At 44.2% G+C, this 72089-nt stretch overlaps 1 protein-coding gene across 1 annotated transcript; it reads right to left on the minus strand.

The window, feature by feature from the left end:
- Positions 1 to 17923: 17923 nt before the first annotated feature.
- SLC22A15 (solute carrier family 22 member 15) lies at positions 17924 to 54104 on the minus strand. The gene is made up of 12 exons (XM_065420837.1): positions 54018 to 54104; positions 45468 to 45680; positions 40460 to 40592; positions 39190 to 39354; positions 37654 to 37783; positions 35793 to 36008; positions 31617 to 31757; positions 30457 to 30542; positions 27435 to 27555; positions 26565 to 26637; positions 22526 to 22714; positions 17924 to 18010 (listed from the first exon to the last, which is right to left on the minus strand). Exons 1-12 carry the CDS (start codon positions 54102 to 54104, stop codon positions 17924 to 17926), a joined length of 1641 nt encoding a protein of 546 aa, XP_065276909.1.
- Between the last annotated feature and the right edge of the window lie 17985 nt (positions 54105 to 72089).

Here is a 72089-nt window from a genome sequence, read left to right on the forward strand (position 1 = left end):
TCCTGTCCACTGCCTCCTTTCTTCCCCGACCCTTCCCCTTACCGGGGAGCCCATGGCCACTCGGGGCCTTGTTCAGATTGGGCGCTGCATGATGATGTCATTAGAGGGTGTCTTCACCAGCACTCCCTCCCCACCGGCACCCTTCGCTGGCCGCAGGGCACAGAGTGGCCACCCCAGCTGGAGCTGGTCACCCACCGAGGGGAGAAGCTGGAGCCCCTCATGCAAGTGTCAACCTTGCCTGGGGAGGGGAGAACCCTTCTCTGATTGACTGCCTGCCCCACTGCCCTGTGTCCTGGGGGAGAGCAGCCAATCAGAGTTGCTGCAGGAGGCTGACAGAGCTCTCCTCCCCTCCCCTCAGGGGATGAGATAGGGTTGCCAGCCTTCCAGGACTGGCCTGGAGTCTTCAGGAATTAAAGATTATGTCATGTGATGAAACCTCTAGGAATACATCCAACCATAGGTGTCAATTTTCCCAGGCGCCAGTGGGTGCTCCCGGCCCCGCCCCGCCCCCATTACAATCCCTTCCCCAAAGTCCCCGACCCAACTCCGCCCCCTCCGTGCCCCTATTGGACCCTTTCCCCAAATCCCCGCCCCGGCCCCGCCTCTTCCCCAAGTGCACCGCGTTCCCCCTTCTCCCCCCCCTTCCAGCGCTTGCCACGCAAAACAGCTGTTTCACGGTGGCAAGCACTGAGAGCCAGGGGGAAAAAGCGGGCATGCGGCGCGCTCAGGGGAGGAGGCGAGGCAGAGGTGAGCTGGGGCAGGGGGCCAGGGCGGGGAGCTGCTAGTGGGTGCAGAGCACCCACCAATTTTTCCCCATGGGTGCTCCAGCCCCGGAGCACCCATGGAGTCAGCGCCTATGCATCCAACCAAAACTGGCAACCCGAGGCTGAGAGGAGGGTGGGGGGAAGGAACAGTGGCACCATGCTTTCAGGGGGGAAGGAGGAGCCGAAAGATCCCAGCAGCTTAGGGTGTCTCCGCTGCCTCCTCCTGTGAACAATGGGCAGAAGCACTGGGCAAGCGGAGTGGTGCAAGCCCCCCGGCACCACTCCCTGGCAGGAGTGCGGGGGAGACTACAGGCAGAAGGGATGGTGAGGGGCCCCACACTTGCTTTTGCCCAGGACCCCACAAAAGCTTAATCCACCACATGTGTTGAAAGGGGGGAGGTTTGCAGAGTTGCTTTGTGGTTAGGGTTGCAGCGGGCTTGCCTGGGGCTGGGCAGCTGCTGGGTTTTTTGCATTTCAAAGGTGGTAACTCTAGCTACGGTACTTACTTGGCTCCCAACACCCTAGTATTTGAGCACTGCATGTGATGTATTCATCCTCCTCCTACCCCTCTGAGCTAGGCAGAGCCATCATCCCCATGTCACAGATGGGGAACTGAAGCACAAAAGAGGTTTAGTGACCCACTCAGGCTCACACACGGGAAGGCTGTGGCAGAACTGGGGATTGAACCTGGACCTCCCACAGCAGGTCAGTGCTCTAACCGTGCTTCCTCCCAACACCACGCTTGGGAAGGGAGAGAACTCCACTCCAGCTGCCTGCACCTCCTTGAGAGAGGGGCGTGACGAGCCCTTGGAGCTTCAGAAAGAGTAGATATGAGGGCTGGAGGAGCAGGCAGATGCGGGGCTGGGTGTGTGAAATTAATAGTGGGGCTGATACAGAGGTTCTCAAACTGCGGTGCGTGGACCACCAGCGGTCCGCAAGCTCCATTCAGATGGTCAGTGGATAGTTCCTTTAAGGTGCGCGCCTGGTCAGCCGCACACGAAAGAATGAAGGGCCCCCCACCTAATTAGTGGAGCTGCACAGGTGTGGCTCCACTAATTAGGTGCCTGGACCCTGGAGAAGATGCACACGTAAGGTGAGGTGGTGGCCTTGGGGGAAATAGGGGGTAGGTGGGAGGGGGCAGTGGGGTGAGAAGAGGGGGTGGGGGGAGTTTGGGAGGTGCAGGGCTGCGGCGGCCAGAGAAAGAGGCGACTTTCCCCAGCTCCAGGGCTGTGGCTGCTGGGGAGAGACGGCCCTCCTTCCCAGCCTCAGCTCGGGGGCTGCCACGGCGGGGGAAAGAGGGAGAGACCCCCCTCCTTCCCAGCCCCAACTCAGGGGCTGCCGCAGCAGGGGACAGAGGGCACATCCATCGCATTAGAAAGGTAAGACGACTGATATCAAAAGGAGTTGTGTGCTTTTAATTATAGATCGAAAAACAATTTTTTTTATATAGCGCTTATATCCAAAGCGTTTTACAATAGTTAGCTTATGGTAAAAACATTTGGAAAGATCATTAAGTGGTCTGCCGAGACCCTCAGCAATTTTCAAGTGGTCCGTGGAAAAAAAAAGTTTAAGAACCACTGAATTAATCTGTTGGGGAGATGGCAGCTCTGCTCCATCAGCAGCCACAAGAGCTCCTGTAGCAGGGCCAGAACCTCCTCACTCTGTACAGGCGGGGGAGGTGGCAACAGCGTAACTGCAACCCCCAGGGTGTTAGAGGGACCAGGTGGGTGAGGTAATATCTTCTATTGAGCGGGGGCAGGGGGAAATCTAACTGTCAAAGACAGGCCAAAATACTATATAGGCTTATAACTATATAATGTTCTGATCTGGGGGGAATATCTCATCATTTTTGAACTTTTGGGGGCTGGCAAGGCCGGCAGCACCTCCAGCCAAAGTTGCTTCAGCTGCACAGGATCAGTCCAGAGCATGTGGCCAGGCTCAATGTGTGTAAAAGCCCAGCCCCAGCACTGAGCCGGCAGGCCCACAAGGCTGTTTTTATCGTTACTTTTCACACTAGAAGTATTACTTCCCCAAAGGCCCAGTCCCCATGCCTCTTCACCAGTCGCCAAGACTTCTTCCTACAGCAACTTGGCTTTAGCTTGCAGGTTACAAAGCATTGCCAGCGCTCATGATACTTGGTGTTTGTCTTAGAGCCCCAGGTGTTGAAATCAAGTGATTATATGAGAACCTCGGCTTTCTTTTTATAAAAGCCTCATAGGATATGGCTACAGCAATGTAAGCCCAGGGTCAAGCCTAACCCCCACTTGTGTTCACACACCCATTGTGCTAACCTAGGACCCTGCAGAGCTGAAGGGTCTGAGCCTGTGTTAAGCTGGGATGTAGGATCTGAGCCCTGTTACTTTCCTGTGTGGACGCAGACCCAGCTTGACTCAGGTCCTGGAAGTCCTCCAAATGTATCCCAGAGTTCCCAGAAGCAGAGGAGCAGCACCACAGGCAGTAAGCACAGTGGCTGGAAGTGCCATTGCTGCCTGGCTGAGCATGCTGCCTGTTCCTGCTCCTCTGGTGGCAGTGGCAGCTCTTGCTCCAGCTCCTCCTCACTGCCGCGTAGGGTTACCATATTTCAAGTTTCCACATAGAGGACACTGCCAGGAGGAGAGGTAGCTGGGGCGGATGGGACGGGGGAGAGGGGGACGGGACACAGTTTCTACTGTACAGTTTCTTTCCACTTTGAATATCTAATATATTTATAAATAACAAGTGTAATGGCCTCAAAAATAAATGTAAATCAAATTTAAATGTACCTTTTCACATGCAGTCAGCCCTTTCCTACTGCACTTCTCCTTGTGTCCATGCATATTTCTCTGGAGAGCGTACCTTTCTCAGCAGTGGTTGATTGCTCATCAAGTAGCTGTGAAAGTCTTTGCAAGATGTGTGCCTGAAGTTGTACTGTACAAGCAGGATCCCATTCAGCGATTCAGCAGGCAATACCATGCCACCCTCGCTTCTGCGCTGCTCCCGGCGGTGGTGCGGCCTTCAGAGCTGGGCGGCCGGCCAGCAGTCGCCACGCTCCAGCTGCTCCGCTCTGAAGGCAACACCCCCCAGCAGCAGCAGTACAGAAGGAAGGGTGGCACACTGTTAAGGCATGCTGGGAATTGCAGTTCTACCAGAATTGATGTTGGAAAAAGGACGAGCAAGGAAGGGTGATGGACATTTGTTCATATTTCAAAAATCTGCCTGGACAGAAATCAGAGGACCAAACAAAACAAAAAAAAAAACAAAAACAAAACAAAAAAAGAGTTCATGTCCAGAAAAAGCCGGATGTATAGTAACCCTATGCGCAGAGCTTGCCTGGAGCAGGGAGCAAAAGCTGACAGGCAGGAGCATCATCTCTCCCCCAGCCAAGCTGAGCTGGAAGCTCTGCTGCTTCCCCTCCCTGCAGGGCAGCTGCTTGGTCCCGCTTTGCTGGCTGCCCCTTGCTGTCAGGCCTCCCCTGCCCTCCCTGGGGCTGCGTGTGCAGAGCACCCGGGCACCCTGCACTGTGAGGGCACTGAGTGACATCCAGCCCCAAAACTTCCCCACAGCCTCCCAGGGTGGGATCCCATATCCCTGCTTCCTGAGGTGCGGCAAGGGCAGGGATAAGGGATCCTGAGCGTGCTGGAGCACACTACACCCCAAGCCCTGGGGATGCATTTCACCCTCTGCAGCTGGCACCAGCCAGGGGTGTGTGTGTGTGTGTGTGTGTGTGCTCTGATACCTTCATTTTATGTCAAACTTCAAAACCTTCATTTTATGTCAAACTTCAAAACAAACAGACAAAAACAAATTTAAAAAAAAACAACCAAACAAAAACACCTTCATTGAACAGCCCAGTTTAAAAATTAAGAATTGCAAAGTTTCATGGCAATCGTTTGAGAGCTCTGGAGACTGATGTGCTAATTATCCTCAGAGCAGGTGCCCATGGGCATTGTCGTGCCATGGGACTCAGCCTAGAGGTGGGCAGCCCAATTCTCAGATTAGATGGTAGTTCAGTATAAGGCCCTCTCAAACTGCTGTCGTTCTACTGAGAGCCACCAAGGGAGCTGAACATGCAGGTTATGTACTTGGGTGCTCCTTATGGGCATCAATAGCCCCGCCACAGTTAGGAAACAGGGTGGGCAGTAGAGTTTCTAGGGCTAGAGTGTCGACACTTGGAAGGCGCTAGGCACTTTGGAGTATGTTTACTTTGACTCGGATCCGTGCACTGCAAAGTAGACGCCTGAGCCATAGGTTCAAGCACAGGTCAGAAAATTCTTAATCTAGGGTTAAAAATGCAATGTAGACGCTCAAGCCCAGGGTTCCTCGATCAGATGATTTGAGTCCCACCAACTTTAGGCTTACGTTGCTGTGTAGACATACCCTTAGTTGCAGAGACAAGCTTGAAAACATGAATCCTAAAAGCTCATGCCCACCAATACACTCCAGTAGAGGACTAACAAAGTTAATGAGACACTTTACTAGAAATAAGTTACAAATGGAACAAAGTGGAGCAAGAGGTTCAGCACGTATGTACTATACTGATGGGCATGGTATATAAAGCTAGATCGACCCAGCAGCCTAGCTTGGCTGGAAGACGACCTAGTCAGAAGTTTCTGAAGAATTCCTGTGCTCAGGATGGCTACAAATCCCAGGTCAGAGATACAGCTGCAATAGTTGAAGGTGCACGAACAGGCTCCTGGTCACTGTAGTTGGCACATATTTAGTAATAATTTTAGTTAAGCAGCCTCTTAGAATAACCTGCTGGCATCAATGGATGATGACTACATTTGTTTTGTAAACAAACAGTTTTTCTCAACCTCTGTTAATAGACAATTCAAGTTCAAGCTGCTCCCAATAACAGGATGCTTGACTCTTCCCTCTTTATTGGCTGCTTTGTGCTGTCACAGCCAAAAAGCCCCAGGGAACAGTTCAATCGTTTGCATTGCACTGGCCTCAAGGTTGCAGTGGAGCAAGGGTAGATATGTAGGGCCAGAGCTGGTTAAAATGGAGAATTCACTGCAGAGCTCCCGAGAAAAAGAAAGAGCAGGAGAAACTGGAACACAAGCTTTTAAAATTAAAAAGCATTAAACATTTGCAGAAATAGGCTTGTGTCATTTGGCTGGTAGAGATGGAGAGGAACAAGAGGCTTCATCTTTCTGTATTCCCCAAACAAGTTAAGACCACAACAAGAAGATGCCTGCCAATTTAATGACAAGAAAAGGCAGGGCTCCTCCCATCCATGCAGAGAATCTGGGTGGGATAAGGAGTGGAAATTCAGACACATTTCAAATGACAGAAGAGGGCAAGGGCCAAACTCCAATTTCAAACTACCCAGACCCTGAGAACTGCCCCCACATTCACACTGCTCAAGGGAAGGGCCAAGTCACCCCAACAGCTCATGCTACCAATTTCTGTAAGATACTAGGATAAAAGCATTAAATTCACTTCCTAATAATACTCTGCCTTTCTGCAACACTTCTCATCCAACAGAGCAGGATAGGCTAGTGGTTAGGGCACTAGCCAGGGACTTGGGAGACTTAAGGTTTAATTCCCTGCTCTTCCACAGACTTCCTATATGACCTTGGGCAAGTCACAGTCTCTCTGTGCCTCAGATGACTAGCTGCAAAATAGGAATATTAATTCTTACCTACCTCACAGGCCTGTTGTGAGGATAAGTACATTGAAGACCAGGAGATACTCAGGTATGATGGTAGTGGGGGGCGACAAATATTTTAGGTCGAGATAGCTTTACAAACAATAAGTGTCATAACCTGTGATATAGATAAACTGTATTGGTTCCATTGTATAGATTAAGGAATTAAAGTTTCAGAAAGGGTAAGCCTCAGGAATAGAAATCTGAGATTCAGCCCTATTTACTGCACTTCAGGATCTAAGGACTGTAAAAATGTAAGTATTAATCAGACACTCCCAAGTGAATGCCAATGAAAGCTGTACCCAAGGGGAAAAGGGCTCTGGTAAACAAACATTACCCGATACTGTTTAAACAACAGCTCTCACCCAGGTTGTGAATTACATGACTATTTTGGTGAACACTGCAGGTATATTCTTGGCCCAGCTACACACCCTGTGATGTGTCTTGCAGAAGGTTTACAAATAGAAGAAGAAAAAAACCCAAGCATTTGCTACATCAACAGAAGTTTATAGTAATGCAAACCAGAAGTTGAAACTATCCTCACAGCTAGGGAAGGATGGTGCCTCAAGAAGAATACATTAGAACTTAAGTATAAGGGGGACAAGCTGCAGCTCAAAGTGGCCATCAAAATAAGGATGGTAAAGGATTGTATGGAGAGCTGCCACACTGGACACATTAAATTAGGAGTCTTACATTTTAGAGACACTGACCCAAATTCTGCTCCCACTTACACCAGTGTAATTGGAAGCGAAGTTTGGCTGCTCCTTCCCTAGTGTTTAAATACTGCCTTCACGTAACTTTGGAGGGCTGCTCTGCTAAGGTCTAGGGTAAAAGCCAAGGGAGAACACAGGGAAAGTCACTGCTATTAGGCTGGGACTCTTTTGCTTATGTGGGAGGTGACAGATACTCCCACCATCCAGGAGCCCATTTTGGAGGAAGGAGCAGATTGGGGGAATCCCCACAAACCCCAGTGCTGCAGGGGTGGGATGAGCCTGAGCAGAGATGTGGGGCCAGAGAGCAAGTGACAGTTCAGCAGCAACCGGAGTGCCCTGTACTGAATGGCTTAATCTGCTGCCAAGACTCATGCTCCTTTCTTGAAGCATCAACATGCTGCTCATTTCTATACCAGACCCACGACTGGAGCAGCTTGGTAGGGATGCTGGTGCTGCTCCCCACCTCACGCTGGATGAGCAGATGAATGGAACTTCTGTTAATCCTGCCGGCAGAAAGTTTAAGGGTCTTGAACTGTGGTGCTGCTTACACTGAGCAGATACAATCTGTGAGTGATTCAAAGGACATCCCGAAATAAACCAGATGAAAGCAATCCAGCCCTACATTCTCAGGGATTTGGTCCATGGCTAGCTACCACCTCAACAAAAAGGTCAGTCTGGATAAAGGTAAGCAGTATTTTTAATGTTTATCCAGTCTCTTAAACTTGCCCAGTCTCAAGCAATCCCATTATGCCACACATTCTGCATGGAGCAGTCACTCAGCCTTCTCTTGAATCAATCAGAATGGCATCCACACAACATACCACACATGAGCAGCTGGCAAAGGAATTTAGTGTGCAATGGGAGAGCGGCACTGTGCATTAGGACAAGAGGAAACTGCACAAAGAAGACCCCCACCCACACAACCCGTACAATGTCACTACACTAGGACAGAGTGGGAGAGGGGTGCCCACAGTGAAGCTCCAAAACCTCCCCACATCTATCCTCTCCACTTCATGGTGAGGACGAAGCTCAACCACCTCAGCTTTGTCAGCTGTCAGAGAAATATGGATACAAACACACAGTCTGTGCTTTTTTAATTTGGTGAATTATGTACATGATCTAGGAGAGAGCTGCTGTCACTTTTGTACCAGGTTGTGTTTCCCCCCCCAAAAGAGTTCAGTGAAGATGTTCTTCACAGCAGCAGGTCAAGACTGTAGCTGTTTCCTTCAGAAATTTAAAGACAATTTGGCCACCACTGTTTGTCTCATCTCCAACCACCAAAAAAGATGCAAACTGACAATTCTGGGAAAAGCATAGTTCATTCTACTTCAGAAATCAACTTTTTTTAAACCAATCTAGGAGGCTGCAATGGGAGAGATTTTTCACCTTTACCGTACCAGTTTGAATCTGGTCCAGGTTAGATGTAACTAAAAGTTGTTACTGTTTGATGGCTGTTTGGCAGTCCATGGGGAAACGGGTTACTGTCACCACAGTTAACACCACTGTTGGCCGTCTTCACAGAGAGTCCAGTATAACTCTCAAAGTGTCCCCGATTTCAAGGAATGACACGGATGTTAGTCCCAACATCTCATACCTTCCACACAGAGGTAGTGACCTCACCTTTATTACTGACAATTTACATCAGAAATGGAGAATGAAGCAGCTGAGGTTGTAGATAGTTATTCACAGTAAGGAACAAATACCACAATACCTTCAAGTTTTCCACATGAATAGTTTGTCCCCCTCATTTTTTCTCTCTCATAAATTCCATTTCTCATTTGGGCCTGGGCGACTGACAGGTATGAGGGTCAGTAGTTAAATGGCACTTGTCCACAGTGGGAATTTGTCCTAGTTACAGCCATTGATGTTAAAACTGCAGTTCGTGGCAGGGCATCTTACTCAGTTCCAAGCAAGAAAGGAATGCATCAGTGAGAGTCACGGCTTTGTCATCACTACGGGTTTGTATGAGTGCAGATAAACCAATGGCTGGCCACAGATAACTAACTGGGACAAATCCCCACTGTCAAAAAAGACAGACCGAAGCCTGGTCTACACTAGAAAATTAGGTCAGTTCAACTACCCCTGAGCTGCACTGTTAAGACAACCTAAATCCCTGTGTAGACAGCAGTAGGTCGACGGAAGAATTCTTTTGTTGACGTAGCTACTGCCTCTCAGAGGTGGATTACTCACACCGACAGGCGAACCCCTCCTGTCAGCGAACGTAGCATCTGCATTGAAGCACTGCAGCAGCATAACAGTTTTAAGTGTACACAAGCGCCTACTCTCTCAACTCAGCTGTTCCCTCCAGGGCATAATTGAGGCAATTAGTAGTAAAGGATGTGGAAGTTTATACTGGTGTTAGCTGCACTGATTCTGTAGCCAAGAGACCTTAAGTAGCTTTCAAGTCTACACCTTTCACCAACACTACATTGAAAATTAAAATAAAGAAAGTATTAAACCATTATGATAGAGGAGACAAATGTAATATCTACAGGAATGGGAAACAAAAGGTCAGTTTTGTTTAGTAATTCTAAACCAAGGTACCAAATTAATTGGTCATTTGGCTGTTATGGACACTTCAGTCATCTTTAAGTGAATTTTTACAAACAGTTGAAGAGGAAGACCATCTTCAGCTTTAGAAGTACTTTGTTTTGAGAGATTTTTTATACTGTAAGAATATAAAGGAGGTGAACCCAAAGACAGATGACTATTTTAAACAATGAAGCAATGTGAGAGCAGACTGACTTCTTCCCATCCTTGTCGGTGCCAATGCCATAGGTGGGAATACAAACCAGGAATCTTGCTGGTCACTTTCACCTAGCCTCACTTTGCAGAAAGGGAAATGGCAACATACCTCACAGACTGTTATGTACATAACTTAGTACTGGACACATGCTCTTTTCTATTTAGTTTGTATAAATCAAAAATATTAACCTCTGAAGTGATTTCATATCCTTGTAAAAAAGGAGCTATTTAAGGGGAAGTTAAAAAAATAAATCAAAAGATGCTTTACTTACCGACATGTCCAAAGAACCTTACATTTTAAAAAACTTTCAATTACTATGTAGTGGTGGATATATCACAGGGAAAAACCTGTTGCCCAATACTTAGAGAAGAGACATGATCCCCAATTTCCCTAAGCCATATTTTTTTAGGTATAGAAAAAGACTCTTGACATGATACAGGAAGTGCACTTCAGCTATTCATTACTTTTTTCTCAGCTAATGAAAACAAGTGTTAAAATATTGCCAGTAGCTGTCACAGCATTTCATAAAATGGTGTAATTTTAGACTGAACTGTTTAGGGCAGGGACCATATTTTTGTGTGTTTGTGCAGCATCCAACACAACAGGACCCCAAGTCCCAACCGGAGTCTGTGGATACCACCATAATATAAATATTAAAAACCGCAGCATTGACATTTTACTGTGCTAAATCCCCAAGAGCGTTTCCAGTCTTTCAACATCAAGCAACAATTGAGGCTGGTAGTAAATTGATTCTCACATTCCACTTGCTCCAGTTTGTTTTTGTTAGAAATGATTTGTGATAGATATAGTGGAATATATTGATTAGTACTGACAGTCCCAGCTTCCCAGGCGTTTTGTGGCATTGCCATTCCAAAATGACCTGCTTTCCACCTTGTCAATTTCCTCCTGAACAGTCAGTTATAAATATCTGTTCTATTAAGAGATCACTTTTCACCCTTCAAAAAACAAAAAGAGCGTCAGGCAAGTAAAATCAGTACAATAAAATAGACTTGCAATGTTCCGGAACAGTTTATGTTTATTGAGAGAGCTTGTATTAGGGAAAGAAAAGGCACAAAATAAGCCACAAAGACATTTATATGAACTGTATGAGTCAGAGGCGGTTTCAGAGTTTTTACAAATCACCTAAAAGTTACTGTGCCACGGCAGACAAATATCTACGAAATCTTAAAGATTAACATCTTAAAAATGCTCAAAAGGTCACCCAGAAATAACTTACATCTCCCAGAATGTAAAGCATATCCCATATTGATTTCTGGCTAAATAGTGTTATTACCGAGACTCCCCTCCCCCCCCCCCATTTTGGGAGTAAAGAAGCTGTAAAATGTGTAAAATTTTAATGGAGTCCTTTTTTTACAAATCTCACATTGCAAAAGGTTCCAAACTTGAACCAACTTGCTGGTTTTACCTTGCAGAGCTCCAGTGAATTATAGCAGCTATAGGTCAAACAAATACAGAAACAACCCAGACAGAAAAGGAGAGTCTTAGTTGTTCTGAATATTTTTACATTTGTTACAACAGTTTAGTCATCCGTGGCAAACACATCTTAAAAGGAGACAGACCCAGCACTTAGTCACACCGTATAAGTGAATGCCACCACTACAAAAGACATACATCAGGGAAACTAATGTTTTTAGGCTTGAACAAATGGCGACTTCTTGGTGTTCTTAAAAAAAACAAAACAAAACAAAAACAACCCACCAACCCCCAGGCTTTAACCGTACAGCTGTGAACTAGAAATGGCACTCAGAGGATGATCACAGAAGGACAACTTCGAAATTCAATAAATCCACGTATTTATGCTGAAAGGCCTTTATATGCAGTGCTCAAGAAGTCCAAATCAAGGATTAAAAATATATATACCCACACACTGCATAAAACAAACATCTAAAACTTTCTGCCTGGGTACATGGCCCAAGCAAACCCCCCACCAGACATCTTTTTGCTTAACCCACAGCCTGACAAGCACTTCTGAACGTAGTATCAAATTCCATCAGGTAAGCAGGTACAACTTCACTAAAGTCAATGGGAGTTATACCGGCACTGAACTTGGTCATATGATGTTGAAAAAACAAAGTTCATTCAAAATTCACTGTAAAAAACATTAAAGCCATAAGACCTTCCCCCTTTCAAGTTAATCAGTGGATCACCAGCAGCATACAATCAAGACAATGGAAAATATTTTTTCCCATAGTTTCCTAAAATCTCTTTAATGTAATATTCAGTATCAAATAAAGATTAATTGAAAGAGGTAGCTTAAAAAAATCCAATGTTACTAACTCAAGGAAGGAAAAGCTGCTACCATTAAGTATGGAGTGCAATAAAAATTTTCTTCATAAAGCAAAAATTATACCTGCACAATGACTGCATCTCATTCAATCTTCAGCAATAACATGAAAAAAAGGTTTTGACTTCACTTTTCCTTGGAATTAAAGACTGACCATTTAGAGACTCACCTGAAATTCTAGGTGAAGAAAATAGGTTATTATTAGCATTTCCCGAAGGTATTCTATTCTTCAATATACTGTAAATTGTATTTTTAATCTGTGTTGACAATATCAAATGTTTCCATAAAGTTCTGCTCTTTTCAGATTATACACAGATGTTGGCTTCTTCCCACCTAAATACTTAGCAGCCTTTCAACTTTTATTGATCATTTAAAACCATTTAAGGCCAAAATCTGAGCAACACTTCATGAATTTAGGCGGCTTCATGGATACCGCACTGTTCAAATACAGCTGTTTAGTATTTCTGTAAATACAATCCATCCCAATTAGAATCAGAATTACTGATTACTATTATTGTCATACTTTATCTGGCTCCTGATTGACTACGAACAATACGAGCAGTAACAAAGTTGGCTATGAAGCAGTAATATTTTGTTTTAGAGACTCATGCACCATTTGTAATTGAGGGGCAGATATACAAAGGGAACAGTGATTGGTCCAGACAGCCATGTTATATGTATCCACATAAAGGTGTGAATTATGCCACCTCATGGCTTTGCCCCATTCCATTTCTGGAGGTACAGAATCTTTTTACAATCTTTTGGAGACAGGAAGCAGCCAACTCCTGCTGTGCATTCCCTCAGTTGTCTGCATTTTTGCTGGCATACATGCTACCACCCAGAATTTGAGTTTGTTTGTTTTTAAACTGTGTTCCAAAAGGAAACTGAACTCTCTTCTAGACATTTAATATTTAGCACTGCCCTCAAATATACCAGTTCTACCATCTACTTCATTCTAAAAAACTCCTTGTGACCTTCAATTATCATTTCATAATAGTCTGATGAGTGAACTTACAAATTCTAGCAAGTGGTCTTATCTTGTTTATCCTGATCTTCAAGAGTGAGCTTTGATATTTACAATTAAAATAAGACCCTGCAGACTTGTGTATGATATATGAGACAGACAACTCTTTCAAATTATGCAAATTCTATACTTTGTTTTTTAATATTAATCTCTTTGGCTAATTACTGTCTCTGCAAGCAGTGAGAAGGGTTTCAGAAACAATGGTCATTAAAGTGCAAAGAGCACTAAGGCATGAACAAACAAAGGTAGTTCTCCCTTTTTCTGTCCTAAAGAGATGTTTGTAAATACTAGTTTTATCCGGTCACATGGAAGAATGCCAAATGAACACACAGAACTAGTTTTAGACATTGTTTCATTCCAGCTTAGAAATCTGGCAACTGCTTAGACCAATTCCATAGATCTACTTATGTATAGCACCGGTCCAAACCGATTTGAGAACACTTAAAAGAGCTCTAGCACTAGGGTCACTTCAAATGAATCAAAGTTAAACAAATATCAATTCCCTATTTATATTTTTTTCTTAATATTTTTCACTAGGTTTGCAATCAAAGCTATTTTAGGATGATTCAAGAAGCTATCAGTAGCAGAGAGGAGATGAAATTAAGTACATTTAGGCTGACTTTCAAGGTAACTTTTTAACGTATCTATTAGACTGGAATAGTCCTATCACATGGGTCATTTGAGGGTTACAGCAGATCGGAGTAGGCACTGGCAACTATATGGTCATGAAGAATGCTGCACTGAATGCTAGAGGTGAATGAGCTACAACATCAAATAAGCCCTTTCCATATGATTTCTATAATTATAGAGATTTTTCCATCTAAAAACCTTTCCTCCACTCTTTATACCCTACAATGAATTCAGAGAGTACTGAGACTCAAAACATTTACATGCATAGTCCTGCACTAGAAATAATTAATGTAAGAAGAGCTGTGCATCAAGACTTAGCTGGTCCACCTGGAGGTGTGCATGTACATGCTAACTTCCACCATACAATCCTGGTGTTGCCCACAGATTTAATACTGAAATACTGACACGAATCTATTATAGTTTTAAAATAAACTGAGAAGCTAATGCAATAGCTTCCACAAGCAAATTCAAGACAGAAAAATGTTGACCAAGTCAACATGGTCTAGAAGTTAGAGCACATCCCCTGCCCCACCCTGACAACAGAGTTGGGAAATGATAAGAAGATGGGTCTTGCTGGAAGCAGTGCTGGCCTGAACTCTGCTGTGGGAAAGTCTCAATTCTCTCCAGTAGACCCCCATAAAGAGTCACGGCTGAAAAACAACTTCTACAAAACAAGGAAATATAGGTAAGAGACTGACAGCTACCAACTTGGATTTAGTCTTATGTCTACACAGGACCAAGAACCCTGAATAGTGCAGATCATTTATGTAAAGTTAACTTAGCAACAATGGAATAAACGCTCTCCCCATGCTTATTTTGTCAAACTTCAATCAAGAATTGCAAGGATTAAATCTGTCAGATCATCAGTGCTATTTTAGTGTCACTAACAGTGATACTTTTCTTTCTGAACTGGTGTATACTCGACAGTTTCCCTGGGCAGATGTCCAATATGTGCTGCCCATACATGGGAAGAATTAGAATCAGGCCAGCATTGAACCATTAGACTATACTTGGAGGTAGGGTAGCCATACAAATTTTGTGACTTGGGCCTCTAATTAAAACAGGCACTAGCTGCAGATTTCAGAAGACCATGCATTGTCAATCTGAAAAGTTCTGCTTAGCAATATTGGTCTGCCTAGATACAGTGTATGCTGCCCATACTTGCCATGGAATGCAGCCTCTGTGGGTATAAGGGTCTCCAAAAAAAGTGCAATTAATTTATTTCACATAAAAGTTTCTTCATCCTTGGTTTTGCAATTATATGTATAAGAGTGCTTGTATGAAATGGAGGTAAATTTGACCATAAATTAGGGACCGTCACAAATTTTGACCATGATCCTACAAAGAAATCCACCCACCTGAACCACTGCAACCACATGGAGTAACAATAGAAAGTTACATGGATGGATCCCTTTGCAGGTTTGGGACTTTCAGAAATCCATAATGTAGATAAAACCAAATACCCAACAAGGCCAAGAGCGCTAGTCAGTCTCACAAGGGAGTCCCTATTTCCACTGCTCAAAGCCAGAAAGAGGCAGTGATTCCATTGTGGAGATTGATCCCCTAAGAAATATAGGGTTTGTGACAGCATCAATACAGTTCCTAGGTACTGCAGCATTAACTTGCTTAAGAGCTATTGCACATTTAGAACCTTTGAGGAAAAAAATCATCAAGAACCTAATGAAAAGAAAAAAACCTTCCTCCCATGTTCCTTATAATCCCCATATTTTAAAGTGTCAAATGTCAAACTAGAAAAAAAAGCACAAAACACACACTTAATTATAACTCCAAGAACTCCACTCAGTCATTTCCCTATGTATAAATAAGGCTGAAAACATCCAGATTCGTTTTAAAAAGTTCTATTAATTTTGCTATCACATCCACAAGAGCTGTGCAAGAGTCAGGAGAGACCGAAGCGTGGGCTGCTGCTCAAATACGTCCCACTGATGTCTACAATGCAGTCAGCAGTCCTCTTCATCTTCCAGACTGAAGTGCTGCCTGCAGAGACTACTGAGCCCCCCTACAGCTCACCCTCGTGCTCATAGCACTGTATCAATCTGTTCAGAACAAGATGGAGAACTGCATGCTATGGAACACGTAGTCTTTGTGGGCTTCCTCTCTGCACTGAAGACGAGGATGGCAGCATGACATTCAAGGCTGGCTCCAGCTTTTCTGCCACCCCAAGCGGCAAAAAAAAAAAAAAAAAAAAAAAAGCCGATCAGCGGCAGCTCAATCGCGCCGCTTCATTCTTCAGCGGCGGGCCCTTCACTCCCTCTCTTCCTCTTCGGTGGCAGCTCAAAGAGGAAGAGAGGGACTGAGGGATCTGCCGCCGAATTCCCGCCAAAGACCCGGAGGTGCCGCCCCGAACCGGACAGAGTGCCGCCCTTTTGTATTGGCCGCCCCAAGCACCTGCTTCCTTCGCTGGTGCCTGGAGCCGGCCCTGATGACATTCCACCTAAGTAACAGAGCTACAACTCTTGGGCTCCTCGAAAGTTGCCTATGCAGCTCTTGACTGGACAAAGTTTAGATAGCCTGCTGTAAGTTTCAGATCCGATCTTCTGCTTCCTTCTGGAATAACTGAGTTTTTTGCTCTGACTCTGGAATATGTTCAGTAAACACCCTTCTCCCCAATCATCTGATCCCTGTATTATTTTCCAGTAGAATAACCAGCTACCTTTACACTTTTAATATGAAATTTGATCCCATAAACTGCAAAAATTATATAGAAGAGCTAGGAGTATAAAGAGCTAGGAGGATAAAGTCGACACTAACTAGGAATATTGAATCCGTACCCAAAGGCCACATCTATTAGTCGGCAAAACTTCAACACTCAACATCCTTCTATTTCAGTGTACTTTTAAAAAAGTTTAGTGTAAACAAAAGAATACAGTTCTCCCTCAGCAAGGTCCAGGGAAACTTCCGAAGAACTTTATCTATATATAGAAATTTAAATAAATACTCAAATCCTCTTGCAATGATCCCCAAGACACTAGCAGCAGCCTGGACAGGCAATTTCAGTACTCTGTACCACTGCAGATCTCATTTTTCTCCATAGCCATCATCGTGGATAGCCACAATAATGCAAAACCTAGCTAAGTAAAATTACCTCCCATAAGACATTCACTATATTCCATGGAAAAACAAGTCCCTCAGTTTACATGGCAAAGTGAGAAAAGACGAGAGGAACAAAATCAAACAGAATACGCAACATAAATTCAGAGCTGTCCTGAGATTTACAGACTGTCATGACAAATCTGTGAGAGAAAGAACCAAAATAAAAGAAAAAAAAGGAAGTTTTGAGAGGGGCGAGACAGAGGAGACAGATGGGGGAGAAGAGATCAGCAATAATGGGGATTTCTGTTTTATTTAAGTCCATCTGCCCTTTCCTATTAGTTGGTCCCTCCAACCTCTGATGGTTCCTCTAGCCATCCACCCTAGAACATCACTGAGTACAGCTATCTTTTGTTGGTGTTCCCTAACCACTTGAGGTATGAAATTCCATTCCAGTGAGCGGATGCAGAACTGGTAGAGAATCCATAGTTCATTCTTCCCGGTGTGCTGTAGGTAACTTAAGAGAGGATTTCAGGAATTTGGTCTTATCATACTGACCTATAGTACCTTCTGTGTCCAGTTTAAGTCTTTAGATTTCATCCATCTGAAGAAACCTAGTTGAAACCTTTCAAGTGTATGGATTTCAGCTGCTTCAAAATCAACATGAGCCCACCTTGAAGGAAAAATGTGAACACATGCAGCGGAAGTCTGTCTGCAAGTTGGATCAGTTCTCAAGTTCGTTTCAGAAATACGTCAAATACCTCCCCACCATCTTTGGCCTCAAACCTAGCCTGCAATCATAATTTTGAGCCACAAACATTTGAATGGTTCTCATGAGTAAGAAAAAAAAAAAAAAAAAAAAAAAAAAAAAATCAGCAGTGGTCACCAGTCAAACCACTGTAATGCATCTGAACAGTACTCGAATTCATCTCCCAACGCTGGAAAGGCAGAGGCACTTGCCCTGTTATAATTCACCCACAGACAGTTCCAGTTTTATTCTTACGGGTGGATCTGGCTGGACAAGTTAAAAAAAAAGGCATAAAAAGGAAAGCTTCCTCTTGTTACTTGATCATTTGGGTCTCTTCATCAGCATCATAGAATTCTTCATCTTCACTTTCACTCCCTGCAGAGCCACCTTTGTCTGCAGACTAGAAAAAAAATGAAATTGTTAACACATTCAACAGTTAACATTGAAAAAATGTACTTTTACAGCACCTTCAGAGCATCTCAAAGTGCTCTTTACAAATAGGAAGCATTACAACTCTACTGAGAGGTGGGGAAGATTTTGCCCATTTTACATAGGGGAAACTAAAGTACAGAGAAGTTAAGTGACCTGCCCAAGGTCAGTTCTTCTTGAATCTGAGGATTTTAGATTCATACTTCTTGGAACCCTCTTAGAAAATGATGGGCTTTTATCCAACATGAACTCCTGTGCTCCCTTTAGCAGACTAAGGAGGTTGGATGCAGGACAAATGAACTGACTAGGATGGCTTGATCTGGCATTCTACCTTCTCGCTTCTCGGCTCTCTGTGAGCTGAGGGGTGAAAACATTATCTACTCCCTGTCTCTCTGTGATGTACTAGAAGCAGAGGCTCAGGCAGCAGAGTTTGGGGGCAAATGCCTCTTCATCCTTATTTATCATGAGTAGACATCTTCCTACACAAGCTTCACCTTAAAAAAATAAAATAATAAGGCCATTTGCCAGGATTACCTGCCATGGAGATAAACAAACGAAGTTCAAACTGGCCAACAATATAAAAAGCCTAAACGCAGGCGAAGAGACACTCATGGGCCCAGAAAGTTTATAGAACAAGCTACTAACTATTGGAAAAAACAAAACAGCAAAAAACTGATTGTGCCTGACACAAAGGGAAAGAGGCTCTGCAGGTGCTGAAACTGTTGGAAAGGGAGGAACTGTGGGACAAAAGGCTATTCTGTACTTTTGCATTCTACAATACAAGGGTGTGCCACATACATTCCTGCAAGCTATTTTCACTACTTGAAAAGTTTGTGGCTTGCGATCCAAGTCAGGTGACTATCTAGGGGCAGAAAAGGGAACTGCAGAGACAATTTGCTAAATGAGAGCTGAAGCTAGATCTCCTTACTCCAAATGCTGTACTTTGGCCACAAGATCATTCTTATCTTCCAAGCAAAGGAATTTTCCCTACTTGCACTAATTACATATAAGAGGGGAATTGTTTCCCCCCCAAAAAAGCTTAAGAGTGGTGCAAGTGTGAAAATACACACCTTTTAAATTTTGTTTGGATGAACAACATTCTTTCAGACACAGCATTTCCAGCAATAAGCACCTCTAACACCTTGGTAGGGAACTGTGCTCTGCACTGACTAAAAGAATGAGTGATAAATTGTGAAAAAGAATAGAATCATAGGACTGGAAGGGACCTCGAGAGGTCATTTAGTCCAGTCTCTGGCACTCATGGTAGGACTAAGTATTATCTCCAGACCATCCCCAACAGGTGTTTGTCCAACCTGCTCTTAAAAACCTCCAATGATGGAGATTCCACAACCTCTCTAGGCAATTTATTCCAGTGCTTAACCACCATGACAGTTAGGAAGTTTTTCCTAACGTCCAACGTAAACCACCCTTGCTGCAATTTAAGCCCATTGCTTCTTGTCCTATCCTCAGAGGTTAAAAAGAACAATTTTTCTCCCTCCTCCTTGTAACAACCTTTTATGTACTAGAAAACAGTTATGTCCCCTCTCAGTCTAAACAAACCAAATTTTTTCAATCTTCCCTCATAGGCCATGTTTTCTAGACCTTTAATCATTTTTGCTGTTCATCTCTGGACTGTCTCCAATTTGTCCACATCTTTCCTGAAATGTGGCGCCCAGAACTGGACACAATACTCCAGCTGAGGCCTAATCAGAGCAGAGTAGAGCGGAAGAATTACTTCTCGTGTCTTGCTTACAACACTCCTTCTAATACATCCCAGAATGATGTTCACTTTTTTTGCCACAGTAGTACATTGTTGACTCAGTTAGCTTGTGGTCCACTATGACCCCCAGATCCCTTTCCGCAGTACTCCTTCCTAGGCAGTCATTTCCCATTTTGCATGTGTGCAACTGATTGTTCCTTCCTAAGTGGAGGACTTTGCATTTGTCCATTTACTTCAGACCATTTCTCCAGGTTTTCCAGATCATTTTGAATTTTAATCCTATCCTCTAAAGCACTTGCAACCCCTCCCAGCTTGGTATCATCCGCAAACTTTACAAAGTGTACTCTCTATGCCATTATCTAAATAATTGATGAAGATATTGAACAGAACCAGACCCAGAGCTGATCCCTGCAGGATCCCACTCATTATGCCCTTCCAGCCTGACTGTGAACCACTGATAACTACTCCTTGGGAACGGTTTTCCAACCAGTTATGCACTCACCTTATAGTAGCTCCATCTAGGTTGGATTTCCCTAGTTTATTTATGACAAAAATCACAAATACCACTTCCTAAAATATCCTTTACTTGGATGAGACATGCAGGGAAAGCAACTGACCCAGCCCAATCCTGTTCAGCTTGCAATATCTGTCTTTCATATGGTCTAAAGTGCTTTCAAACCCAATAAACAAAGCACCCCTGCAACAAAGCCCTCTGGGATAGAAGGCAGCCACCAACCTGTGCGTTACAGTTTTATAATATCACAATGATTTATGGGTCTTCCTTAGCATGGAGAATTATCACACTCAGTGTATGTAACTTACAGACCTTTAAGCCCACAAAGCAACTGCTCCAAGAGAAGAGGGGAAACATTAACACATGTATTGGCATAGAATCACACAAGTCTTATTTTGCCCAACCCAGACTAACAACATTGGACACAGTCAGATTTTCTCCACAAATCTTTGAGCACAGTGGGAGATTATCCAAACATTTCAGCTCTTATGGATCATATAAAGTGGCTACACCCAGTCCTTGTCTATAATTAAGGGGTTTGCCAGTATAGTTGTACCAGCAAATCCTCTGAGTATAGATGCAGTTTATACCAGCAAAAGAGTTGGTATAAACTGCATCTATACCAGGAGTGCGAAAAAATGCTATTCCAGCAAAATGGCTTTGATGGTATAACAGGGGTACAACGCTATACTGACGATGCAACACTAGGGCTTTTGCTAACACAGCTAAGTCAGAAAAAAATCACTCCACTAATCAAGTCTACGATTCTATGACATAGCTATGTTGGCAAAATTTAAATGTACACTAGACATCAGTGGGTATCCAGCAGAACAACGTGTTAAAGGCAAAGGTAGAAATTCAGAGGAATTCTGAACAGTTTGAGTAGTAATAACGGTCAATGAAGGGATATTAAGGAAATCATGTTACACTGCTTTTTGCATTCCCAAAATCATTCCAGAAGAGCTGGCCTGTAACTGGATATTGTCCAAGGTGAATGTCATATTCCTGAGTGCAGTTAGAGGGACGTACTCCACTTTGAAGAGACAATGTATGCTGTGTTGAAGGTGGTCAGAAACGACAATGGATTCCACAAGAGAAACTCTGAATTAGTCATCCAGAAATCCTAATGCTCGTTATAAATCTTATGGCAGCTCCACTAGGCCTTTCTATCACCTTTATCAGACAGGGTTAATGTTTAACAGCTTTCAATTTTCCATATGTTTTATCTGTGATTGTCTTAAAAATGTATAATGTGTCAGAGGCCATCCTGGGTGTAACTTCACTGAAGTAGACAGCGTCACTGCAGACGTGAAACTGGCTCCTTTGTTTTATCTGGATTCATATCAGATGTATATCTGGGGAAGTGTGTTCCTAAAGACTTTGGGTATTTTTTCATTTCATTTAATGTGACAAGATGTACCCTTCTAGTGCTCCAAGTCAATCTATAATCTTTATAAACCCTACAATACTTATAGGTTTTGGACTAGTGTTCAAAAACCTAAGATCCCTCCCCAAACTTAATCACTCTTTCCACTCTCATTTACTTCTCCCTCCCCAGGAGAAAAAAAATAGATGGAAGAACTCTCACACCTCAAGACATGACTGGAAGGTCAACAAAACCTGATGAATGAACAGAGGGAAGCAAACTCAGCAGCAAAGTAAACCTCATTGAAAATACCTTGCCTCCAAGTCTCCTCATTATTAAGCCTGGGCGCTGTTAGATCATGCATCTCAACTAATCTCAGCTACTATGTCAGGTGTGAGGCAGACATCAGAGTTAACCAGGTTCTAACCAATTTAAGGCTTTATATGTTAGAACCAACACCTTAAATTGCACCCAAAAACAAAGTGGAAGCCTGCACAGATTATATAATACAGGCACAACCCTCCCTCACAAACTAGCTGCTGCATCCTGTGCCTTTTTGAAAGGTCTTACAGACCAGCCTTGCACGACCCATGCTGCAGAGGTGACAGAGGCAGAGATCACTGTGTTAGGGTCCGTTACCCTAAAAGAAAAAGTTGTAACTTTCTCACCAAGCATAGCTTGAAAGGATGAGTTCACCTAGCTAGGATCTGAGCCTGCACTTGCAGAGAGTATTTCAAATATGATGGTAAGATCACTAAACTATCCCCTATGTCCCCCTGGGGCCTGTCATCCACAGACTAAGCACCATCTAGTTTGGCACTCCTAAAGTTGACAGCTGTAATCAACGCACTACAATGGTAGAGAAGTATTAAGAAAAATGATGTACCCGGGAGCCACCTAGTGCTTGCAATGACATAGCTTCATCCCCCAGTCTCCAGTACGAGCACACCTGCAAGTCCGATATCGTCTCCAGCAAAGGGCAGTTTAGTGTTTCTGGCAATAACAAACTCAGGAACCCCGACAACAGGCCAGTCACTCCAAACACGATGTATGGAAGAGACCACTGCACAGATTTCTGGAAATTAAGAGCAGAGATAGTTAAGGAAAGCGGGACCAATATATGGCATTTTACATATTCAAGCACTTAATTTTCAGCCACCCTGTGAGGTAGGTATTGTGACACTACACCCCATATTCTTCATAGAGATATTATTATATAATAATGGCATAACCATGATGTATTTTATGCAAGAAAGGTCATGTGAGATATCATTTAAAAGATTATGATTTACTGAATACGATTATAATATTTGTATTCATGCATCATTTTGGCATCTGAAGTTAGGAATATTGTTTATGCATCTATTACAAATGGGTTTACACCTGGGGAACACCCACTAGGCAGAATGCACTCAGCCTAGATGGCTGGCTGGGAAGGGCCATTATGGAGAACAATAGGTGGTAGAAGACGCTAATCTCCCACCAGGGAGCCTTCCTGAGGATGCTACAAACAGCCTCTGAGTCATGGATGCTGTGAGCCTACAAAGACATGTGACCAAGTTACCTGGTACTGGACTCCATCTTGGAATACTAGTGTTTTTCCACTGACCAGGCATGGGAACCAAGCTTGGAGACAACAGGTTCCCCCCATATGCAAAAGCTATTTAAGGCAGGAGAGTGACATCATCAGGGTTCTTCGCTGATTCCCCACCCAAAGGATCAGAGGGGTAGCCGTGTTAGTCTGAATCTGTAAAAAGCAACAGGTGCCACAGGACTCTCTGTTGCTTTCCACCCAAAGGAGACACTTGGAAACACCTGAGAAACAAGGACTGGACTGGGAGAGAAGGGTTGGACCCAGGCTAGAGGGATTTCTAGCCTGTGAAAGGAATACCTGAGTTTTTTAAGCTGAAAGCAACGACAGCTGGCCCCTTAAGAATCTCTGCAAACCGCCTGAATCAACAATTAGGGTGAGAATTTGCTACTCATATCCCATCTCTTTAGTACATTAAGCTTTGCTTTGATCGGTTTGCTATCCTTTATAATCACTTAAAATCTATCTTTTGTAGTTAATAAACTTATATTTGCTTGGTCTAAAACCAGTATGTATGAGAGTCATAACCAGGGGGGCAGAAGCTGTGTATATTCCTCTCCACATTGAGGGAGGAGGCGAATTTCATGAGCTTACGCTGTACAGTTCTCTGTGCAGCACAAGATGTTCTAATTTTAGGTTTACCGTCCAGACGGGGGGTGTGCAGTTGAGTAATTGGGCAGTTCCTTAGCTGAAGCCTTCCCATGCAGAACTGATCACAGCATCTGTATGTTTCTGCAGCTGGGTGTGTCCCTACCTGTATGTGTGCCAGTGAAGGGGCAGACTGAAGCTTGGAAGAGGGCTTGACAGGCTGGTGACAGCAGTACAGTGTAAAGGGAACCCAGGCTGATGGGTCAGGTGGGCTCAGTGGCACCCCAGTTCCAGGTAGCACCCCAGGGGGAACCCATCACAAGTATGATACATAAGGCTGCGTGTCTGTCACAGAGGTCAGGGAAGTCACAGATTCCGTGACTTCTGCAGCAGCCGGTGCTGGCTCAGGAGCTACCCGAGCTGGACAGCCCCTAGGCCAATAGCAGCAGTTTGGGTGTGTGGGACGGGGCTATGGGCTAGGGGGTGCGCTTGCCTCAGGGGTGGGGCGGCTCCCCGGCTGCCACTAGCATAGGCAGAGGAGGGGCCAGGAGGCTCCGTGCGCTGCCTGCGCCTGCAGGCCCCGCCCCCGCAGCTCCCATTGGCTGCATTTCTCAGCCAATGGGAGCTGCACCTACGGAGCCAGCGCCTGTGGCAGGAACAGCGATTGGAGCCCCACGGGCCGGAGTGTCGGGGAAATGCGGGGCCCGGTAGGGAGCATGCGAGCCCTGCCAATCCCCCCCAAGCACCAGCAACATGGCCTCCCCCCAGCACCAGAGGGAGCCCCAGGCCACGTGCCCCTCCCCCTCCCCCAAGAACCCCCTCTCCCCCAAGTTTTAGTTAGGGGTATATAGTAAAAATCATGGACAGGTCATGGGCCGTGAATTTTTGTTTACTGCCCGTGACCTGTCCATGACTTTTACTAAAAATACCTGTGACTAAAATGTAGCCTTAATGATACATAAAGATTGGAACAGAAGATTTCAGAAATGCTTGGAACCAATCTTATCGATACCTCTGGATCCACAGGTTTTGGAAGGAAAATTTTAAATAAGTGCCTGCTAAATTCATGCATTCAAGCTCTTGGCTATGCAATTTTGACACAAATGCTGATTTGTGCACACAAATTGAGTAGATGTCAAATGCAAAACCAAGTTTGGGGAAGCAAAAGTGTGAGTTGCCTAAAATGGAACTCCAGAAATTTGAATGTACAGTTTCAGGCAAATTGAGAAGCCAGGCAAGTTCATTTTGAAAATTTAATGTGACTGTTAATTGATTTTTTTTTTGTTTTAAGTCTTTCACTCACTTTCAATTGTGAAAAAATTCTAAATCAAGATAGGAAAAGTTAACACAATATTAGACTATGACCAGGCATAAAGGCACAATGTTTTATCACCAATATATACAACCTCATAACTTTCTCCCCCAACAAAAAGACAAACCTTATTTACAAATGTCTTGGGGGAACTCCCAAAACAAACAAGTTTTTTCCCCAATTCAACATTTATTTGTTCCCATGTTTACACAAAGCTGACATATGTTTAAGTTTGATGAAGTCTCAAATTGATTATTTGTTTAAGATCGTTTGTTCAGATTCTCTGCAGTGCCAAGTTCCTGTCGGACACAACAGAATGGAGTGCCCCCATATCCTCACCTGATCACCACCACCCATGTCAGGGAGCCTGTGACACTTCCTCAGGCAGATCTGCACTGGCCTGAGCCTATCCTGGAGTAGGGTAGGGGCTGCTAGTCTACACCAGCTATCAATGGACTCCCAAAGGCCAAATAGTCAGAATACCCTCAACATGCCCTGCCTTCCTGATAGACCCCTTTGCCTGAGTCAGGTGGGAGGGGATGCAGAAGCAAGAAAGCTCCACCCCACAAAGGGAATTTTCACTCGGTCAGAGTTGACAGTTTCCAGTTCTTTTCTGCCATGAGAAAATCTGGCCATTTATTTTTATATGAGTACCTCAGGTCACTATACCATACATAATATACGTAATTCCCCAGACCCTGATTTCTCATTCTGTTCAGGGCCTCCTGCGAGATTCAGGCTCAGGGATTTTAAGTATCTCAGGTCTCTCTACATGAATATCCACATCTAGAGACATGACACTTAGCTATGAATTTTAATTTGCATGTATCTAGTGAGAGTGAAGCCAGTTGAGGCTGCCTCTCTCTTCTCCATTAAGATATTAAGGTTAAAACACAAACCTCACATTTCAAGGAATAAATTGATCACATCATTCCTTCCCTTTCCCCTATCCATTTCCAGAACTACACGTTTGTTGAGGCAATTTATATGAAGGGATTCACCTCTAGCATTAGACAGAGTGGGGATAATAACTACTAAAGAGAGTACAACAATCTCATCTGATATGGTAAATCCTACACACCAGCTTAGGTTTTAACTTTGCCTACCCAGGATTTTAGGAGAGGCTCACCACCATAGTATCTGAGCATCTGAAAGTGGTCAGGCTGTGAAGCGTATAGGCCAGTTCATGAAATCCTTACATGGATAAAACACAGACTGAAACAAATAGTGGGAGTTTTGCCTACATAAGGGCTACATCCTGCTGTCCTTCACCATGTATGGAGAAGCATGATACTATATTGACATATCCTCCATGTTGATTATATTTTACAGATCTTGAATCATACACAGTTTGTCCTATTTCCCCCATCCCTGCAAACATCTGATACATCAGAGCTAAGCAAGATAGAAATAAAAATATAAGTGCAGACAAACCAGTGAAGGAATGAAGGGAGCAATAATCCCACCAACCCGGGAAAACATGGAGCAGGAACCCATTCCAACATTCCTAAAGAAAAATACAGGTATTAATCAATGGTATTTGCAGGAGAGGAATTAAGGAATTTTTAAAAGATGTCAGCAATGCCTATGACAAAGTTTGTTGGCAAGGGAGGTATTGGAATGCTGCTAAAAGCATTCCAGTAGTGAAACTGTACACAGTGCTGAAGAACAGAGACCCTGTTCACAAACAGTTTCAGGCATTAGTGTAGCTGCCACAGTAGAGACAAAAATCACTGTAAACTGTGATTTGGACTAGTGCACATTAACCTTTCTTGAAATTGGGGATAAATGGCACTAATCCAAATCACACCACATATCAGATTTGTGTGTCTACACTACAGGTGTGCTGGTACTAGCTACACTGGCTGGCTGGCTACCAATGGCTGTACCTGGGGGAACCGCCAGTACAAAGTGCATCTATATGCTACATTCATCTGTCCACTCTCCTACAAAGAGTATGTGGCTCCACTACTCCCTAGTAGATCAAATGTCAGAGCTGCTCAAGTATATTTGTGAATGATCAAGTTGCTCTAAACAATTGCAGCCTCCTGAAGGTATAAGCCCCAACATCACTGGCTACACTAGCATGAATACTTAATGGAGTTGTCTTATGTTTACATAGCAGCTAGAGGATTTCAGGTGCTACTGCTATAAGGCCCTATGACTAACCACACAAGTTTTCCTTTAATTAAAGGAAAGTCTCTATGAGAAGGTGCTGTTAACAGGACAAAAATAAAAGTTGAAGTAATAAGGATTAGAGAGATGGGCAAGAGAAACCACCACCACAAAGTGAATTCAGATTACCTGATCACTGTAGGATAAAGCTCTGACGTGTAGATATAAACAATGTTAAATGCTGCACTGATTGTCAGTTTCCCCAGTAAAGACAAAGAACGGCTGTTCACAACTGCAAACACTCCTGTGGCTGATAAAGAAAATGTGACCCTTGTAAGGATCCATAGCATACAGAAATGTCCTTTAAGTAATCACTTCAGTTACAAATGGAATGAAAGGGAATCTGATGAAGAGTTTGTTATGCTGACCATATCAGTCAGAAGTGCATACATTGATTATATGTGGCTTCAGTAGGGCTCTCAAAGCTCAAGAGAATTCAAGAAATCCATCCTTCGGGCAGCAGTAGCAAAAAAGTCACCTATCTGATTTTGTAAGATGTGGAGGGAAAATGCACCCATTTTCTTTAGCTGTACAGTTAGATTGTATAAAGAGGAAAAACTTCTTCCTTTGAACACCCTGTGAAATGTATTTTAGAATTAAGTTTTACATTGAAAAGAGACTTTCAAATCTGGCCTACAATTTTTTGGTTGGAAGGGGGGAGGAGGAGGGAGAATAATTTAACATCTAATGTCAGTCCAGGTGTTTCCCTTTAAATTAAGAAATCCAGTAGAAATAGTTTGTTTAAATGACTACAGTCCCCAGCACCACAGCATGAGAGCCAGAAAAAGCAAAGAAGTCAGTTTGTCTCACTGACCAAATTATGAAAAACAGTGAAGTTCAATTTTTTACTTAAATTCTGTTTTTAAATTGTTATAACAGGCATTAGAAGTAAAAGATAAGGCGACTTGTTTGAAAATTGTTATGACAATTTCTAAACATTTTCTGGGAGTACTGTTGGTAACAGCAATAAATGCTGAAGAGTAGCATTTGTACTATTGGTAAGCTGGTGGAAAGAACAACAGAAAATTTTTCAAAAGTGCTTAAGTGACTTAGTATCTAGGTGACTTTCGGTGGGACTTTGGTTCCTATGTGATGGGTGATCTAAAATTGCCTCATTAGAAAAAAAGATGGGAACTGCCATATAGGATCAGACCAGTGGCCCACCTAGCCCAGTATCCTGTTTGACAGTGGCCAGTACCAGATGCTTCAGAGGAAAGTGTTAAAATCCTATATAAAGGATAATGACAAAAAATAACCTATTTCTATTTCAGCCCAGGTAGTTAGTGATTGACATATACCCTGAAATTTGAGTTCTACCCCTTTAAAATAAACAATTATATTCACCACCGTCTAGTGCAGGGGTCGGCAACATTCGGCACGCGGCTCGCAAGGGTAAGCACCCTGGCGGGCCGGGCCGGTTTTATTTACCTGCTGACGCGGCAGGTTCGGCCGATCGCGGCCCCCACTGGCCGCGGTTCGCCGTCCCGGGCCAATGGGGGCGGCGAGAAGCGGCGCGGGCGAGCGATGTGCTGGTCTAGTGTAACTATAGGTGTTCATCCATATAAATGTTTAATCCTTTTAAAAATCCTGCTAGGTTCAACTGTCTAAAGCCTTTTGAGGCCCTCTCATAACTAGAGCTATGTAAGTACAAGTATGAAGTATCATTAATTTTATGTGCCTTGCTTTGAAAGGAAGAAGTCTTTTCTCTTACTAATATTTTCTGTTTCTGTATCTGTGTACAACAGTTGAAAAACAAGCTAGCACTGGACCTTTATATGGTTTCCTGAAATAAATTAAAATTTAGGGCTGTCGATTAATTGCAGTTAACTCACGCAATTAGCTCAAAAAATTAATGGTGATTAAAAAAATTAATCACGATTAATCGCACTGTTAAACAACAGAATACCAACTGAAATTTATTAAATATTTTTGTATGTTTTTCTACATTTTCAAATATATTGATTTCTATTGCAACACAGAACACAGTATACAGCGCTCACTTTATTATTTTTATTAAAAATATTTGCACTATAAAAATGATAAACAAAAGAAATAGTATTTTTCAATTTACTTCATACAAGTACCGTCGTGCAATCTCTTTATCGTGAAAGTGTAACTTACAAATGTAGAATTATGTACAAAAAATAACTGCACTCCAGCTAGGGAGCAGGCTCAGGGTGGCGCTTACCTCAAGCAGCTCTCGGAAGCAGCAGCATGTCTCCCCCTCTGGCTCCTATGTTTAGGGACAGCCAGGGGGCTCCACTCCACTCCACATGCTACCCCTGCAGCTCCCATTGGCCAGGAACTGCGGCCAATGAGAGCTGCAGAGGCGGTGCCTGTGGATGGGGCAGCATGCAGCAGGGCCGCCGGGCCGGGCCTCCACATAGGAGCTGGAGGGGAGACATGCCGTTGCTTCTGGGAGATGCTTGAGGTAAGCACCACCCCGAGCCTGCACCCCTGAGCCCTCTCCTGCACTCTGAACCCCCTCGGTCCCAGCCCGGAGCACCCTCCTACATCCCAAACCCCTCATCCCCAGTCCCACCCCAGAGCCTGCACCCACAACCGGAGCCCTCACCCCACCCCCCCCGTGCTCCAACCCCCCGCCCCGATCCCCCTTCCGCCCTCTGAACACCTCGGTCCTAGCCCAGACCCCCTCCTGCACCCCGAACTCCTCATTTCTAGCTCCACCCCAGAGCCCGCACCCCCAGCCAGAGTCCTCACCCCCTCTTGCACCCCAACCCCAATTTCGTGAGCATTCATGGCCGGCCATATAATTTCTATACCCAGATGTGGCCCTCGGGCCAAAAAGTTTGCCCACCCTTGGCGTAAGGTACATTTCCCCAATTCCTAAGAAATGTCTCGTATAAAGCAGAGGCAGCAATATGTTGGTATTGTGATTAACAGCATAGGACTCGTAGCATGGAAATGGGTTCCATTCCAAACTCTTTCCCCAACTCATCACAAAACCACTTCCCCCTTACTATGCCTCAGTTTCCCCAGTTGTACAATGGAGATAATCATTACCTACATCATGTCAATGTTATGAACCTAACATTTGTGAAATCCCTTAGATCCTGGGTTAGAGGGTGTTATATACTACTACTATAAACTCCTTAAAAAACAAAACAAAAAACACAAAAAAGACATTTACCTTTCTTTTCTGGAAGAAACATGACAATAAGACAGGCCAGTCCTCCCAGGAACAGGAATGCTGCCAGTGTCCGTTTTCGGCCAAACCTAATGGGGTCCCCAAAAAGGATAATACTTAGCATTTCTACTCCACTTTTCATCCAAGGACTTCAATGCACTGAGCAATCTAAATTCACCCAACACCACTCTACTCACATGGCATAAATTACTGAAAACAATCTCCTGCAGAGTCTTTGCTTTCTCACTCTTTAAATTTTCAAATAGAAACCTCTGGTCCTCTCATAGTATGGTCAGTGCATGAGCCTGTCAAGGATGCACTAAGTAGTGCAGCTTGTAAATCACTAAGAAATCTCCAGGTAGACTGGCTGACTATTCCTAGCTTTTTAATTTGTCTCCCGTTGGGGGGACAGGGAAGTGGGCACATGCAGGAGGAGCTGTTCCTCAAACACATAAGGAAGAGGGAGAAAAGCTACCTATTAATAAAGTTCGGAGATGACCTCTACTGAAAGAGAGAAAGAATGGAGTATTGTAGATCAAACACAGGCTAGATGGCCCAGTGTTCAGTAAGGTTGCCAATCCTCCAGGATTGTCCTGGAGTTTCCAGGAATTAAAGTTTAATCTTTAATTAAAGACTATGTCATGTGATAAAACCTCCAGGAATATGGCCAACCAAAACTGGCAACCCTAGCAGTCAGCCCTATAAGGCGCAACGCACATACCCCAACATGGGAGCTGCCCCCAAGACAGCACTCTAGTTCCAAAAGAATTCATCTTGGAGTGGCTTAGAAAGTATTATGGGATTCTTTACTATGGCGTCACAAGACCAAAAGTCTGAAGAATGCCATCCTGTGTGTTAGTAGAGAGTCAGAGCAGCTAGACTTTACAGAATTCTCCTCGAGAGCTTCAGTTTAATTTGTGTGCCAGAACTAGAGTATTATTTACTGCTTGGGAGTGGTTAGGAAAGATTAATTTCTCTTTTTCCATGAAAAATTAATTATTTTTTTACGTAATTCATTCCCCCAGGAGGACAGAGTAAATTGGGATTGTTAATACTTCCTGTAACAGGACTAAACTGAGAATAAGCTAAGGGCAAACTGGTGCCCAGGAAAATTACCTCTGGCAAAAAATTAGATATTGGGCTTCATTCTATTCAATACTCACCATTTTTGGTTAATCAAGTAGATACAGATTGGGTAGGCAGGTATCTCTATCAGCCCAGAGAGAGCCAAGTTGGCATAAATACTTCCACCTAAGTCACCTGCATTGAGAGTCAGACCATAATATACCAAGCTGCACACAAACCTGGGGGGGAAGGGGTGGGGAGGGGGAGAGAGGAGAGAGAGAGAGAGAAGATGAGAAAGAAAAACAAGTATAAAAGACTAAGATTTTTCTAGGCCAGATTGGTGCAACTAGTGCCTCTACTCCAATCTCCTTCCTCCAGCACAGTCACTACTTGTTATTTCAAAGGAAGGAAAAAGCTCTTCAAATGCAATTGCCTGAGCAATGCTTTAGGCAGAGGGGAATTATTCCTTTCTGCAGAGATCCAGCCCCTGACATTTTACTTTAAGAATGAAATTAAGAATGTTGTGTATAAATAAAAAAAAATTATCCAGAACTTTTTAAATCCAACCACAGTATGAATATGAAACAAATACATTATGACTTGATAAAGGTACAGACATCAGCCTTTACAGTTCCCACTTTTACCCATTCCTGGAACTAATTCTTTACAATCACAGATATTTTTAGTAAAAGTCACGGACAGTAAATATTTGATCTTTATTTTCCGTGTAACTATTTCTGACGTTTATGCCTCATTACTTGTAATCACTTATCTCTCTTTGTAGTTAATAAACTTGTTTTACTGTTTTATTTAATCCAATGTGTTTAAATTGAATAGTCTGAATAACTATTTGAGATAAAGAGAATAATATCATAGAATCATAGATTATTAGGGTTGGAAGGGACCTCAGGAGATCATCTAGTCCAACCCCCTGCTCAAAGCAGGATCAATCCCCAACTAAATCCCCAAATGGCCCCCTCAAGGATTGAACTCACAACCCTGGGTTTAGCAGGCCAACGCTCAAACCACTGAGCTATCCCTCCCCCCAAATATGCTAGCTTCTTCGGGAACAACCAACTTAAAATATTTGAACTGTCAAGAAGAGAGCTGAGCGGTACAGGATATACACTTCTGGGGGAAATCTGGGACTGGGGGGGCGTTGGGGTCATCCTGCAACATAACCAAGACTGGCAAGAGCCAGAGTGTAATCCAGGTGTGGCTGGCAGACTGCATTTAAAAACACAGACACTCAGGGTTTGGCTTTCATGCTGGAAGGCTGTTTGTGAGTGGCCAAGGTGGGAGCTACTTCAGCAAGGCTTTGTAAGTCACCCAACGTTGCAGGGCAGGGGTGACAGCCCCCCACTGGTCTGGACTGTACCCTGGTATGTCCCACATGTCTCATTTCACTTCCCCCACCAGCCGGTGACACTAATTATTCCTTTAGGGTACATACACTGCATTGTACACCTGGGTCTGCTTGACATGCACTTGCAAACCCATTTTTTCCAAGTTTGCCTTTGAACCTCCACTTTGCATTGTTATGCATGCCTCATATCTGTGCCGGTGTGTTCACACTGATATGCAGACATGAGTGAGAGACTGTCTTCTGGGGGTGTATCCCAGGTTACTTGGCATTCTTGCAAACGTAGCCACTTTAGAGCTTGGTTCCTGATGTAGTGTGGGACAACTTGTCTGTCCATCAGAAGTGTTCTTAGCCCACAAACACATTCAGCTGAGCCATTTCAAGTCTGCGCCCTCCCTGCTATGAGTCAGACCAGGGATCCAGCACCGGTGGAAAGCCTTTGCCTGCTTGGGGTTTCACTGCTATTTCAGGATTCAGGCAGAGCAGCTATAAAATGCTAGTGGACAATTCAGCAGCAGTATCTATCCTATAGAAGGCAGCTCTCAGAAAGGGGCACAGCCATGTCACCTGCAACCCAGTTGATGCAGCTTACACCTGCTGCCGCAGAATCCCTGTATGTAGGCAACATTTCTGGAGCAGAACAACAATCACAGTCTGGTGGGATCTCAACACCATACAGACTTGGGATGACCAGCAATGGCTCCAGAACTTCTGCATTTAGCACATGTTCCTAGACCTGTGCGAACAGCTTGGACAGACATTCCAGCACCAGAACACACACATGACAGACGCCATACCAGTCCAAAAGCAGGTCATTATAGCCAACTGTTTACCCCAGACTGCTATGAGCCCGTGGCCAACCAGTTTGGTGTTGGCAAGTCAACTGTTGGGACTGTGGTTATGTAAGTTTGTAAGGCGATCGGGCACTTTTACCCAAAGATGGCTGGCATAAATAGTGTTCCTGAAATAATTGCCGGTTTTGAGAGAATGGGCTTTTCAAACTGCTCCGGGGCTATCGATGGGACTCACATGTCCATAATCTGTCTTCCACAAGGAGCAAATGAGTACATCAACTGCAAACTTGCATTGTTATGCAGATGGACTACTGAGGCAGGTCCATGGACACCAATGTGGGATGTACTGGCAAGGTACATGATGCCAGGGTTTTTCAGAGATCATACCTGTACCTTCACAGACAAGCAGGGAGATCTTTCCCTCCAAATGACACTGTTAATCTAGGGGACCCCACCTACCTCCTCCTGCCATGGCTTTTGAAACTGTACCTACTTCAGAAGGCCTTGCAAAAGAAAGTTCAGTTACACACTCAGTAGCTGTAGGACGATGGAGTAATGTTCATTTGGCTGGTAGAAGTCAAGATGGGGCTGCCTTCAGAACTCTCTGGATGCCAATGCCATCCTCACTGTGGCCAGCTGTGCACTGCAGTGTGTTTGCCAGGCAAAAGGAGAATCATTTCACCTGCAGTGAATTCAAGACACTGCTGGATTGCAGGAACATTAAATGCTACCAGAAAGTGCACCTATCATTACTGGGGTGGAATCCCCACAAGCAAGGGAAATAATTTATTCTTAGGAATCTATTGTATCGGACTGTCCATGTTTATACACATACTATTTGATAATGTTTGAAACAGTTCTACCTGAATTTCTAAAGCACCAATCACCAGTCTGTCTAGACGTCACATTCATAAATCAGCTTTTTTCCTTTTCTGCTTACAAAACAAACTGGCCTTACAAACTTTGTTTGTTAGTGGCTCCCCAGATCTCTAACAGAGTAGATGACACTGTATTATTATATAGAAAGTTTAAAAAAACTGTTTAATAACTTACTTTACTTTTCTTCCCTTATTTATCACAGAATATTGCATTAAAACATCTTAAATATAAAAATGATGTCTCCTTTTGCTGATTATTCCTCACCTGAAGTTAGAAACCCCAGCCAATAAAAATCTACTCTAACAAGTCAACCTAAAAAAGGTTAATGAAACCTAAGAAGTCAAAAACAAAACCCTACTCTAATCAGAATTACTACCCTGAAAAGGGGGTAGTGCCAAAGACTCCATGAAGTCCACTTAATTTTACATGGAAGGTATTCTGATATCATGACGATGGGCAGCGGTATAAACCTCTAAGACAGAGAAGACAGACACCACAACTGGTTGCTGTCATGGCAGTATTACAAAAGGAAGATTTTCTATTTTAAAAATAGAAAAAGTATTAGCTAGTGGTTTGTACAGGGGACTGAGAATTGGAGACCTGGATTTTATTCCTGAAAATGCCATTATGTCATGTAACTCCCGCCCCCAGCTTTTCCATTTGAAAATTTGATCTTACCCAACTTTAAGCCAGATCCTGCAAAGGATGTACACATGTTTAACCTTAAGGGTGTAAATCTTTACAGGACCAGGGATTTTGTAAAGAATTTTAAGATCCTTTTATGGAAAGTACTAGATATTTATTTTTTAAAGCAGCTCTCTGAACAGGTCAGTATCTTGAATACTAGAATAAAATTGGCTTACTATCCAAAGGAACCAAAAAATTTGGGCACTAAAAAAGAATCAGACTAAAAACCCCACAACCTTGGGCCAAAGAACTAGGACATGACCAATCTCAGCAATTCTAAGGGCTGTAGGGAAAGACACAGTTCTCAACTACTTTTGAGATTCTTGGATGAAAAGGATCATAGAAGTGTCAAGATGAAGTACCTCAGGCCTAGATTATTAAAATGACATCAGGTGAAGAATAAGCACCAAGAGTTAAGGAACTCAAACAAAGATCCTGTTCCATGCACAATGCCCTTAGTAATAAAGACACAAAGCATGACAAGCTGTCTCCCAACAACACGTTTTTCAAATACTTTAAAAAGAGCTGAACTTAAAAAGAATTGCAAGTACCAGATAAACATCATGATCAAAGTGCGCCCCAAAAGGATCTTGTATCGGAACAGGTCCAAGAAACTGCCGGTCTCTCTGTGACTCCTGTCAGCTGGGAGCTTTAGTGAAAAAGTGCATTTCTGCTTGCAGTTCCTCTTTGCAATGAGATAGAGGGCATTTTCTGCTTCTCTCAGCCGACCTTGTGAGTATAACCAGCGAGGGGATTCAGGAATGAATCTGAAACAGAGATTTCATTGAGGCTTTAGGGCCCTACTCTTATAGATGATTGGATTTGCCTATTTGGAATAAAGCTGAAGGACATTTCAATGTAAAGCATGTTTTTTCAAACAACACTTCACCTCAGGTTTAGAATTCACCCACAGGTTTAGAATTCATCTGTAGTTGCAGGTAAACTACACTTTAATAAAAAGTGGGGCGAATAAGAGCACCTTTATTTCACAATTTTCTGGGTATCTAACATGCAACAATTTTGCTCTGTATATTAAAATTCCACTCAAAAGTTAGGAGTCTGCATTAGAGAAATACAGAATTAAGGATGTATGGATTAAGCAGTTACAGTACAGAGGCAGCTGCTGGTTATGAAAAACTATACTGGTTTAGCTGTCTCACATCATCGCCCCAACACTGTCCAAAATTCTCTCCTGCAGGCATCAGAATAGCCACTGCAAAACAGCTCTATCACTCCCTATTGGCAGAATCTGATTCGTACAGCTGAGATTCCTGCCTATAAAAATCCTCCTGTGCCCCTTGTTTTCAGTAGCTTATAACTTCCTGAAGCTTTCACCTTTCCAGGTTGTGATCTCTACCCAAAGCTGATTTTTTTAAACACATATCTAATGTGAGCAAAAGTGATCCAGCCACCTTTGCATAAGAAGTTAGATAGGAGAAAATGTTCCTTTCCTAACACAGAACATCCTTGCAATCTTTTTTTGAACAGCTCTAGAGTCAAACAGCTGGAGGACTGAGATTTGGTACAGAAACTGCACTTACTGTAGAGAGGTAGTTTTGAGCAGAGCTTTGGAGTCCTGAGAGTAAAGCATTTTTATTTTTTATTTATTTTGCTTCAGAAAGACAAGCTGAAAGGTTAGGGTGTTTTTAACTAAAGATTTTTAACCTAGAAATATCAGGAATGTCAAGTCAGACTCTTCACTAAGGGAAGAGCAAAGTTCTCATTGGGATTTATATTGTAACACCTCAACTGAAGGGGTGAATGTGTTGAATCTCTAATAAAGGTTTCTTTTATTTAAAATGTCACTTTCAAATGCTAAATTTTTGCTCATGATGTCTTGGCTGGAAGGCTATGCCGAATGGACAACTAGTCACAAGATCCAAAACATGAAAGACAAACAAACAGAAAAAAATAGTGCTTTTAATAAAAACCTTTATGTAATAAAAAAAATGGCACCAAACTAAATTTTTCCCTTTTGCAGGTCACCTTTAAGATTGTATGCACAACCTCAATACTGTCCCTTGTGTGCATGCATTATGATACTGCCCTTGAAACTGAGAAATAGCATGTGATCATGTAGTTACATATATGCAGCATCTTGTAGTAAATGTGTAAATCCAGCATATTCAGGTATATGAAAAGTGCAGAGTAAGCTGTCTTAATCATCATACTAGAGAGTAAGAATAAAATTCAGAGTAATAAAAATATGGCATATCTAGGCCACTCAAGTTTGCAGATATGTCAGCACTGCAATGTAAGAGAGACATGAGATTTCTATGTGGTGTATGAGAGAAGTACCACTATCTTCTCCCTAGTGCTCCATCTGATCCTTGGAGAACTCTTTGACCTACTTTCTCAATTCCTACTCTTTTGATAAAGGCCAATGAAACAATTTTAAAAACAATAACTTACAGAGAGAGGAGAAAGACTACTGTTCCCTCCAGGTTAACCACAACTGCCAGAGTCCTCCAGGAGCGAATGAAGTACCCTAACATAGCATACTGGGCAATTCCCACTGCAAAGAACAGGCCACCAATCGATCCTAACACATTGGAAACATATAGGGAGGGGGAAAAAAAGTTACAAACCATTTCACAACATTGCTCATCCCCATTATGTGTGATCAGAGAGACCAGCACTTCACTAGGAAGGCAGGAAGTATGCACAAAAAGGCTACTTGACTCAAAATCACAGAAAACAGATCCTTAACAGGGAAGAACTGTTAAAAAGATTAACAAACAGGAAAAGAACAGGACAAAAGAAAAATGCTACAAAAATAATTATTTGGCCTTCCTACAGCACTTTTCACCCATCAATTTGAAAACAGTATAAAACAATTAGCTCTTATAACCGCCACGTGGCTTGTTGCAACCTCCCACACTCGAAAATAACTACTACTAATTATTGGAAAGATGACATTTCCAACAACATAAAACATTAGTTTATATAATCTTCATGGTTCATGAGATATTAAGCTTTAAAACGGTCACTGATCCCTCAGCCAAGCACTTTCCTGGCATTAGGCAAAGCGTAAATGTGTCAAGTTCCAGACCTTGGAGCAGTGTAATTTGCAGGCACTATGCTAGCATGCAAGCTGTCATGCAGTAACAACTACAGTTAAAGGTGTCTAAATGTTTTTATATGTTCTTTGCAGTGTTGTTGCAGCCACGTTGGTCCCCGGATCTGAGAGAAACAAGGTGGATGAGTGAGTTAATATCTTTTGTAGGACTAATTTCTGTTACCTTTTCCAGACCCGAAGACTTCTGAGAAGCTCAAAAACTTGTCTCGTCCACCAACAGATGTTGGTCAAAGAAAAGATATTACCTCATCCACCATGCCTCTCTTCTATTTTAAGTTTTTAGGCTGATTTCTACCACAGGATGATTTTTTGGGGGAGGGGGGTAGTTTAAGCAAAAGTGGTCCGGCCACTTTTGAGTATAAGGAGAATACCAAAAAAAAAAAAAGGGGTGGGGGGGAGAATCTTTTGTTTGTTTTATTTAAAAAAAAAAAAAAAATCTTGTGGGCTTTTTTGAGTCCTGCTACACCAAAACTGCATGAGGGAGGAAGGAATTGAAATTTGGCAGTCAAACAGCTCCCCTTGAGAAGTGCATTCCTGGGTCCAAAGTTCTAAGTGAAGGAATGCAATATCATGCATACATGTGTGGTTTGTTCAGCTGCATAGTGTGCAGAGGAAAGTGCCTCAACTAATGTGCATTTGCCAGTGTCCAGTCTAAGTGGTGCAGAAATCTGAAGTGGCCCAAAGTCATTTACTGTGTTCATCTAAGGTGTACATTGAATGTGGCAAGGCTCAGAGACTGTATGATCATGCATATGCACAAGGGAACAGAGTTTGCAACATTACATTTGGCATTTCTTGACACAAGTGCTTAAACTGAGATCTCTAGAGCTTAACAGTTTTCTATAAAAGTGTTGCAACTGAAGCTGTACCTGCTAATGCCCAATAGGCAGTGCCCACACATTCATTCAGTAGAACAAAGGCCACCAGAGACATCCCTCCATTCATCACCCCCACCAAGAAGCGAGAGACTGCAAAGAACTCGTATGAGGGGGAGAATCCATTTGCAATGGCAAACAGGATGTCAAGGGCAAAACCTGGAAGACAAAGCACAAGATTTAATTTCAGAAAAATACCTGAATGAGAAAGACAGCATTTAGCATGAGCATTACTTGACATTCAGTGAAACCTGTTCTAATCAAATCATATTCAAGACCTACAAGAGTCTGTTGCTTAATGTAGATGATGGGGCAGGATTGTAGTAAGCACACTGGGGCAATCTCTTAAAGGAGATTGCCTAAGAAAGGTGGTGGTCTTCACAGGATTTACTGCACTAGTACCCCACACCAGTTCATAGAGAGCAGTTTCTCTCTTCAGAAAAGCCATCATCACATTTGACAGTAACCAGGATATCTTGTTAGCAGTTTCAACAGAGAAGCCCAGGACTGAACAGGCCATGAAAAGTTCTCTCTCCAGGTCATATCTCCTCCTTGTTGTCAGAAAACAGTGTGGAGGAAGTTTGCACTGCTGTAATCTTCCCTGTATCTGTTCTGTTACTAGAGGGTTTCAGTGTTCAGGGTCAGACACCTTTTACCAGCACTGAGTTAATACAAGACTTAAAAATATGTCATGCTTTTTTAAAAAGAAAGTTAAATTTTAATATATGTCCTGTACATGAAATCCCCCGAACAAACGTATGGTATGAAAATGGTACATAAGGTCCATGGGTTTTAAAACTCTGCTAAGTTCACAAATATCTAGCATGCATGATTTAAGAAGTGATGACAAACTCATCTAGAACTTTTAGGAGCCTTGACAATTAAGAGAGAGGTTAATGAATAATTAATTTCTGATACTCTGAAATTTTAGTTTCATTTTGTGGAACATTCAGGGATCATGAACATCATGACAAACAATGTGGGCCCAACTTTTAAGTTTATGCACGTGTTGGGGGTCCCATCTTCACAACTGGTTGCTTAAACACTTCAGGCATTTAAGTGCTGATCTGAGCACACAAATATGGATTACTTGCCCCCAACTTGGGCTCCTTGTGTGTAATGGAAGATGCAAAATTCATCTCTATGCCTTGGCTTTCCACAAAACTTGAATAACTGCTACTGTGTCTTCTGAGACAGACATTGAGGCACTAACAAGACAATGATATTTCTCTCCAGTCGTTTTGTGAGGGCTGCAGTGGGTTACCTGTGAGATAGACTTTTTTCCTCCCAAAGCGATCTGAGAGCTGGCCAAAAGAGATCACTCCAACAAAGACACCACTGAAGAAAAACGAACTGGCAACACTGACTTTGTATGATGTGTTCCCAATTAAAAACCACTAGGGAGAAGAAAAAAAAGCTTTAGTCAAAGTCCAAGAAGTGAACAGCTTGGGGAGGAAAAAAATCTTTTAAAAACAAAACTCCAGCTCAACCTCCACTTTAGTCACCAAAATATCACCCCAAACACTCTAAAGACTTTGACCCATTGTACAATTCCTCCCCTCCTCCAAAACAGTAATGCCTTTCACATCTGAGAAGGTTAGGTTCCTCAAGGGAACATTATTTTTTGTTGGCTTTGTTGTTTTTTTACCTATATACCTTTCATCTCCGTACCCGTATGTACATGACCATTGTATCTAGGCAACATACACAGAGTTAAGGGTCACAATTTGGGTCCAAAGATGACCCTAGCTCTCCTCATCATGACCTACCTTGTAAGTGAGATCCATTTGGTTGGCTTCTACTTTTCTGCCTTTGGAAGCACTGGCTTTTTTTTTTTTTTTTTAAAAGAAGAGCAGGCAGTGTGGGGTGGGGGAAGGGGGAAAACTTTCCCTAACACTGTATCTATTGTACCTGTATTGTGGATAACAGGAGTCTCCAGAGCTGTTAATCTAGGCAAGGCGTAGTCAATTATTTTTTGTGAAGGTTCAAATTTCTTGGCCAAAGTATAGTCATGGTCCATACGCCCCCTACCCCCAAACATGACCCAAGTGCACCCTAAACACTCAGAACAAAAATGTAACAAAAACAAACAAAAATATGATTTTCGGGGAGGCTAACTCATGATTGAGTTCTTGGGGTTAGCAATACAAGCAGTGAGACTCTAGAAAGGATTTGAATGAGAAGGTGGGGGACCTAGAGCATTAGGTGACATTAGGAGTTTATTCCAAAAACAGGATGTAGCATGAAAAGAGGCATTAATGAAGAACTGGGAGAAGGAAACATGTGGCATCAAGGCTGACACTGACAGCTAAGAAGGGAAACACTGGGGGAGAGCTGTACAAAGCCTTGAAAGTGAAGATGAGAAGTTTCATTATCCTTAGCAAGAAACTGTTCTGCCCATATTCACCTCATAGGTCCCCTAGTTCCTGAACCCTTCATCAGTGTAAAAAAATTACCTCGGTCAACTTTACAATTCATTTTGTTATTATGAACATTTCTACTAGATAACATCCAAGTCTCTTCAATTCCAAGAACAAACCCAGCCCTACAAATCAGATCCAGTTTCATTTTTGTAACAGGTCTATATACTGCAGCCTCTACAAGGCAATAACCTCCAACACAAAAGAATTCCAGAATGAACCTAATAGCGTTCCATACTGTTCAATGATACTATGTTTTCTTGTGTTCTCTCCACTACAACCTACTATCTTGCTTACCTTTCCCTGTTCATTGCTGCTGTGTTCATTTCCCAATAACAACATCCAGATCCTTTCCCTGACACGATTGTGCCATTTTCCCCACTCTTGAAACATCCGTGCACTGACCTTCTGAATTCCCTTCCCTCTTCTACTACCCAGATGCTCCAAACACCGTTACATATGGTTTTTCTAGCAGAGCTTAAAAAACTGGTTTGAAGCCCAGTAATGAACAGCCTCATCAAAAGCAGCAAAAACATGTAATCAAAGCCTACAGAATATTTCAGGAACACCATGAAAATAACTTGATTCGTCTTACTGTATGTCATTCTGAATTATCACTTAATGGGTGATATGTGCATGCTGTTATAGTTAGTAACATGGCCATAAGGAATCCAGATGCTTGAGAAAATTAGCTTTGAAAGTTAATTATTGCCATGCATTTTTCAAATGTTTTTTCCACAGTATGTAGAAACATCTAGAGAACAGGACTCCGATAACATATACACATTAATTTCAATTATCAGGTTTTTTTCTGAAATATCACAAGAATCATAGTGTAATTCTTGATATAAATGTTAATTAAGCCCGATAATCATGTGTCAGTGATACTTGATGCTTTCTGAATGAGTCACAGCTCAGGGAATAATTCAGGTACAGCGGACAGCAATTTGCTCTCTAAATTCACCCAAATGGTTAGAAGAACTTCGTTTTAATGTAGTCAAGACTTAGTACTTTTTCCCCCTGTATAAGGCCCATTACATCACATCAGTTCATGAAAGAATACTTAGACTGTGAGTTATTCGATTTTTTCCACTATGAATTTGTTACGGCCACATTAAAGTTACTCATGAGTTGTAAAGACAATTGTGCAGATCATCCCAAATAAATGCAGATAATGTCTTTAGACCACTCCATCATGAATTATTAAAACATATTTTACAGAAATTTTTTTTAGGAAGTTTTTGTACATTTGACAGTATTTTAATAGGACTATTCTTTCCACCTGTAAAGCCAGGTACCACAGTTATTAGGAGTTCAATTGAACAGAACTTAAAAAGGAAAATTATAATTAATACCTTTTAGCTACCACATAACTTTAAAGCCTACTACAGCAGAACCTTCCATGCAATAGGACAAGTACTGCATCCCACACTGAAGTCTGAAAATCTCTCCATTCCAATAGTTTAAAGCTCCAATTTCTAGTATGGCATGGTGTCCAATATCTCACGAGAAACATGATCATTCAGAACTTGTCAACAAGGGTCTAGATTTTGAGAAGTGGTATTTTCAGTGCTCATTATGACATGCCTAAAGAAGGATGACTTTCACAGTGTGGTTGTTCATCTCTATAAATCAGGCTCCTTTAAGAGATTGCAAGTTAGGCACCCAGAAAAAAATCGCATCACTTTTGAAAAAATCTAGGCTAAAACCTTTAGAATACCACGAGGTGATCTTCCGCCAAATACGCACTACACCTCTAGCAGACCCGAAACTTGCTGTAGTTTAAATTTATCTTAGTCGGATGCAGAATTTTTAAAAAGATGAATCTGTGCTGCAAAGTTCAGACCCAATTCTGAACCTTTCCAAAATACGAGAGTGTTAAGATACAAATTTTTTGTGTAGGTACTTCCCTAAGTATTTTTTATTTGTTCTTTGCTTACATCTCTTATTTACAGAATGAAGCCATGTGAAAAATTCTATGGAGAATCTAAGTCCCTAAAGACATTGGTTGGTGCCACATACACAAACGTAGTTGAATTCTTCACCCTTGTTTTTAACCTTAAGAAGATGTGTTACATTTGAAGAAAAAGTTGTCTACAGAAGATTTTAAAATGTTATAGCCAATTTAAATTTTCTTAAGTTATGTACTAAAGTTATTATACACAATCACATTTTAAATTTAGAGTTAAGAACATTATATATTTTTTTACTCTTCATTCTTTTTGTTCTATACTACAGAATGGAGCAGCATAGAAAGTGTCTCTAAACAGAGTTAGTTGGGAGTGTGCTAAAACTGGCAGTTTTTATTAACATGCTCGTAACTAAGGCTGAGAATCTGTCACGGATTCAGTGACTTGTGCAGCAGCTGATGCGGCTGGCTCGGGGTCGTCTGAGCAGCTTGGGCAGCACCTGGACCAGCCGCAGCTGGGGCAGTCTCGGGCCACCGCACCCCTCCCCCCCAGCAGCAGCAGGAGTTTGGGTGCGGGAGGGGGCTCAGGGCTGGGGCAGGGGAGGGGGTGTGGGCTCCGGGCAGTGCTTACCTCGGGGGGCTCCCCAGAAGCGGCGACATGTCCCTCCCTTGGCTCATAGGCTGAGGGGTGGCCAGGCAACTCTGTGCGCTGCCTCTGCATGCAGGCGCCATCCCCACAGCGCGCAGAGACCCCTGGCTGCACCTTTGCCTAGGAGCTGAGGGACATCTCTCCGCTTCCAGGGAGCTGTGCAGAGCCAGGTAGGGAATCTGCCAGCCCTGCCAAACCCCGCACCCAGCACTAGTGGGGTCCCGGGCCACCCCCCCCCCAAAGTACCCATAGCGCCTTTCCGCCCGCCCCCCACCGAGCACCTGTGGCGCCTCCCACCCCCCACCACCTCAGAGCACCCAAGATTTAGTCAGGGGTATATAGTACAAGTCATGGACAGGTCACGGGCCATGAATTTTTGTTTACTGCCCGTGACCTGTCCATGACTTGTACTAAAAATACCCATGACTAAAACGTAGCCTTACTCATAACCAATGACGTCTGAGTTTTTTTAAAACATATATTTCCAAGCTAAATTAATACCTCTGGACATTGACCATACATTTATAAGCACTAACAGTTGACTCAACTGCACAGGTCTAAATTCAGGTCAGAATGGGCAACTATATATGCTAATTTAGCGTTAATGTGTATCTAAGGCCTAGCTCCACAGCATCTCATGCACTGTCTAAATCCCCACCCCAGTACAGACTGGAGTAGTTTATATGGTGAATTACGTGGGAATCATGGGAGGGATACTTGCAAAAACTTATAATCCTAAACCTATCAACCCTAAACCTCACTCTGGAATACCTCAAACAGCTCCTGCTATGGAGGAGCTGCAGAGCAACCTCCTCACAGGTTCTCATGCTGCATGCAGGCTGCCTGGGGTACATTTAAGCATAGCACTCTTTATGAATTAAGCCCCATCATGACAATGGCAAAAATTACATAAGAAGAACACAGCCATCATGCAGAAGTTTGAACACTAATGCCACTGATCCTTTTTCTCAGTTCCAATCCACTTCTAGAAACATGCAACAGTGTAATGTACAACTCCCATGAGAGAAAGTTATTGAAGTTTTGGAGGAGACCCAAATGGGCAAGGTCTATATAGCAGAACAAGGCTGATTTGTTGTTTCCATGCATACATTTGAACAGACAACTTGTTCTGTAGTTGGACTACAGCACCTACTTTTTGCTAATCAGAACACTCATTGGTTTGGAAACCAAGACAAGAAAATTGTACAACCAGCTCCTCTACTTCTCCCACTTTCCCTCCATGAGATGCATTAATCTCATAGTGGGCTGAGAAACCCATTTCATTATTTATTACCTCGGAAGCTATTGATGTGAAGCTGCTGCTGAAGTGCACGTGCTTATGAACTTCACTCCCATTGGCTGTCAGAAGCCATTCCCCAAAGGCTCTCTCTTCATTAGTTGACTGGTTGCTATGGCTTTGATTAGCTGAGAGCTCTTCGAGGTCCCAGTGGTAGGGAGGTGTCGCCCCTACTAGCGCAATGAGGATTGCTTCAGTGGCTACATAGAGCTGAAACAAAACAGACAACAATCAAAGATGCTAAACCAACACCAAAAAAGCAACATTTAATCCACAGAGATTTCAGGTCAGTATTAAAATGCCCTTCCTGTCTTTTTAGATTCTCTTATGACTACAAGATGCTTTGACTAGTCCCCAATATCTAACATCAAATACTCAAGTATCATGATTCCAGACGAGTGGTTCGCATGCTTTTAGAGCGTGGATCACTTATTGAGAAACCCTCTTTGTGGATACCCCCTTTCCCCCCCAACCTTAAGATCCCAGTGACGACTATGGCAAATACAGGGCTTGGATACATGAAAGAGTACTTAGAAGAGTATCAAGAAAACAAAATGAAAATGCATTTTAATGGAACTAGATTACATTCTTTTCCACCTCATGATTTTATGCCTGTACTGTTCACTTTGTCCCCTTGGGAGGCACATTTTACTATTTGAACCACATATCCCCCCCACTGCCTACAGCAGACACCCTCCATCACCAATCAAATCTCTCCAGATCTCATTGCAGTTTGATTGTGTCCTCCTGTTTGCTACATTCCCAGCACTGGTGTCTTCTACAAACCTGATCAATTGATTTATTTATATTAATACACACACCCACACACTCTGCAACCTGACAAAGACATGAGTCAAGGATCAGAGAGATGCTTTTTATTTAGTTAGTTAAAAAGCCCACTAAAAATACGAAGTGCCCTAGTCTGGCCTACAGCAGGGAACACTGCTGCTTGAAGACTGAGGCTATGGCTAAACTACAGAGCTTACAGTGGGGCAGCTGCACCAGTGTAGTGCTGCTAGTGCAGACGGGACAGAGTTCTCCCATCAACTTAATTAGTCCAGCCCCCCGAGTGGTAGTAGCTATGTCAGCGAGAGAAGCCCTCCTGCCGACACAGCCCTGTTCACACCGGTGCTTAGGTTGGTGTAACTTGCGTTGCTCAGGGGGATGGCTAGTCACACCCCTGAACGACATAACTTATACCGATGTAAGCTGTAGTGTGTACACAGCCTGAGTTGTTTCCCCATTGACAGAAGAAGATCCACAGACCACCAGTCAACAAATTCAAGGTGTCCAGACTCCAGGTTGAAAACTACTGTTCTAAGACTTCTGTAAAAAGAGAAATCCTACAACCAGAAATCAGAAAAAATAAGGGAAAATTTTAAAAAGTTGTTTGTGGCATTACCAGATATATCTCCTAGGTCTGCTGGATTGTGTGATCTTATTTAAATAAACACCAAATAATGCTATCCTGGTCTAAATAACACTTGAGAATTCAAGGGTTCTTATAAGCCCAAAATTCATTTATTACCAAGTTAACAGCCAGCACCCTTAAATTAGTAAAATATTTTGATGCATTTGGTTTGGGGAATGGAAGCACAATACTCATTTTTCCTTTAAAAGGAATCTACTCCACAGAGCACTCAATCCAAAGATAGATAGATATTTTGGTACGGAAAGATTTCAGCTGCAAGCTTTCTACAGGTAACAGCATACACGGAGAAGAACAATTTTTAAAAGCCTATTTTTTAAAATAGGTCCTTTAAATTAAAAAGTACATGAAATATTGGGGATATATCTTGCTGCTATTCAAGACAGAACATATTTCTATATTACAGCTTATTGGACTCGCTGTTATAAGACTGTTTTAACCCAAAGCTCCTCAGAGCTTTGTTGCCAACAGCAATGTTGCCAACTCAATTTTGTCATAAGCCTGGAGACATTTAGTGTTTTCTTGAAGCTTTAGCTTCTGAAATTAAGTGAGATTCTCACCTTTCATTTAAAAACAGTTCCTGGCCCTCATAGTTGTAGAGAAAAGCTTGAAAATATGAACCAGACCAACACTACAGGTAAAAAATCCAGAAGACAAATAAAAGCCAAATTTCTGTTTTATCATGATTTGGGAGGACCTCACTTTAATTTTGAATGCTTGGGATGTGATGTTACACAATCAGAACACTAATGTTTTACATTAATTTTGCAATGGGTAAATGATTGTGCAAGGTAGTAGAGAACCAGGCCTTTTATTTTCAATTTGGTATTCACCCTATAAATAAAATAAGTCAAAATTATGCCATTTAGTTTACATTCTCCCTTATAGTCCAATAACATTTGAATTTGCTCCACAGATTGAGGCTATTGTTTCACCACAGATAAAGCACTGATTTAATAGGTGACCATCAAAAGGGGAAAATAGCCATATGCTCTTTTTTCTTCTTTATGATGGATGAGGTTGTTGTTTTTAGTGTTAAGCACATTAGAAATTCAGATCCTGTCTAGCTCAGAAAATTCTGATGACTAGCAAACCTGTGAAATGACATCACCATAAGAGACAAAAAAGTGCAAGCTGACCAATTGAGAGGGTATGACCCTGGGAGACCAGGTGCCAGCTCATGCCCAAGTCCCCATGTCTCAACTGAACCCTGACAAATGCACAGTTGGAATCAGTCTGGCTCACTTGTGTGTTAGTATTATTAAAATAGGCATTAGAATTATAAGACTGTTCAGTATTTAGGCTTTATTGAATGCTTGGGAGTTGCTGTATGCAATAGTTTCATTTATAACATCTGTATCCCATACTGTAAGGTAATATTTGAGCCATTGCATTGTGAGCCTCTGTGACTGTAAATCAGCAGACAGGAAAGAGACATTAATTAGTGTGAAAGGCTGATCTTCAACAGAAGACATTATGTCCTTCCCAACAGGAAAGGTCCATTGACATCAGGTGGACCATTGTTGGATCTTAAAGAGGACAAAAGAAATTTGTTTTTTTCTGCTGTCTCCATCCTCCTCCCCTGCCTGTGAAGATGAGTCATGCAAATGGATTCCTCCTATCAGCTGAGTTTGCAGCTCAGAGCACATGGCAGCAAGGTGATTAAAACCCCATATAAAAGGAATTAGGTATCTCTATGCTATTTGAACTGTGGGGGGCAAAGTGTTTCTAGGCATAAGCGAGAGATACCCAGCTGCTTAGGGTTAGCCCTAAAAGGCACATAGAGCTTGCTGATTATAGAAGCTTTTATTACCTTTTGAAACCTACACAAATAAATTACAATCTTATCTACGTGTACCTGCTTAAACCTTGTAAATAACTCCAAGATGCATTTCCTTGATAATATATCTTTATATAATTTATTATAGGACTGACTACAAGCGTTGTCTCTGGTGTGAGATCTAAGTGCAACTGACCTGAGGAAGAGTGACAGGTTCTTTAAGACGGGGAGTAACCTCAATATTGCTGTGATTTTTGGTATAAGGGACCATCACAAAGGTACGCTCACCTGGAGGCAACATAGATTAGAGTATGCAAAGGACCTCTCTGACTCCATGCTAAGGCTGTTATAGAATCTGAGGAGTTTACACTTCATAATTGGTTGGTAAAAATGTAACTATAGAATTCACAACCAATTTTGGGTTTGTGCCCTGGTTCCTAACAATCTGCCCTGAGGTTAATATTCTCACTCTTGAGCCACTTCAGGAAGCGTTACAGAGGGGAATGGATTTTTAGTCAGACTGTTTAAAACTATTTTGTTAAAGTTTTGAAGTTAATTTCCAAAATATTAATTTGTTAAGTCAATATCTAACAAAAATATCTTATCACCTCTGCTCCCGATACCAAGGTGTCTGTTCTCATCATAAACAAACTCCAAGACAACCTGGATATCCTCCAATAAAACCAAGAAAGACTAGAGTTGGCATTTCTAATATTACTGTTGTAAAAGTGAACACTCACAAAAAAAACCTTTTAAGAAAAAAAATTACACCTTCTTTATCATAAAGTAGTAAAAAAGAAGCAAGCACAATATTTTTGGTTTGTTTTAACAAGTCCTCTCTTGATCACCTTTAAGTTGTGGTTTTTGGGGTTTTTTTTAAACCAAATTATTAGAATTGGGGCCCTCACCACAGGGTGCAGCAGCAACACCCTCTGTCTACTCATCCTCATTCTTAGTACCTTGGGGATGAAGGAGAAAGAGCTTCTCCGAGTATTGCTCCTGGATGGCCCGGGAAGCCTCCAACTTCCATGCTGGCATGGCACCTGATAAATGTTTCAAGCACTGTGGTCCCTTTCCTGGGTGGAAGCAGATTTCATGGTCTTATTGATCAGTTTCCAGTTTGGAACAAAAACGATCTATATGAATTCGGGTATTTTCTTAGGCCTGGTCTACATTTAAACTTTTGCTAACATAGCTATGTTGGGTAGGGTTTCATTCCACCCCCACCCCCCATAAGCCCTAGTGTAGACTTAGGTCAGGTCTACAATACAAACTTAGGTTGATGGAAGCCACCTAATAATGTATGTATCTATACTACCAGGTCATTTCTGCTGACCTAACTTGCCTGTAATGTTGATTTAATTACGCCACCTCCACGAGAGGCATAGCACTTAATTAGATGTTGATGGGTCGACAGAGAGGCAGTGTAGAAGCAGCATTGTGGCTTCCAGGAGGTGTCTCACAATGCTCCACTGTGACCGCTCTGGAGATCATTTTCTACTCCGCTGTACAGCAGCCAGGTACACAGGAAACAGTTCCTCCTCTGTTGAAGCCCCGGGAACTTTTGAATTCCCATTTCCTGTGTGATCTGCATGGAGAGCTAGTCAGCCCAGCTGATCATGGCAACTCAATGCCCCAAATGCACTCCAGCCTGGACTACACAGGAATCACAGAATAGGACTAGAAGGGACCTCGAGAGGTCATCTAGTCCAGTCCCCTGCACTCATGGCAGGACTAAGTATTATCTAGACCAGTGGTTCTCAAACTAGGGCCACCGCTTGTTCAGGGAAAGCCCACACCGCTTCCTGCAGCCCCCATTGGCCTGGAGCGGCGAACCGCGGCCAGTGGGAGCTGCGATCGGCCGAACCTGCGGACGCGGCAGGTAAACAAACTGGTCCAGCCCGCCAGAGGCTTTCCCTGAACAAGCGGCTGCCCTAGTGAGAACCACCGATCTAGACCATCCCTGATAGGTGTTTGTCTAACCTGCTCTTAAAAATCTTCAATGATGGAGATTCCACAACCGCCCTAGGCAATTTATTCCAGTGCTTAACCACCCTGACAGGAAGTTTTTCCTAATGTCCAACCTAAACCTCCCTTGCTGCAATTTAAGCCCATTGCTTCTTGTCCTATCCTACCTGTCAGTGCTTATTTCTCCCTACCAGAAACAGCGCTCCACCATGTTCAGCTACAGTATGACTCTCCAGCAGCAACCAGGAACTGTTTAGTTCTATGGCTTACAGCAAGGCTGCTTGAATGACATCACAACGTTACATACAGCCGCTCCTGTCTCGGCTCTGGAAATAATGCAGGATAAGGAGCGAGGTGTTTGTAATGCTCACAGTAAGAGTGCACAGCTGAGCAGGGTCCATGCTTCTTGGGCTATGGCATAAGCACGGCTAAACCAGGCTTTCAAAAGAAGGCACAAGAAAGTTGTTTGCCGTTGATATCAGGGTAGGTAGGGAGGGAGGGACAAAACTGCATCATGGGAGGCCAAAGCCATGTTCCCATTACTCACTGCGACAATGTTTTGGTCCCATGAGGCGTTGCAAACCCTTCCCCAAGCCCCCTGCAGCTAGTTGCACCGTGGGATAAATACCCATTGTGCAACTGCTCTGTGCATCAATGCAAGCGCTGCTAGTGAGGACGCATTCCACCGACACGAGCATGGTGAGGACATGCACGACTGACTTAACTACTGTGGCAGCTGGATGTCGACTTACATTAAGTTAACTTAAGTGTAGTTGTACCTTTAGTTATATCAGCAAAAAAGTCCTTTTGTTGACTTATTTTGTTTGGGGACCTGGTATATACTATGTTGGCAAAAGAACTCTCTTGCTGTTATAAGCTGTATCTACACTAGGAGACTTGCCGATATAGCTATACCAGCAAACCTTTGTAATACAGACAGACAAACTGCAACACATGCAACTCCTTCTTGCAGAAGCCTCAGGTCCACCCCTAGTTAATCTCAAAAAGCATGTGTCTTGGGCATCAATTTCCAGGCAGTACATGCCACCCAAACAAATCAAACTGATAAACATTCTCTGTGCCCCTTTTCCCCCCCTCAGTCCCTGCCCTTTACATATGATAAATCCCTGGTCGTAGGAAAGCCTTGAACCAGGGCTTTGGAGCGGAGCCTGGAGCTGGAGCGCGGAGCAGCTCTGGAGCAGTGGAGCTGCAGGTTTTTGCCTGGAGCTGGAGCGGAGCCGGAGCCCAGCTCCAAAGCCCTGCTTTGAACCAGAGAGTCTTGAGAGGTGGCCTATCCATTAGCCCCCCTTTTGTGCAGCTCCTCTGCAATGCAAAGGAAGCTCAGAAAGTTGTAATGGCGCAGCAAATGACCCATACAATACCCCTAAAACCTATAATTATTTCTATAAAGTGTTTCATCCTGGATGCCTTTACATCCATGACTCCTACCATTCCAGCCGTTAGCACTTTTTACTGTAGTTGCATTAATTAAAAACACAGTAATCAGCCCTTATAATGAAGTATTGATGAATTTACATTAGATTTGAATGATATAGTCTCATACATTTGACTATTACTGTAGCCAAGAGATCCAGTCCAACTGTCTTTAAAAAGACAGACAACAAGAACACCTTCAACACTGCTTTGCTGCCATTTCAATTGCCTTATCAACAATTCACAATAAGCCTAGTTGTTCTCAGCAAGTATCAGGTGAAACATGTACTGCCAGAGGCAGGAGAAAAGGTAACACTGTAGATTTAAGACTAAAGGTATTTGAGATTTGGAAAATGAAGGTGTTGAACAACAACAAAGCATGCTCCATCTTCCTTCCCCTTAAAAGCATCAATAGCTTCTAGCATTTAAGGCTGACCTTATGAGTTGATTCTAAAAAAATAGAAGCTTGTTTCATTTGGTTGTATAGAAAATTTGGAACGGCTGTGAAGAAGGGAAAAGATGAAGTTTTATACCAAAATTATCTCATGCAGTGGCTTGTGACTTGAAGGAATTTATATTCTGAAAATGTGCATGTGTGAGAGAGAGAGAGAGAGAGAGAGAGAGAGAAGAGGGTTAATGAAAAGAGTCATAACCCCCATAGTGTGTGTATATTAGATATATTTTAACAACAAACTCTCTTCAACTATAAAATAAACTGCATATATCAAGTACCTTTCACCCACTCCCTTGCACTTTGCTCATTATTCCCTCCGAGTCAGGACTAGTACCTCTCCACTAACTGCGTTAAAAAAAATTTAAATATCACAAAAATGACAATTCCCCTGCTATCCCTCCTTCCCAATGCAGATTTGATCCAGACTCCTATTCTACCTGAGGGATTACTGACCCACATCCAGTCAGTCCTGCAACCAAAGATAGCTTAAAGGTTCAATATCTTTTAAATCAGTAGAAAAAGAAATCGGAATCCAGCTTTTCCTATCTACAGGTACATCATGTTTTCAGCTCTGATATCTCATAACGACTGAATTTAAAGATAACTATTTTAAAGATTTTTTTAAGAGATACTGTAAAAGACATCAAATATAGATATAAAGACATACATTAATGTGGCAAAGAATTTTAAACATTCAGAAGTTAGATTATAATTTCTATAATCACTGTCACTGGGCCACACTATATATACACAGATAGAGCTGTGCAATTTCCATAAAAATTTACCTGAGTTGTCCACACCTACATAGAGACAGAGGTGAAATCACTGTGTATTAAAGTTAGACTCAAAAACATGACTAGTAATGCAGAATATTCCATCTGTGCAATGCAGCCAGGCAATAGCCAAGGAAGAAATCATCAATTTTGAGTACATAAAATTGTAACCATAATAGTGCAGTGAGTTTTGCTATATAATTCTTGTTCATTTTAAGGGGAGAAAAAAAGATTGAAGACTCAACTCTCCCAATTTCACTGAATTACAGAAATGTGCAAGCATAAAAACACGCACCTCAATGCACGGGTCCTTCATCCACCCCTCCCCAAGCACGACCCTCCCAGGGACAGACCCCCCACCCCCAGACCTCCTCACCCACCGTCCCACACAGACATCCTCTCACCCGCTCCCCCCCAGGGCACACCCCTCCTCGCCCCTCCCCAGGGCACACACCCCTCACAAGACACCCCCAGGGCGCACACACCCTCACGCCCCCCCCCCCGGCACAGGACACCCCCCACACAGATCTCCTCACCCGCCCTCCCACACAGCCCCCTCTCACTCGCCCACCCCAGAGCATAGCCCCCTCGGCAGCCCCCCCAAACACCTCCTCTCACCCCCCAGAGCCCCTCACCTCGCCCGTCCCCAGGCCCCCTCACCAGGCCCCGGCCGCCTAGTCGCGCTCGGAGGCGCCGGGCCGGGCCCCACCTGCAGCAGCACGGCCAGCAGCGCGCACAGATACACCTGGTAGGGCCCCATCTGCCCCACCAGCGCGAAGGCCTCCTCCACGTCCATGCCGGGCCGGGCCCGCCCCCGCGCACACCCAATAGTAGCACCGGGGGCCCGGCCAGCCCCTGCCCCAAGACCGCGGGCAGCGCATCCCCGCCCGGGCGGGAAGCAGCCAGCGGCTCTGACCGGGTAACAGACACGACGCCTCGGTGCTAGGAAACACCCTGCGCATGCGTGTTCTCGCGCAGCGTGAGCACGAGAGAAACCGGTGACGTAGGGCCAACAGGCGATTGATGAACTCGAAGAGATGGTGCATGCGCAGTGCGACCGTTCTTGGACTACGGGCACGCACCTTTGCGGCCATTGAGGCTGAAGGAAGGGGCGGGGCTTGAGGGGTACAAGGGCGGAGCGAGAGTAGAAGTGGGCGGGGCAGGGGGAGTGGTAGTGGTAGTGGTAGTGTTTACGCCGGCGCGAGCGCTCAGAAGGGCAGTAGAGGCCGGGTGCGGTGGGCTGAGCACGATGGGGGCGGTGGACGTCCCGAGCAGGCTGGCTACTGGGAGTGTCGCGCTGTGCATGCGAAGTGCCTAGCACCCAGCTTCAAAGGCTGCCTGCCTGGATTGCGGGGGTGTCTATGCAGGAGTTACTCTGAACGTGCTGGACCAGTTCTGCACCCAGGCTTCCAGGGGAAAAAAATCCGCTTTGTCTGAAGACTACAGAGAAACTATCAGCCCAAAAGCAGCGTGCTGGGATTCTGTAATGACCAGGCAAGTGTTTGCATATCTCACAGCCCTGGCAACAGAATTACGAGTGTGTCGGGTGTAAGTATTTTCTTAGCTCAAGTAGTGAGACAAATCCAACTTTTGTAGTAGGAGGACCTGAGTTGTATCTCCAGTGTTGCCCCAAAGTTGAGGATGTTCTCTGCATAGTGTGCAGCATCAAGAAAACCGCAAACTGTCAGAGGCCATGAATTTATTACAGTATATTTTCCCCTGATCTTCATAAGAAAACTCCAAGAACATGAGGATACAAAGGTTTTGGTGTTTGTTATTCCATGAGACTTTTTTTTCCTGTGGTAGCAACAGCAGCTTCCACTTGGCAGCTTATGTTGCCAATGTGGACACCCAACCAGGCCCTCACCCTGTAATGGTCAGGCCTTTTGCCTCCCTCTCCCTCTCTCTCCCCCCATGTGCACTCTGGTCAAAACCTTATCAATTTTTGTGGGGGAAAAACAACTATTAATTCAGGTGAAGAATGCAAAAGCTGAAAAACCTTATGTCCACTAAAATCAGGTTTTTCTGGTTTTTTGAATGTTGCAAAAATCAGTGGGTTCTGAAGAGTGCGTTTGTGTGAGGGAAAGGGGCCTTTTTAGAGTAGGCTAGTCAGAATAGGGTGAGGGACCCACTAACCCATGCTCTCACTCTTACCCAAATCCTAAACTCACTGCCTCACCGCTAAATCTGGAGTGACTCTGGTCTCTTCCAATAGGCCTTTGTGATGTCTTGCACTCCAGTCTAAAGGGGTGGTTGTGGAGAGCACTTCAGCAGCATGCAGGAGTATAGATATCTACTGCTACTTCCATTTCCTACCATTCATGACATTACCACTATATGCAAAAAGAAATGAAGAGATTGGTCAGGTTGGGCAGACCATAATATGATTGCCCCCTCTTCTTTCTTTCATGCTTTGATCAGCAGTGGAATAGTTAAAATATTAACTTTTAAAATGCCACCATTACATTTCTTAGTGAACCCCCCATTGAGTTGACTGGCAACAATTTACACTTACGATTACATCTGGTTCACATTTTGAAACTTATCTTCACAACCATAATGGCTAGAGACTTTTTTTAACTGAAAGCTTAGCCTCAGGAGTGTAAGGAGGCAGCCACTGAGGAATAGTACCAGCTCACCATGCTACCACAAACTGGCAAAAATTAATTAGTGTGCACACAAAACTCTTTACCGACTGAAAGACCAATAGTGCCCTCATTTCTGGCTTATTAGGAAAATTGTCACAGAAAAAATATGTACAGTGCTGGCAGCTAAACAAGAATTCCCATATGAAGGTTCAACTGCAGCCCTTATTCAAGTGAGCAATCCATTGAACTCACTAGCATAACTCTCATGAGGAAAGGCTGTAAGCTCAGGTCTCCAATACATTCGTGCATATCTAGTAATTTATGGATCTACCTTGCCAGATGCATTTTACAAGTTCACCTCTCGCTAAGAAAATGGGTAAAACCACCTTATTAAAGCTGGGAGACCATTCTAAATCATCAGAATTTTGTTTCCCAGTTTACAGTATCCATTCTAAATAGCTCTGAGGTTGCTCTTGTGACATTTCACCCCATAATGCTTTATGGAATGTAAATGACATAACTGGAATATGTTTTATGCTATATATGCCATGTAACATCTCTGCAAAGGTTATGATCTTCTGAATATATTCATCCTATTTGTATGCATGTGTCATTTTTGTATTCAAAGTTATGAATATTGGCTGTGTACTTGTTTGATTTGAAGTAGCCTTAGTAAGGCATTTGGGCAGCTTCTTTAGAAAGGAATTTGCAAGTTAAATGCCCAATCAAGAAACACTTAACGGACAATGGATCTTGGAAGGTTCCAATCCACATGAGAAGTCTACCTGAGGACATTCAAGGTAGCATGTGAACAATGGCTGCTACCTGTAAGTTCTGAGTGATGCATGGACATGTGACTTGCCCATGTGACTCCAAAACTCCATCTTGTAGCTGGGATGCTACACAGGGGGAGGGAGAGGTGTCCACCCTCAAGAGAAAGTCTATTTAAACCCCTGGGAGACCCCTCCATTTTGTCTTAAGCTGGTTCAAGAGATAACCTCTCCACTCCCAAAGGATACCTAAAAGAAACTGGAACAAAGGACACTAACCACAGGGGTGTGAGTGATTGCTGGACCCAGACTAGAAGGAGGCTTATTAGAACATCTCTGAGGGTGAAATTTTATCTGTATTCAGCTTCTTACTATTTTAGGTTTAGACTCGTGTGTGTTATTTTATTTTGCTTGGTAATTCACTTTGTTCTGTCTGCTATCACCTGGAACCACTTAAATCCTACTTTTTGTATTTAATAAAATCACTTTTTACTTATTAATTAACCCAGAGTACGTATTAATACCGGGTCCGGGGGAGGGAGGGGGGCGGCAAACAGCTGTGAATATCTCTCAATCAGTGTTACAGAGGGCGAACAATTTGAGTTTATCCTGTATAAGCTTTATTCAGGGTAAAACTGATTTATTTGGGGTTTGGACCCCATTGGGAGCTGGGTTTCTGAGTGCTGGAGACAGGAACACTTCTTAAGCTATTTTCAGTTAAGCCTGCAGCTTTTAGGGGACGTGGTTCAGACCTGGGTATGTGTTTGCAGCAGGCAAGCGTGTCTAGCTCAAACAAGGCAAGGTTCTGGAGTCCCAAGCTGGCAGAGAAAACGGGCTCAGAGGTAGTCTCAACACATCAGATGGCAGTCCCAAGGGCGTTTCTGTGATCCAACCCCCCACACCCCTCTTAGGGGAAAAACAGTGCTGGAGTTCTTCTGGCTTCCTTGTAGTACATGTTCCTCAGCAGCATGACATCAGCAGTCTGGAATGTCATCAGTGAAGTGGTAATACCTGTCATGGTACCTTCCTTTGCTGGCTTTCTCTTACTGTACATGAAAGTTTTCTAACCAGACAATCCTCTGCATTGCAGCAGGCTTACCCCATAATGCTATGGAAGCCTAGCATATGGCTAATTACTGTTCCACCAAACAATCCACTAAGGCCTTTTTGTTTCTCTGATGTACCATTTGCATTTTTTGCAGACAGCGCAACAAACAATTCCTTTGGAGGTACTTTTCAATTTTAAATGAGGCTCTAGGAAGATGAATTTCTCGCTGGAATGTGAATGATGTTACGGCCTGGCCTGGCCCTCCTTTCTGGACTAACACCAGTCTTGTAAATGGACCCAAATCCTGGACTCACATGCTTCTAAGCCAGCCTTCCAGATCTGGATAGTGACGGGGAAGTCACTGTTCCTAGCTCTGGGTCTCTTGGGCACACACCCATGTCTGACACCCCTCTTGGGCAGTGTGACCATGCAGTCAATCCAATTTAGGGTACGTCTACACAACAACTAGACACCTGTGGCTGACGTGGAAGTTTACACAGCAATGAAACAGCCCTGCAGCCTGAGCCCCGCAAGCCCGAGTTGGCTGGCAAGGGCCAGCCATGGGTGTCTAGCTGCTGTGTATACACACCATTAGACCATGGAACCAGTATCCCAGCCCTCCTGAACCCCCCAGTGGCTTAGACACATTTCCCCAGAGTCCACTTGGCTATGGGAGCTCTAGTTCCTCAATTAACCCTTTCAGTGACAGCATGGCAGGCAAGCAAGGAATACAGGCTTAGCAAAGCAATTTCTTACCCACAGAAACTTTTTTTTTCTTAACAAAACCCATTAAAGGGTTACATATCTTTGAAAATCAGCAGACAGTCCTAAAATGCATGTTGGTCTCACCTAAAGGCTTACCATCCCCTGATGCTAACCTAAGCAGGACTAGCTTCTTCAGACACCCCTCCTGTCTATCACATGCCACTATTCCACTCAGCCATCTGCACACTAAACCCAACAACTGGAATTAAACCAAAGTAGTGCAGCCCTCAGGGGACTTAACTATTGTGTGTCACAGGCAGAGAACAGGAGGGACTGAGATGCACCAATGCCTGAGAAACTGATTGAGACATACCCAGATGATACTCTGACTGGTCTGTGGACATATCCTAAGGCTACCAATGGCTAATCCTCTCAATCTCCCCACAACAGCCTAGTGGTGGAAGATGCTACTCCACTGGACACTCTTATCATATGGTGCCCCCAGCTGAGGAACAGAGAGACAGGGACTTCTTCAGAAGAAGGGGTTACTAATCAGGAATGTACACAGCTTGCAGTAGAGCATTTCTTTATCTAATCAGTGTACATCTTGGAGGATCTCCCTGTCAGAAGTCCAGGAGCCTCTGATCCCCAAGGACCCATGGTTATCTCAGATAAAAAGGGCTACCAGCGTTATATAGAGGGGACTACAAAATAATCTTCAGGAGAAGGCTCTCATTTTACAGTATCAGGAAGAGACACTGCACAAAATCCAATCCCTCCTGGCAAAGAAAGCCAATTGATCCTGCACCACTGGAAAAAGAGGGAAGAGAATTTCAGGTGATTCCTGATACCCAAGAAAACAGGAAGCTTCACCCTTTCTTGGATCTCAGCAATCTCAGTTTTTATATAATGAAAGAAAGGTTTTTGAAATTTTCTCTGGGGACACTCATGCACCTTATAGAAAGCAACTGGCTGTGCTCTGGAAATCGTGGACAGCTGTCTGTCCTCAAGGGTATGTTTAAACCACCCAATGTATTATTTATGATTACAGTAATTATCATTATTGTTACTGGAGTGTCCAGAGGATCAAGGTCTAAAAGTGTAGGATGTTCTACAAACAGAGCTCTTGCCCTGAAGAGTTTACAATCAAATTTAAGACATGAATCAATAAGAGGAATGTGGGAGAGAGAACATAAGAACAGCCATACTGGGTCCGACTAAAGGCCCATCTAGCCCAGTATCCTGTCTTCCGCCAGTGGCCAATGCCAGGTGCCCCAGAGGGAATAAATAGAAGAGGTAATCAAGTGATCCATCCCCTGTCGCCCATTCCCAGCTTCTGGCAAACAGAGGGTAGAGACACCAGAGGACAAGGAAAACAGTGACATGAAACACATGGGTGCATAGACTACTTTTGTGTGCACAGTTAGATTGTTTTGAGTCAATTGATTTTATTATTTATGATCAATGTTACAATATAAATAAGTAAATGAGATGAATATAAGAAGTCCCTAGTTGCCCTCTGCCTAATTGATATCAGCTGGTAGTTTTCCATAAACATCAGGATAGCAGTGGGTTGGAAAGGATTTGAATAAGAACAGGGTAGTGGTTTTATAACTAGTTCAGGGAGAGCACAGAAGGAAACGTGCAGGAGAACAAACACCCATTGCTGGCATCATCAATGGAGCAAAGGGGCAGGAGAGGATAAAGTGTGTTGTGAAGGGCCTTAAAGGTAAGGGCAAAAAGCTTGTATTGGATGTGGTGAAGAAGTGGGAGCCAACAGAGAGATTCAAAATGTGGGTGGGTATAGGGATGACATGTTTAGAGCAATGGGCTGGGAAAGTGACCTTGAGCGTCATGTCCCGAACACTATTCATATTATTACCCATAACTCTTCTGTATAAAACACAACTTCAGGAGGCCTTGAAGTCTCAGCTGAGACCTTCGCATTCTATTGGGGTTGCAGACAACTTGCAAACCACTCTACGGTAGTGGCAATTCAGTCTGGGTCAGAACTTCTAGCTGGCCCCATTTCTACAATTGGTCTCGCCAGAATTTTGGTGAAGGTAAGATCTGGATTTAGGTCTGAACCTCTATATTGGACCAAACCAAAACCCCAGGTCTGAACATCACTGAACTTTGGGAAAGTCAGAATACAAAACCAAATCTGAGCTTTGCCGCTCAGGCTCATCTTTGTTAACAAGCATGTCCGATATAACTCATTTAATAGTCACTGTCAAGTGCTTGTGACTATTAAAATCACTCCCATGTTAACAATAGTGCTGTTGCAGGAATCAGCATAACTAAGTGTATTGGCCAGGAGGATAAGTATGATTATAAAAGAGATTTTCATGGTCATAGATGTTGGCATTTGCATTGATGGGAAAGGAAATAGAAGGGAAAAAACAGCATGTGCCAGTATGATGTGGTTTAGATGAAATAATCAGTTTTTGAATGTTTCCCTGAGGCATGTGTCCTCTGAATAACACAGACCCATGAAGTGTAGGTTTGGTTGCCAAAAAAAGAATTACACAACTGAAATAGAATGAGATGTGTAAATCACTTTTGTGAAGGGGGAAGAACTGTATTCGTTTTTGCTCCAGATTTATAAATCTGGGATTTTTTTGGAACAAAGAATTCCAGAAGTTCTATTCTTATCCACAAGGGGGAGCAGAGGTCCTATAAGATATGTCTAGTCCTTTCAGCACAGAGGCTGTCTAAAACAACTAACTACAGCTGAGAGTGGGGGAGGAATTAAAGAGAAAGGGGTGATGGCCTGGGCCTTAATTCAGTAGTGGACATACATAACATAAATATGGACAGGAACATCAAAGTCTATGGAATCATAGATGACTCATCAGGCTTACATAGCCAACGGTACACAAGGAAGGAGTGTTGCTAGCATCACATCTGACTGCCTGACCTCCCTAACCCTATGGATCAAGTACCAGTTTTGCGACTGCATGAACTGGAGGCAGCCTTGCCATGTGAAACTCAAACCTGCAACCTCATAGAATGTGAGGGTTGGAAGGGACCTCAGGAGGTCATCTAGTCCAACCCCCTGCTCAAAGCAGGACCAATCCCCAGACAGATTTTTGCCCCAGATCCCTAAATAGCCCCCTCAAGGATTGAACTCACAACACTAGGTTTAGCAGGCCAATGCTCAAACCACTGAGCTATCCCTGCCCTCTAAACCTCGAGGATTGTAAGCAAGTGCTGAGCTATCATCCCTTTAGACCAGGGGTGGGCAAACTTTTTGGCCTGAGGGCCGCATCGGGTTTCATAAATTGTATGGAGGGATGGTTAGGGGAGGGGGTCGTGGCCTGGCCCCCACCTCCTATCTGTGCCCCCTCTCCCCCCCGGGACTCCTGCCCCATCCAACCCCGCCTGTTCCCTGACAGCCCTCCCGGGACCCTGCCCCATCCACACCCCCCCGCTCCCTGTCCCCTGACTGCCCCTGGAGCCCCGCCACCCCATCCAACCCCTCCTCTCATTCCTGACAGCCCCCCCCCAGCCCCCCTGTCCCATCCAACCATCCCTTCTCCCTGTCTGCCCCCAGAACCCCGCCCCTGACTGCCCCCTGCCGCCCCATCCAACCCCCCCTCCTTCCTGACTGCCCCCTGGGACCCTTGCCCCCATTCAACCCTCTGTTCCCCCCTGACTGCCCCAACCCCATCCACACCCCTGCCCCCTGACCACCACCCCGAACTCCCCTGCCCTCTATTCCCGCCCCCCCCCCGCTCTGTGTCCCCTTACCGCACTGCCTGGAGCACCAGTGGCTGGTGGCGCTACAGCCGCGCCACCCGGCTGGAGCCAGGCCACACCACCACCGCGCAGCACAGAGACTGGGTCAGGCCGGGCTCTGTAGCTGCACTGACCCAGGAGCTCACAGCCCCGCCGCCCAGAGCATTGCGCCAGCGGTGGAGCGAGTGAGCTAAGGCTGCGGGGGAGGGGGCCGGGGCTAGCCTCCCGGGCCAGGAGCTCGGGGGCCCGGCAGGACGGTGCCGTGGGTGCCATAGTTTGCCCACCTCTGCTTTAGACAGTAACAGAGATGGGCATAAATCCACCAATCTGAACCACTGGGGGGCAGGAAGGAGCCTCTGTTTGTACTTTGAGTGAAAGGGATCAGATTGATATCCCCAGAGAATAAAGTTCTCTCTTTATTCCCCCAAAATATACAACAAGCAGCAACAACACGAGCTTCCTTCTCCTACTCCCACCACCTGCAGGGTCCCCCTGACCAAGTCACAAGATCGTTCATTCTTCATCACCCATTCAGTCACTGAGGGAGACTGCCAACCCAGGTGTCAAGTAGCACTACTGGATGGTGGCTTTTTTATGATGTGGAAATATTTAATATCTATTAGGAACTAGCGTAAGACTGCTAACTAATTTCATATAGGCCACTGAACAGCCATAGGATGATAACAGCTCCATTGAGTTTTGATGGTATGAGTGCACCTTCAGGCTTCAACAATATTAATATGCCTTGCTACTGACTATGTCATAGATTTGCCATTGGGTCTGACTTCAGTGCATGATATTCTAAGAGGATTTGGCATTTATGACTGGTTCATTGGCCTTGACACCTGAGGCACAGAGAAAAGAGGAGTCTGCATAAGTCTGAGAGTGTATGTCAGACGCCTTTAATGACTGCAGTTATTGGAGTGAATTGTGCTGAGGGTACAAAGGATTGTAGGGATGAAGGCATACCCAGGAAAGCAGAAGGTGAAGAGATACCACAGAGTTCACTGTGGCTGGGTTACTCCCCTGACCTAGCAGTGACTGTAGAAGAGGAGCTCAGTTTATTGGCAGAGGTTAACCTGCTTGTTTCCTCACAGACCATTTTATGATCTGGAGAGTAGCGATTTTAATCAGAGATTCATCCTGGCTCCCATGCTTTCCCATGGGGAAGAACTGGGTGAGAATGTAAAAGTAGTAGGGAAACTTGGAGCCAGTGACCATGAGTTAACTGATTGCATCAGAGTAGCAAAACAATATACATATACAGCCAAAGCAAAGTGTGGAAATAATAGTCCTTCTGTATATGGCTCTGCTGTGATCATAGCTGAAATACTGCAGTCAGTACTGGGCACCGCATTGTCAGAAAGATATTGACAAATTGGAGGGTGTTTAGAGAAGAACAACAAAAATAATCCCATTTCACTGGTCAGGAATTGCCAGAGCACAACATGCTCTGGTCAGATCCCCTCCAACAGCCAGGGGCACCCATAGTAGGTGGTGTAGAGCCTAAGCAGCATAAAGCAGGGATTGAGGATCTGACCCATGGAGTTACACTGGTGCAAAGTGAGTAAGTGAGAGGAGAACCAGGACCTAGATCCCTAAAAAAATGTTGGTTTTAATAATCCATGATGTCATTAGTAAATCCAAACAGGATTTGACAGTGTCCCTTTAGTGATAGGTTGATTGCCTAAACAAGGACTTTCCCATTTAAGATGGTCTCAGATTTATTTTACATGTTTGCTTTACTGAATACAAAGATCACAGGAAACTGACTGAGTTGTGTTATTTATTTATATGTACTGCGCTATTAGATTTCAAGGAGTCTGCTGCCTGCAGTGCAGCTGCTATTTTGTGAGGCAGAGTTCCTGCAGCATGTTCTAGCAGAGACACACACCCCATGCTCTCTGTAGGAGACTTTTCTCCTGTTCATTTCTATTTTGTTATTTTTTTGGGGATCAAAAATAAAAGTGCATTCAGACTTTTAGGCCTCGTTGACATTAGACTAAGTATTGTTTGAGAGGAACATTGTTTCGCTGTTCTATCAGTACAAGCAATGCTGGGAGCACTAGTGTAGATAAGGGATGGATGGGGTTTTTTTTGCCAATGAGTCATCTAGACCTGCTCTGAGCAGGATTAGAGAACACAGTGGTAAAACTATCAGCAGTCTACACTAGTGCTTTCACCACTGAAGCTGCACCATGGAAAGTAAAATAGTGGGAGACTTTGTGGGAAACGCTATTGAAGCCACAGCTTTAAATGTTTGCTCCTTGTGCATGGAAAACAGCCTGGAAGTGATGAGACAAAAACCACAATACTGTACAATGCAACTTTATTTTAGACAGCATATTCTATTAATGGTATGCCAACTCTCTTACAAAGTTAAATCATAAATCATAGCAAATGGACAGGGGAGGGATAGCTTAGTGGTTTGAGCATTGGCCTGCTAAACCCAGGGTTGTGAGTTCAATCCTTGAGGGGGCCACTTAGGGATCTGGGGCAAAAATCTGTCTGGGGATTGGTCCTGCTTTGAGCAGGGGGTTGGACTAGGTGACTGCCTGAGGTCCCTTCCAATCCTGATGATTCTATGACAGACATAGCTAACAGATGATTAATATGGTGTAAAAGTCTACACAGATGGATAGATAAAGGAAGGTGTATATTCCTATTATTTAGAGATGGCCCCAAGCAGCAAAATTCAGATCAACATCCAGATTTTGAATGCCCTTGAAGTCTACAGTATTCACATCTGGGTGTTTGGTTCAGCCCAATACAGACATAGGGAGCAGCTGGGGAATTCAGTTCCTGGATTTCAAACCTTCTCCAAGTTCAAAGGTGTTTTTGATTGAATCCAGAAGAGATTTCCATTCTCTTTTGCTGACTTCGGGCAGTGTGCACCTGCCACCCATCCTCATCACAGAAAAGCAAGACTTCTTTAAATAAACACTCATTAGTCACTGATTTCTTCTGAGTTTCAGTTGGAGTCAGTCAGTGAGTTTACATTCTATTTCCAATTATCTGTGAGTAAAGCATAACAGCTACACAGACATGGAGGGAGGGGAGGGAAGGGAAAGGGAGAATAGTCAGAAGAACTCTTTGGATTCACTTAAAATAAGTCAATGCTTAATTCATGTACAACCAAATCAGTTTTTGTTTCTTTGTTTTTTAAACTGAAAAGTTTCTCCTATGGGCTCTTTATCTGATGTTTAGCTATAAGGTGTAGCACATTTCACATTGATTTAGTGAGAGGGTTTTTATTAGTCAACAAGTTAACTGTCATTTATTAATAATGTATGTACTTAGCAGCAAACTCAGAGTCCCTGGCAAGTCATTGCACCTTTGTGCCTCAGTTTCCCCAGCCAGAAAATGAGATTAATAATACTTGCCTGCCTCCAGGAGTTTTGAGAGGCTTCCTACACTCATGTTTTAGAGCCCACCCCAAAGGCCATTGAAATCAATGAAAAGACTTCAGTTGCCTTGATTTCAATGGGCTTTGGATCAGATTGTTAAAAAGCTTTGGGGGTCTTTGGGTGTACAACACTGTAAAAGTGCTACATATTATTAAAGGGTCATATCCTGAGCACCTTACTTAGTTTATACTCAGCCCTTATTCAGGCAAAATTCCCATTGAGAAATGACTGAGTAAAAACCAAGTAAGGCACTCAAGATCTGCTCCATTTTCTAATAAAACAGTGGATACATAATACATATTGCTGAGCTTTATTCGGACCATAACGTATCAATTCCCACAGAGCGTCTTTCCTCCCTGAAGATCCCAAAGCACTTTCTTGGTAGGCAAAATGTAGCTACACCAGGACCTTGGGGTAAACACTCCTACTCTTCTGAAAAGTGCCAGAGAGGAGTTTTAATGACCACACGAGGTCAGGACCTTCGTTTTACATTTCATCCTAAATACAGCCCCCCGCAGCAGAGTGCATCTATGAGCAGTATTCTCCTTATTGTTCAGCATGGGGAAGTGAGACATCAAGAAGGATTAAGGGCTTGATCCTGCACTCAGTGAATTCAATTGCAAAATGTCTTCTTTAGTGCAGGATCAGTCCTTAAGTGACCTGTCCCAGACCATCTAATGAATCAGAAACATAGCCAGCAAATATACCCAGCGCTCACTAATGTCTAGTCATGTGTATTAACCACAAAATCATGGTCCCTCTTTAGCCTCGTCTAAGCTGCTACCACTCATTTATTTCCACTGGTGACAGCAGCACCGGGAACCATAGTGCAAAGAGGCTGATGGCCTTTTAGGATAGGTCTTCACTACAAATGAAAGTATGGTGGAAGTACAGGCAAGCATAACCATGCTATCTTTAATCTAGCTAGCACAAGTAGTAATATTGTAGTAGCGACAATGCACTTCGGTGCAGGCTAGCCGCTTGAGTATGTACCCAGAGTCCCTGGCAGGCTCTCTCTAGGGCTGTTAGTCCGTGTTGAAGCCCATGCTGCCATATATTCCCTACAGTTGTTACCTTCCTATCCACACTACAGTTACACCTTAATTTGCTGTGTAGATGTACCCTTAAACACCAGTTGGTCTAACTTGGCTCTGCATAGGCCTTATTGATACAGTGCTTAATAGGTAAAGTTCAGCAGCCAATAGCTCACCTATACTAAGGGTATGTCTACACTACGAGAGTAGTTCGATTTTACTTAAATCGAATATGTGGAATCGATATTACAAAGTCGAACGTGTGTATCCACACTAAGGACAGTAATTCGACTTTGTGAGTCCATACTAACGGGGCAAGCGTCGACATTGGAAGCGTTGCACTGTGGGCAGCTATCCCACAGTTCCCGCAGTCCCCGCTGCCCATTGGAATTCTGGGTCGAGCCCCCAATGCCTGCTGGGGAAAAAAATGTGTCGAGGGTGGTTTTGGGTAACTGTCGTCATCCAACCGTCACTCCCGCCCTCCCTCCCTGAAAGCGCCAGCGGGCAATCAGTTCGCGCACTTTTCTGGTGAGTGACAGCGCGGACGCCACAGCACTGCGAGCATGGAGCCCGCTGCGACCATCGCTGCAGTTATGGCCGTTGTCAACACCTCGCACCTTATCATACACCTTTTCCAGAGGCAGATGCTGAGAAATCGGGCGAGGAGGCTACGTCAGCGCGGTGAGGACATGAAGTCTGAGAGGGGCACAGACCTGTCACAAAGCACGGGACCCCGCGCCGTGAACATCATGGTGGCAATGGGTCATGTTGATGTTGTGGAACGGCGATTCTGGGCCCGGGAAACAAGCACGGACTGGTGGGACCGCATAGTGCTGCAGGTCTGGGATGAATCACAGTGGCTGCGAAACTTTCGGATGCGGAAGGGAACTTTCCTGGAACTTTGTGAGCTGCTGTCCCCTGCCCTGAAGCGCAAGGACACCCGGATGCGAGCAGCCCTGACTGTCCAGAAGCGAGTGGCCATAGCCCTCTGGAAGCTTGCAACGCCAGACAGCTACCGGTCAGTCGCGAACCACTTTGGCGTGGGCAAATCTACTGTGGGGGTTGCTGTGATGCAAGTAGCCAACGCAATCGTTGAGCTACTGCTGTCAAAGGTAGTGACCCTTGGAAACGTGCAGGTCATCATAGATGGCTTCACCGCGATGGGATTCCCAAACTGCGGTGGGGCTATAGATGGAACTCACATACCTATCCTGGGACCGGACCACCAGGCCAGCCAGTACACTAACCGAAAGGGGTACTTTTCAATGGTGCTGCAAGCACTGGTGGACCATAGGGGATGTTTTACCAACATCAACGTCGGATGGCCAGGCAAGGTTCATGACGCTCGTGTTTTCAGGAATTCTCGTCTGTTTAGACGGCTGCAGGAAGGTATTTACTTCCCGGACCACAAAATAACTGTTGGGGATGTGGAGATGCCTATAGTGATCCTCGGGGACCCAGCCTACCCGCTAATGCCCTGGCTCATGAAGCCCTATACAGGCGCCCTGGACACTGAAAAAGAACTCTTCAACTACCGTCTGAGCAAGTGCAGAATGGTGGTGGAGTGTGCTTTTGGACGTCTCAAGGGGAGATGGAGAAGCTTACTGACTCGCTCTGATCTCAGCGAAACCAATATCCCCGTTGTTATTGCAGCTTGCTGTGTGCTCCACAATCTCTGTGAGAGCAAGGAGGAGACCTTTATGGCGGGGTGGGAGGTTGAGGCAAATAGCCTGGCTGCTGATTACGCCCAGCCAGACAGCCGGGCGATTAGAAGAGCCCAGCGGGACGCGCTGTGCATCCGGGAGGCTTTGAAAGCTAGGTTCCTCAGTGAGCAGGGTAACCTGTGACTATTACGTTTGTTTAAAGAGAAGCTGAACCTGCCCCCGTTTCTTTACCCAGTTAAGGTTGACTATCCTCTCCAGCTACATACCCCGTTCACCCCGTCCCCCCCCTTCCAACCCACGTTTAAAAATAAAATAAATGGAACTTGGTTAATGAACACCGTTTTCTTTATTACGGATTTTGCGGTAGTGTTGAAACTGGGATGCAGACTGTGGTGGGGAGCGGGCGTAGTGATGGAAAGAACGCTTCTAAACTCGAGGAATGACAGGCTCCTGCTCCTAGAGCGGTCCGCAGTGGTGGACTGGTTGTTTCAACGGAGCCTGCCACCCCTCCTTTTCGGGACTCTGTGTGTGGGGGCTATGTGACTTTGTGGCGGGGGAGGATGGTTACAGATCCCCTGCTGCGTGGCTCTGTGATCCAAGGTAAAGAACCGCTGCATAAGATCTCTAACCGCCCTCCCCTGCCACAAAGTCACATAGCCCGCCCCAGAACATGAAAACCACCTCCCAGACTGACCAGGGTGCCTAGTGACTGCAATGTGTGTGTGACCTGCTGCTGAACCTTCCCCCGTGTCTGTACCCTGGTAAAGGTGACTGTGCTTTCCAATTACCAACACCCTTCCACCCTTCAAACACACTCTCCTCTAAAAGAACATGATGGAAACAGTAATTAACAGAAACGTATTTTTTATTAGCAACTACACAGTTAGGGGATGAAACTGGGACGGGGGCTTGGGTGAGGCGGGAATGAAAGGACTTATCAAATTTTGGGGAATGAGAGCCTTCTAGTATTCGAGCAGTCTGCAGGGGTGGAGTGACAGTTTTCACAGCCCCTGCCGCCCCTCCTTCTTGGGACTTTGGGTGAGGGGGGTATGGGACTTTGTGGCGGGGGAGGGCGGTTAGACAGAGACTGCAGCGGGGCTCTGTCCTCCTGCCTCCGGTCCTGCAGAACATCCACAAGGCGCCGGAGCGTGTCCGTTTGCTCCCTCATTAGTCCAAGCAGCGTTTGAGTCGCCTGCTGGTCTTCCTGCCGCCACCTCTCCTCCCGTTCAATGTTTGATCGATGGTATTGCGACATGTTCTCCCTCCACTGGGTCTGCTGGGCCGCCTCGGCTCGGGAGCAGCCCATAAGTTCTGAGAACATGTCGTCCCGTGTCCTTTTCTTTCTCCGCCTAACCTGCGCCAGCCTCTGGGAGGGGGATGCCAGGGTAGGTCGGGAGACAGTCGCAGCTGTGGGATGGGAAAAAGGGAGTGAATTCCTCAAAAAGATCATTTTTTGTGAACAATGAACATAGTCTTTCTCTGTGAACAAGACCATGCACAGCACCTATCACATGCGCACTCAGGACAAGGTCGAATTTTCGGCCTTCGCATTCAGTGCCTGGGGTCTTGCAGTGGAGATCAGACAAGCGGGGCAGGACAGCGGAATTCGGGTAGCAGGCTGACATGGTAAGCCGTAGACTTTTGGCTGCTTAAAACTTAAATTATAGCAGTGCCCTCCTTTCCTGTTCAAAGCAATGCCCCTAGCGTTGGCCAGTTCCTGCAGCCGGCAATCCGGCAAGCATGAACTCTGCCCCTGTCCCACCCCCTCGCGGCTGTCCCCGGGAAAGATCCCTGTATGCTGCCCCTCTCCCGCCTCCACCGCGTGGCTGTAAACCGCCGGTTACAGTTCTGTAAAGGAACAGGCAAGCAGTCCCAATAGTAACATTCCCCTAATTCTAAGCAGGTCACCATGAGCGACATCACTCTGCTGAGGATTTCTGAGACAGAGAAAGAACGCATGCTGCGTGAAAGCCTGCAAAAACCAGGGCCGTATGCCGCCATGCTCTGCAAGGCAATGATACCAGAGTACTTGATGGTAGCCTGGCGCGGAAAAGTTTCCTACCACGGAGAACACAATAAGGCCGCTCTCCCCAGGAACCTCATGCAAAGGCTTGCCAATTACCTCCAGGAGAGCTTCGTGGAGATGTCCCATGAGGATTTCAGCTCTATCCCCGGACATATAGACCTTATTTTCCAGTAGCTGCACTGGCAAGGACTGAAAAGTAGAGCGCCTAGGGCAAACCAATCATGAAAAACCCATTGTTAATGTTCCTGTTCTGTTCAAAATAAATGTTTACATGTTTACAACACTTACCGACTGATCCTTCCACTGATTCACGGTCCGTGTTAACGCCTGGGGACGGTTGGTAGGGGATCTCTGCGAGGGTGATGAAGAGATCCTTGCTGTCTGGGAAATCAGCGTTGTAAGCGCTGTCGACTGCCTCGTCCTCCTCATCTCCTTCCTCATCTTCCCCGTCCGCTAACATCTCCGAGGAAGCGGCCCTCGACAATATCCCATCCTCTGAGTCCACGGTCAGTGGTGGGGTAGTGGTGGCGGCCGCACCTAGAATGGAATGCAGTGCCTCATAGAAACGGCATGTCTGGGGCTGGGATCCGGAGCGTCCGTTTGCCTCTTTGGTCTTCTGGTACCCTTGTCTCAGCTCCTTGATTTTCACGCGGCACTGCGTTGCATCCCGGCTGTATCCTCTCTCTGTCATGGCTTTTGAGATCTTCTCGTAGATCTTTGCATTCCGCCTTTTCGATCGCAGCTCGGAAAGCACGGACTCATCGCCCCACACAGCGATCAGATCCAAGACTTCCCGATCAGTCCATGCTGGGGCCCTCTTTCTATTCTGAGATTGCATGGTCACCTCTGCTGGAGAGCTCTGCATCGTTGCCAGTGCTGCTGAGCTCGCCACGATGTCCAAACAGGAAATGAGATTCAAACTGGCCAGACAGGAAAAGGAATGCAAATTTTCCCGGGGCTTTTCCTGTGTGGCTGGTCAGAGCATCCGAGCTCGGACTGCTGTCCAGAGCGTCAACAGAGTGGTGCACTGTGGGATAGCTCCCGGAGCTATTAGCGTCGAATTCCATCCACACCTACCCTAATTCGACATGGCCATGTCGAATTTAGCGCTACTCCCCTCGTTGGGGAGGAGTACAGAAATCGAATTTAGGAGACCTCTTTGTCGAACTAAATAGCTTCGTTGTGTGGACGGGTGCAGGGTTAATTCGATTTAACGCTGCTAAATTCGAAATAACCTCCTAGTGTAGACCAGGCCTGAGGTTCCAGAGATTGCTAACTCTGGTGGAGCCAGACCTAGCAATGGTGGGAAATCCTACAAAAGTCCCTTTGTATAGACAAGGCATTAAAAGTTTACATCTTGGCAAGATCCTTCCCTGGAGAACAGATGTGACCTACCCTGGAAATGTTCATTGCTTTGATCAGTGTATTAACATGCAGCATTTCAATTATCAAAATTCTTTATGCATCCAAACATATTTCTCTTGCCAGGCAGCAGGAAGAAGTATTCAAACAAAGGCACTCACCTCTATACAAGATATAACACCTCTTTGAAATATACCCTGTAATGATGCCTATCAAATCATGACAAAGATAGCAGTCCCTGAATTGGAATGATGTGTAGCTTGCACCAGCCGTGAGCATCATCTGTTTCTCTTTCTGGACTACAGGGTCTGAGCCACGTGCAGAGAATTGCTTAGTCCACTTTTTTGTCTGCAGGCTTGTAGTGCTGTACTTCATGCAGCAATAGGTATCAGAATGACAGGCCTAGAAAGTCAAGTTCTCTGTTTCTCCAGAGCTG

The sequence above is a fragment of the Emys orbicularis genome, chromosome 1, assembly GCF_028017835.1.
Source record: "Emys orbicularis isolate rEmyOrb1 chromosome 1, rEmyOrb1.hap1, whole genome shotgun sequence".
NCBI lineage: Eukaryota > Metazoa > Chordata > Testudines > Emydidae > Emys > Emys orbicularis.

What these genes read in the sequence shown, in the direction of transcription:
- SLC22A15 (XM_065420837.1), bottom strand. Translation starts at nt 54,104, where the DNA reads ATGGACGTGGAGGAGGCCTTCGCGCTGGTGGGGCAGATGGGGCCCTAC. An exon ending in TGCTGGCCGTGCTGCTGCAG is followed by an intron (nt 45,681 to 54,017) that starts GTGGGGCCCGGC and finishes GTTTTGTTTCAG; the next exon opens with CTCTATGTAGCCACTGAAGC. An exon ending in TCACATCAATAGCTTCCGAG is followed by an intron (nt 40,593 to 45,467) that starts GTAATAAATAAT and finishes TCTTCTCCCTAG; the next exon opens with TGGTTTTTAATTGGGAACAC.